This window comes from Malania oleifera, chromosome 2, assembly GCF_029873635.1.
Source record: "Malania oleifera isolate guangnan ecotype guangnan chromosome 2, ASM2987363v1, whole genome shotgun sequence".
Taxonomy (NCBI): domain Eukaryota; kingdom Viridiplantae; phylum Streptophyta; class Magnoliopsida; order Santalales; family Ximeniaceae; genus Malania; species Malania oleifera.
In genome coordinates this window covers 51,989,585-52,061,673 of record NC_080418.1, presented here as the reverse complement: position 1 = coordinate 52,061,673, position 72,089 = coordinate 51,989,585, and the positions used below count along the sequence as shown (strand labels likewise).

At 36.5% G+C, this 72,089-nt stretch overlaps 1 protein-coding gene and 1 non-coding gene across 2 annotated transcripts; one reads left to right on the top strand and one right to left on the bottom strand.

The window, feature by feature from the left end:
• Positions 1-53,393: 53,393 nt before the first annotated feature.
• LOC131148187 (uncharacterized) lies at positions 53,394-54,137 on the top strand. The gene is made up of 2 exons (XM_058097915.1): positions 53,394-53,808; positions 54,046-54,137. Exons 1-2 carry the CDS (start codon positions 53,394-53,396, stop codon positions 54,135-54,137), a joined length of 507 nt encoding a protein of 168 aa, XP_057953898.1.
• Positions 53,877-53,983, bottom strand: LOC131149946 (small nucleolar RNA R71). Its single transcript, XR_009135337.1, has one exon. It is a non-coding gene; the product is annotated as a small nucleolar RNA R71 (small nucleolar RNA).
• Positions 54,138-72,089: the final 17,952 nt, after the last annotated feature.

Below are 72,089 nucleotides of genomic sequence, written 5' to 3'. Positions count from 1 at the left end.
GATATTTCTTTAATTGAGCTAAGCCAATATTACCTTTATTGATATGAATTTCACTACGTGTGAGAAGCACAAGGTAGAATGGATTTCAATTTAAAAATGCATATGCATAGGTCTACTTGAATTTTATGTATTCATCTAGATTTAGACCTAGGCGATCATATTAGCCATTCAACTCATCTCTAAGTACATAAAGCTCTAAAGGATATGACTTACTGATTTGAGAGCTTGTGAAGGGATGATAAATAAATACTCTTTGAAAATTTAAATCACTAATGGGTACAGAAGAGTATTTAGGATAAACAGGACATTTTTCAAAATATTTCTCTGATGGTAATCATGTCCATGCTTGGGCAAAGAGCATATAGGATATGTGACTGTTGTGAACAATGCTCTTTGGTGATGGGAAAGTATCCTTTAGATATTATCGCAATTTGGAACAAGGATACAAACCAAGGAAAGGATGAATCTATACCTGATATGATTGTGGTTTGGTAAAGATTTCCTATGGAGGGATTAAACCAAAATTAAATGATTTACAATTTAAACTCAAAGGGATTAATCTCTTAGTGGATGCCTCTAATTTGGTTATAGCTATGAGAAGCACTCAATAAATATTAGTCATTTATGATCAGTAGTGCTTGAAGCCTAGAGCGATGACTTGATACTTGTTCAAGGCTTTAAAGTTCAAGGATGGGTTTAGGATTAAATGATATATAGTGTGAGGTGAATCCCCTAAACCACAAGCTTGTGCTATGGACAACAGTAACTTAACTTAAGATGATTTATCTTTAAGCATGAGTTAAGCATTTTGAATTAAATGCCAAGCATAGATACCATGACCATTTGGAAGTGGATAAAGATTCTTAGTATAACAAGATGAGTATACTAAGATTTTTATTTTAAGCAACAACCACTTCCCAAGCCTACAGTCATCACAACCCACTAAACCTAAGCCTAGGATCTAATGAAACATTTAACAATTTTAATTTAAATCCATTTTTCCTTAGGTCCTATGGGGTTTGCTTTCATGATCATCCATATCATTTCTTTGTCTAGGCCTCGAGCACTTCTAAATAGACAATTAAAACTGACATGCCCTTTCATTCTATGGTGCAAGCAAGTTTTGAATAAATGTGAAAGATTGTGCTTACATACCCAATTTTACCAGATGTGGCATGGAAAAATTTATGACGATGGGATTTACAAAGTGAACCCTTTTTGAAAACATTTATCTTCTTAACTCTAAAGGATTTATTATGATTATTCTTTTCATTTTTAATTTTGAGAGCAACTTTATAATAATCATCTATTTCTTCATCTAAGCAGACAATTTTCAATATTTTCTCAATCTTTTTCTCTTATAATACGGCATGATAATCTTTTAGATCGTCTAATTTTGTTGCCACCCTTTTATTTTCTTTCTTCATGACCGTTTTCTACTTAGACATCCGAACTAGAAGCTTATGCATTTTAAGTAAATCCTTTTCTAGTTCTTTGTAGAATGGCATGCTTTTATTTATCAAATTAGCACATGATTCATCACAAAATTCAACACAAGAGTTATCATATGAATCAGTGCATGAATTTTCAGCCAAAACATCACATGAGCTATCAGATGATTCATCACAAGATTTTTCACAATAAACATCGCATGAATCATTAATAGTATTATCAACAGATGATTCAGTATATGATACATCAGAACATTCCTCACAATAATCATCAAACGAGCTAGAGTGAGAATCATATACCTCCTCGATGATTTCTAGCTCATATTTTACCTCCTTTTGATCATTTGAGCTTGGAGTATTCGGAGGAGTTACGATCTCCTTCTCCTGGGATTCTCCATATTTCTTTTCTAGTTCAGCCCAGATTTCCTGTGCACTATGACATGCCATAATTTCATGAAGAATATCGGTATCTAAAGCACAGAACAATAAGTCCATGGCATGTGAATTTGCATGCAATAAATTTATATCATTTTTATTACCTGGCATATAAATTCCATTCATAATCACCTTCTCAGCCCTCCAGTTCATAGATTTTATAAACATGTTTATTCGAAATTTCCAGTGGATGTAGTTAACACCACAAAACAATGGAGGACTGGTGGGTGACTATCCCTCACCGAATGGGGATACACCAAATTGAGCCATTGCGATCTTTTTGCAAAAACATCTAAGTCTAGTGCAACAAGGCTCTGATACCAATTGTTAGCTTTAGTGTATTCCCAAGAGGAGGGTGAATTGGAATTTTAAATTTATTCCTAGGTTTAGCTAGTTCAACAGCAGTACATTCACAACCTAGGGTCTGTCTATGCAGTTCCAAATGCACTGATAAATATAACGTGGGGAAATTAAAATCATGCGCAGCATTCACCCACTATAGCATACATGTGCAAGAATGTAAATTGCAGAAAGATAAACAGTGCACACAAGATATGTTATCGAGGTTTAGCCAACTGTGCCTATGTCCCCGCCTCTAGCTCGCAAGCCCGAGGATTCCACTAATGGCTCACTTAATGAGTGGAGCGGCACCTAATACAACCAAGTCAATTAGCACAGGGCTAATCTCAACTTTTACAAACTTTCCTTACGGGGCAGAGAAGACCTTAGGTCAAATTCATAGGGGTGACCCCAACTTGATCCTTCTGAGCTAGATCAAACCCCCCCAAGCCACACCTGGAAATACAACAATATTTGTCACAATAAACTGGTACAGTGATTATGTTTTCATGTAAAGCAGATATGTACCCCAATACGCGCAGTATACTTAATTAATCACATACACATCAACAATGTAGGTAGATGTAAGCTCAATGATGTGTATTTTTGTGCAAGCTACACTCAACAAGATATAATCGTTAATATGCTCAAGAGTGTTCTAATCAAGCTATTTTATTGAAACAGTAAATATCAAATCTCAATAATAAACCGGGGTTTCAAAGATGCTGCAAATATTCAAAACAACTCAAAATATTTTTGTCAATGTAATATGCTCAAGAGTTGCTTGAAAGAATAATATAGCTTGTTAAAATATTTTGCACAACAAAATCAAGCTATAGGAATCTTTGCAATGACAATGCAAAGATCCTTTAGCTACTAGGTTTTTCCCAACACAAGATTTATTAAATGAAATCTCTGGGAAAGCCTTGCTTAACTCCCCAAAATCAATATCAATCAACCCAGTAAAGCAATGGGAGTATAAGCAATACTAAGCAATAAATAAACACTCAATATGAGAAGTACTAAGCAATAAATAAACACTCACAAAGTAAGCTTTTTCAAGGGAATGAAGGTGTTTGAGTGTTATGGGGTTGGAATGAACAAATAGGGTTTTGGAAATTTGAGAGAGTCTTTGGCTAATCCTATTTGCTATTCACCACAAATTTTTGCAAATGAACCCCTATATATAGAAAATGAGTAAATTATGACCATTGGGGGACACATAGGGTATTCTTAAATTTGTTAAAAAAGTTCAGCAAAAATTAACCCTGTTTAACCCTTTAAACTCGGTAAAAATATTAATCAACCCGAAGGAGTTCGGGTGACTGAACTAAAGTTCGGTCGCCTGAATAGACTCATCTTGAAAATTCATATAAAATAGTTCGGGTCCCCAAATTGTCATTCGGTTGGCTGAACAAAAGTAAGAGAGTTGAGTCTAAGGTTCAGGTTCCCAATCATATGTTCGGTAGCCCGAACTCGTTTGTTCGGTCGCTCAGGGCTTAATTTGAACTAAATCATTCGGTAGCCCAAGTTGGTGAAAAGTCAGTTTCAGGTGGTTCGGGCGCCCTAGGGCAATGCGTTCATTCTGGTTCGATAGCCCTAACCAAGGTCAAACTATTGACTTCTCAACAGTTCGGGCGCTCGAGGTGATTTGTTCACCTGGGGTTCTGTCGCCCGACCTCACTCATTTTATGCCTATTAAGTTCATTTTCATTTCAATTAATTCCCCTCATATGTTTAGTGATTATGGGGACTTTGTGCACAGTGTGTAGGAACCTAGGGTCTTTTCAAATATGCCCAAAAACCTGGCGTCAATCGACCGAAGGGTGCCCTAAAGTCATTCGGTCCCTATGGTCAAACTACGGTCTTTTTGAGAGCTTACAAATACCTACATGCATGATATGCAGGGATTATTACAGACCGTATACATAGTTACTATTACAGACCCAAATAATATAAATTAAAACAATAATTAGTCTTCAGGGTCTTTAGTCTTCGAGTCTTCTCATATGCCAACGTATGATCTGATAATATAAACCTGCACACAAACTAGAAAGCTATCAAATACTAGAGTATTTGTCATTATCAAAACTGGGTGTGACCTATAAGGTCAACACCAATTGTCTGCAGCTCGTATGCCGCAACATATTGGTGTAGCAGAAAGAAGGAATAGAACTCTTATGGACATGGTCAGATCTATGATAAGTTATTCAGATTTTCCTAATTCGTTTTGGGGGCATGCACTAGAAATAGTAGCCTATATTCTGAACTTGGTTCCATCTATGTCAGTACCTACTACACCCATAAAATTATGGACTAGGCGCAAACCTAGTCTTCGGCATATTCATATATGGGGTCGTCCAGCACACGTGCTAAAAGAAAAAATAGATAAGTTAGAATCAAGGACGGATGTCTGTTTATTTGTTGGCTACCCTGGAGGAACAAAAGGGGGTTTATTTTATTGTCCTAAGGATTAGAAGGTCATTGTTAGCACCAATGCTCAATTCTTAGAAGAGGACTATGTAATGAACCACAAACCCAGAAGTAGGATTGTTCTAGAAGAGTTAAGAGGAGATATACCAGCTATACCAATAGTGCAAGAAGAACCACCACAAAACATAGTTGTTGTCATCCCATTGCCTCGTCATAGTTAGAGGAATGTTATAACTTGAGTTGTGTCTGACCCATCATGTGCAGCTACCATCAATACGCCGATTATACAACTAGGGCAGAATGATGGTGTTGATTTTGGTGCAATCCCAAGAGGGGGGTGAATTGGAGATTAAAAAATTTTCGCCTAGGTTCAACTAATCCAGTAACAATATTACGCAACCTAGGGGTAGTCTAAATGTATATGCAATTGTAGATATGATATATTAAACAATTTTCAGTACATACATTGTAATTCTAGTATTTTCCAATCAAATACAATACCATGCCAATTAGATATGCAGTATATTAAATCAGGCACAACATAGAATATAATGCTAGAAATGTAAACTTGACACTGAATATGATATCGGGGTTTAGCCAATCCCACCTACGTCCCCACCTTGGCTCACAAGCATAAGGATTCCACTAAATACTCGCTTCACAGGTGGAGCAGCACCGTTTACAACACCTTATCAGGATGGTGCACCTAGCTTTCCCAACCGAGTCGAAGTCAGTTCGAGACTTTTACCAAGGCAAGTCTCCCTCTTCAGGCCCATATTTGGAATACAATAATCAATATAATTTTTTTTTGCGTACAAATAAAGTGCTTCTAATCAAGCATCTTTCTTGAAAACAAACACAACATCATGAAGCAATCTAGGCATAAAACATGATCCCTAGACCCAGACTTCGGTAAGATATTGTAAGAGATCAGGTGGTGCACGACTTTAGCTTCTAGATTCAGTGACCTATAGCTCGGGGTGTGACTGAGATCAACCACTGAATTAGAAATAACTAGATTCACGAAGGTACTCACAATGAAATCCTGCTCATTGATCCATGTCAAAACTAAGTTAGGATAGTCAAAATCTCCTCTCTTGATATTGAGTCTCAACCAGATACCCATCGTCGAATCGAATATCAGTCTGAACAACCTAGGAGTAGCATCCCTGGTCATCCTGTCCAAGGTTGGCATAAAACAGCCTGACAAGGATGGGGTATATCCCCCTCAGCTAATAGCTGATGAACTCGTACCACCCTTGATACCAAAACATGTCTACCACATTATTGAAATTAGTCTGCATGAATTCAATATCGAGGAATTTACCTAGAATGGGCTCTTTGAGCTGGAATACCCTCCCGTATTTGATTCTCCTCTCTGGCATAAGAAACCATTGCTCGAGAGCAATGTCAAATTCTATGCGCCTTTCATTTCTAAACATGGCTAGGAGTATTTTTTTTCTTAGGAAAAGTAGGTTTAGGATGGGTGTATGGAACAATAGGAAGAGAGAAAAACTCAAGGAGCACTCAAGAAGGATAAAAAAATGAACTTCTTTTAGTGGGCGGAAACATATATAGACCGCAGTTTGGTCGCCTGGTCCAACGTTCGGTTGCCCAAACCATCATAACTCTAGATGCTGAGTCTGTTTAGTTGGTCAAACACTAGGTCAATTGGCTAAATCTCAAGAGTTTTTTCATTTTCCAACGTTTGGTAGCCCGAATGAACTTAGTTCATTTCAATTCGATTGGCTAAACTGGGATTCGGTTGCTCAAAAATCAGTTTGGTTACCCGAACTTACTTCAGTGGCTCGATTATGTTTTGAATAGAAAAAGTTACGCTCCCAAATGTGGTTAATGAATCTGGTCAACCTTCATGTTCGGTCGATCGAATGGTCTAAGCTGAAAATGTTTAGCCGACCGAACCAAGTCAAATTCTCCTTTTTTGACTTTTTCTTAAATTGTATGACCTCTTATGATTTAAATACATGACCTAAGGATTATGAAGTCTACCTATTCTAACCTATTGACACTTGGATCATTTTTAGGGTCAAGGAGAGATGAAATCGGGTTTTTTTTTTACTCTCCACATTTGCTTCATTTCGACCCCTTTCCGTTTAAATGGGCAATCGAACTTTGTGTACCCTTTCTTTTTACACAATGCATAATAGGTATGGGTATAAGGGCTCGAGAAGGTACTAGCATAATGATTAGACTCTCTCATGAAGTACCCCCATGTACAGATTCTTTCTCTTTCTATTTCCAACTTCAATATATCCTATACCTTCATTGTCTAAAGTCATCTTTTGTGAACCTAACAACTTACTAAAGTTCTCTTTTGCCTCTAGTGAACGCATAGATGATCTTAGCTTGGTCTTCTACTTTCTTTTCCAGATCTTGCATTTTTAAGTTCTTTAGACCCTTGCAAACATCTTGTAATTTAACGAATTCTTTCGTCACGTTGTTTGCTTTATATTCAAGTTCTACAATAAAAAGATCTTTATTATTATCATTTGAAACTTGAGATCTTACTGCATTCAATTCTTTTTCTAATTTTTCATTCTTATTACTAATTGTTTGATTTTGACATCATTTTCCCTTTGAACAAGAACTTTTGACTCACATTCTTTCAAAGAAGTCTCATACTTGTTTTTCAATGCAGTATATCTTTTGTTAGCTTTAACAAGTGACTCATGAATTCTAACATATTCAATTTGAAATTCTTCAAAAGTAGACATGCTTTCACTATTAGAACTATCACATGATTTAGTGTCAGATGCATCATTAGAATTATCACATGAATTATCACCATGATTATCAAATAAAACTGATGGTGACAAATTTACCTCATCGTCAGTTAAAGCTATAAAGCACTATTTTTCTCCTTCCAGATCCGTAGAGCTTGAGTCATAAGGAGTGATCACCTGTTCTTGCATAGTTGTTCCATATGTCTTTTCAAGTTCCTCTCATATCTCTTTAGCACTATTATATGTCATAACTTGACAGAGAATGTTAGAATCTAAAGCATGCAGCAAGGTGTTCATGGCATCAAAATTTATTTGTATTAAATCCATGTCATTGTCATTTAACTCATTTTCCAATTTAGGAACTTTAACAGAATCAATAGTTTTCATAGGCATGATATTTCAATGAGCAATAATTTTCCAAAACCTCCAATTTAAGGCTTTAATAAATGCAGTCATTCTAAATTCCCATTCGATGAAATTTTCAACGTAAAACATTGGAGGGTTTGTAGATAACCTTCCTTCACAAGATGGGGATGCACCAAAACAAGCCATCATGACCTTCTTACAGACTAACGCTTAAGTCTATGTAACAAGACTCTGATACCAATTGTTGGCTTTGGTGCAATCCCAAGAGAGGGGTAAATTGGAGATTAAAAAATTTTCGCCTAGGTTCAACTAATCCAGCAGCAATATTATGCAACCTAGGGGTAGTCTAAATGTATATGAAGTTGTAGATGTGATATATTAAACAGTTTTTAGTACATACAACATAATTCCAGTACTTTCCAATCAAATACAATACTGTGTCAATCAGATATGCAGTATATTCAACAAGGAAATTTAAATTAAGCACAACACAGAATATAATGCAAGAAATGAAAGCTTGACACCGAATATGATATCGGGGTTTAGCCAATCCCACCTACATCCCCATCTTGTCTCACAAGCACAAGGATTCCACTAAAGGCTCACTTCATAGGTGGAGCGGCACCGTTAACAACACCTTATCAGGATTGTACACCTAACTTCCTAATCGGATCGAAACCAGTCTGGGACTTTTACCAGGGCAAGTCTAACTCTTTAGGGCCACGCCTGGAATACAATAATCAATATAATTTTTTATTTTTATTTTTTTGCGTACAAATGAAGTTCTTCTAATCAAGCAAATATGTACCACAATACAGTTCAAATAAATATGCACGCACAGATGATAGTAAATATGCTCAGTGCCAATAACGTGTGCTAAACACTCAATCTGATGCAAATGTATAATCAAGACCTAGAGTGCATTTCCAAGCAATCTTTGAAACTAAGTATTAATGTAAATCAATCACAGCAAGTTTCAAAGAGTTCCAACAAGTGTATTCAAAATATCTCAAAAATGATTTTCTCAAAATAATAGCTCAAGATATATTTGAAAAATAAATAAGATTGTGAAAAATATTTTGCAAATCAAAAACCACAAGCTTGATGAGTCTTGCAACAATGATGCAAAGACTCACTACCTACGAGGGTTTTCCCACATAAAGATTTATTAGTTAAATCGGGGGAAAAACTTTAGTAAAAACTCTCAATCAAAAATAATATTGCAATCAATAACAAGGAGAGTTTAAGCTACTAGAATCACTCAAGATCACTCTTAGGAACTTGGATTTATCAAGGGAATAGCAAAGAGTGAGTATATGGGCTTGGTATAGAAAAAATATGCTCTTGGAAATTCAAAGGATTTTTTGCTAATTGAAATTTGTAAATTTAGGTGTAATTCCAAGAGGGGTGTGAATTGGGTATTTAAAAATATTTTGATACTTCAATCCTTAATTGAAAACCCAAACTTACAAGTACAAATTTGGATACACACTGATTTCAGTATTATACAACTCAATTGATTTAATCCATGGATATCTCAATTAATTCAGTATTATTGAATTATTCTTATGTAATTTAGATATTCATATACATCAATATTTAACACATGCACAATAGATATAATATGAATATAAGTGCCGAAATATAAAGAGAGATAGAGTGTAGACACTGAATTTTTAACGAGGTTCGGCCAAACCCGGCTTACTTCCTCGCCTTGGGAAAAACCCCCAAGGATTGAACTAATCCGCTCCTTTAACTGGGACGAAGCTTCCCGTTACAAGTCCGCTGCTTACAAAAGGCACAACTTCCTCCTATTCTGCTGCTTACACGAATCACAGCTTCCTCCTTCCTAGTTCACAACTCGAACCGTCAATACAATAGATAGATGAAATTCCTGAACACTCAAATGCTTCTAAACAAGCTAATGAGTGCAATAAAATTCCTAACACATATTCATATGATAAAACTTGAAACTCAGTATGTATGTAACGATAAGATTGTTATATGAATTATATGCTTCACAAATTTACCTTTTAAATCAATATCTCACAAAAATGATTATATAAATAAATGCTTTTAAGAAATGTACGATTCGATTTCAGAATACTTTATGCAAGATTAGAAAATAAGATCATTTCAAAAATAATCTTTAATAATACACAGATCTATGTTCTTGCTATCAATAATTTTTCAAATTGAATCTTTGAATAAATATACGTCCTTGAATATTGCAAATATTTAAACACTATGTTTCAAAAATAATATTCTTCAAGGATATGCATTTAGAGGCTCTTAGTATTTGCAATCAAAATAATTCCAATCTCTCAGAATGAATATTAAAGATTAAGTTTAAGTGATGAAAAATTCTTTGAGTATTATGCAGATCTAAGTTCTTGCTATCAAATAACTCGTACGATTAAATCTTTGAATAAAAATGTGACTTTGAATATTTCAAACATTTACATAATATTTTTCAAATAATTTTTGCACCAATAAGATAGATCTCTTTGAATAAAAATACAACTTTGAATATCACAAGGATTCAAACTCTAGAAAGCTATTCCCAAAAGATTTTTCAAATCAATAACTATGGGAAAATAAGTCTTACTCCCAAAAAGATTTTTCAATAAATGAATAATGGAGAAGATGATCGATTAATAAAAAGTTGCAAGGTCAATAAACTATTTTTCCAAACCTCAAAATCAAATCTAGATTTAGCAGAGGTTGTGCATGTATTACTCAGATCTTGAATATGCGAATGCCCAAGTAAAAGCGTGTTCTTTGAAGTGCAGACAATGATTCTTAGCAAGAGTATTCAAAACTTCTCAAGAGATGTGTAAGAATGTTCAAGTCTCTCAATATTATGCAAAAAGTGAGGCATTAGGGTTTTTAGGTTAATTTTATAAGAGTTCTCTGCCTAATATGGATTTTTGGCCGTTGGATCAATTTATTTAAAAGAAATTATGCGCGTATCCACGCTAAACCGACGTTCTGCACGAGCGACCTTCAGTGTTTTCAGCATAACTTTTACTATATAACTCCAAATTGAATGGTCTTGGTGTCAATAGAAAGTTAAGATAAAATTCCACAACTTTTATGTTGAATATATGTTAAGATAAGTAGTTATGGATTAATTAAAATGCCCATCAATGTGACGTATGAAACATGAAGGGAATTTTTCTACTACGTACACCTTTCCGTGTTTTGGCCATAACTTTTTCTATATGATTCCAAATTGGACATTCCTAGTATCAACAGAAATCTAAGAGAGCATACCACAACTTTCATGTTGAGCACCTTTTAAGATAAGAACTAAATGATTAATAAAATTGCTCATATTTACTATTCGGTCGACTGGCCGGTTGACTAACCCCTTTGTAAAAATTAGTGTTTGTCTTCTTTTAACTTCAAAACCATTTAAAAACATTTTTATAAGTTAGACATTTTATAAAAAAAGTTTTTCATGTTACTTGGAGGTCCTATGGTCAATCTAAGGTCATATTTGAGCCTCAAATTTCATCATACGACATATGTAAATACATTCAATATATAAATAACCATTCCCATAAAGATCTTGGACTTGACGCTTGCATTTTCATTCTTCTACACTTCTAGTTCCATGATATGACCCAGATGGTATGTTCTTTAGGTTTCCCATGGCTTCCATATCATGCTTACCGTTTGTATCATCCATGCGTGCTAAGTAATGATCCCGCTAAAAAGGCTCAATGCACAAATGAGATAATTGTGTTTGTCATTATCAAAATGGGATCGGACTCAAAAAGTCAACAAAATTGCTAACCCCCCTTAAATTTTGCAAATGAATCCATATGTATAGAGAAGGACAAAAATATAACTGTTTGGGACATATAGGGAATTATTAAAAAGGTTTTAAATGAGTTTAAGAAATTAACCCTATTTTACCCTAATTAATGTGGTAAAAATTTGGCCAACCCGAGTATTTCAGTCGCTCAGTCACCTAAATAAACACAACCGAAAAAGTGAATTTTGAACTTCGGATGCCTGAATGTGGGTTCGGTTTGCTGACCAAGGCGATTTTCCATTCTATCCAAGGTTCAATCACCTGAACCAAAGCTCAATCTATCGAACTGGCAAGTTTGGTCGCCCGAGGAGAAAATGAACTATAAGTTCGGCTGCCCAGGGACGATGGAAAAGTAAGGGTACGAGTTCGGTTGACTGAGGACGGTGAAGTCCTTTTTGGTTTGGTCGCCCGAAGTCAAGTCAACTATTTGACCAGTCCATAATTTGGTCGACCGAGGCAATTTGAATTGCAAGGTTCGATCGCCCGAAGTCCTTATGAATTTAGCCTAAGGTCCATTACTTGATTTTAATTTTACCCTGATGACATGTGAACTGTAGTGGGGTCTTGTGTACTAAGTGTGAAAACCTAAGGTCCATCTAAGGCCAATCATAGCATACAATCCTACCATGCATGATGCATTTATTATAGACCATATTGCATTACATTTTAGAAAGAAGAATATACAAAATACAATTACAAATAAAGTACAGTATTCTTCAATCTTTCCTTGAGGTCCCCATACGCCATCATGATAGTATTCTTGTCAATTCCATGCGTAGAGTGAACCTACATATAAGCTCAGGGCAAACATTAGTACCAGGTGTATTTTTCATTATCAAAATAGGATATGACCAACTAGGTCAACAGATGGTGCACAAGGATCAGGATCAAGACAACAAAAAGTGCCTCGTTGTAGTGGGGGGGTTGTACACCAGCCTGATAGGTATATGTTCTTGGGAGAGTCTTATAACAGAACCCCTGATGAACTGGATATCAAACTCGGCAACTACTGTGAAGCACTTCAAGATAAAGATGCAGAACTCTGGTAAAAGTCTATAAAATTAGACTATTCAAGTGTAGGATCTTGTAGAGCCACCTGAAGGGATAAACCCCATCGGATGCAAGTGGATCTACTAGAAGAAGAGAGGAGTAGATGGGAGGGTGGAAACCTTCAAGGCTAGGTTTGTTGCAAAAGGGTTTACTCAGAAAGAGGGAATCGACTATAAGGAAACTTTCTCACTGGTAACCATGCTGAATTCTATCTAGATTCTCTTATCCATTGCAGCTCATTTCGATTATGAAATTTGGAAAATGGATGTAAAGACAGCTTTCCTTAATAGAAGTCTTGATGAGTCCATCTATATGGTGAAACCAGATGGTTTTGTAGTAGGAGGCCAACAACATATGTTGTGCAAGATTAAGAAGTCCATTTATGGACTTAAGCGGACATCTAGATCTTGGAACATCTGTTTTGATCAAGCCATTAAATATTATGGTTTTGATCAATACCCTAATGAGTCATGTGTATACAAAAAGCATGATGGAAACGTGGTGGTATTCTTGGTGCTATATGTGAATGATATCTCACTCATCGAAAACAATCTGGGGGTATTATCTTCAGTTAAGGTATGGTAATTCAGACAGTTTGACATGAAGGACTTGGGAGAAGTTGGTCACATCCTTGGGATCAAGCTTTTGTGGGATTGCAAGCAAAGGATGTTGGGCTTATCACACGCTACTTATGTCAATATGATTCTTGCCCATTTTAGCATGTAGTATTCCAAGAAAGGGTTACTCCCTTTCAAACATGGAATCTCTCTATCCAAGGATCGGTGTCTTAAAACATCGATTGAGATAGAGAACATGAAGGAAGTTCCTTATGCATCAGCAGTAGGAAGCCTCATGTATTTTATGCTTTACACTAGACCTAACATCTGTTTTGCTCTACACATGGTCAACAAATATCAGTCCAACCCAAGGCGAGAACACTGGACTGCGGTAAAACATATAATCAAGTACCTGAAAAGGACTAGGGATTATATATTGGTTTATTAGGAAGATAGTCTAGTACCCATTGGGTACACAAACTTAGATTTTTAGTCAAATAAGGATTCCAAAAAATCAACCTTAGGAAATGTGTTTACCTTAGTAGGTGGAGCCATTAGTTAGAGGAGTATCAAGCAATCATGTGTTGCTGATTCCACTATGGAGACCGAATATGTGGCAGCCTCTAAGGCAGCCAAGGAGGCCTTTTGGTTCAGGAACTTTCTAAAGTATCTAGGAGTGGTCCCTTCAGTACAATTGCCTATTACACTTTACTGTGATAATAGTAGGGCGGTTGCTAACTCAAAGGAACCTAGGACCCACAAAAGGGCAAAACACATCGAGCACAAGTATCACCTGATATGAGATATCGTGCAGAGAGATGATGTAATGGTGATCAAGATTGCATGTAACAACCTGAATATTTAACCTGCTATAAATATAGAAATACACATCGATACCACCTGTAGCACCCCAACCCGCCACGTGGGCCCAAGGTGCTAGTAAAATATATAAGTCTCTCTAATACCATACATATATATATTGCAACCCGCCTTAACCAGGGAATCTCGGGTGCACCTATCATTATTGGAATTAAAACCATAAAGTGGAAGATACTAAAACATCAAAACACTTTACCAGAGTTCTAACTATTCCCAAATACATACATACAATTACCTGTCTATATTATACAACCCATCCAAACAAAAAAATGAAACCATCGGTCACTCACCAGCTCTGTCTATCACCCCTAAGAGGCTAATCCCTACCCCGTAGTAAGCTAGGTATTGTTCCCTGAAAAACCTAAAAATGATTTGTATAATGAAGTGAGACACTTCTCAGTAAGAAAAATTATATTATTATCAGTGTGTGGCTAGCATGAGTTCTCGTGTGAATATAAAACTTCCATTGTTCCACTGTATATAAAAATGTGGCAATTAAAGTGTATTGCACTATATATATGAAAAAAACATAATTTCAGAATAATAAAATGTTGGCTCAATATAGCCCATTTTATAGTAAATTTGCCCATATATGCATAAAAGATAAAACCTGGACAGCTAAATTAGCATTGTCACACTATCACATACTCATACAATGTGCTTCCCCCCACGAACGGGTTGTGCGGCCTGAAGGCTGGACTCAGCTTATAACTGGTCGACCATAGCTGAGTCACAAAACGGTTGTAAGTACGATTGTGCCTACCTATGGTCACTCGAAACTACATCGGATGGGCTCCCCCAACACTGACCTCGAGGGAGTACTGTGCCCAGGTCTCCAATTGACTATCCCCTATCACATTTCCATCCCCGTGTGACTGCACCTCCTCCAAATTTAACTACGGTACCATGCTCATAATATCACATTTCATATCTATAGGGCTCTAGAATCATATATGACAATTTACACAATAAAAATTTTATTATATCTCAGTTCGTATAAAAAATGTCATTCAATGAAACTCGGCTCCTGGCCATTATGTAAATCCCAGCCACCAGCCATTATGTCAATCTCAACTTTATAACCATCATATCATACTTTATAGTATCAGTGAAAACATTTTGTTTATATATGCCATTTAAACCATTCTCATGCCACACAAATTTCATATAATAAATCATAATTATATTATCGATTGAAAACATGTCATATCATATTAAATATTTGCTTTGTTGAAAATACGAGTTTAATTATCTCTACAGATTTTATTTTATTAAAATATATATATATATATATATATATATATATATATATATATATATATAAAGGAAAACAGAGATAATCAACCCTACTCACTTTGAACCTTAATAAAACACACATATCAATTTGAAATCAACAATTTCAATCGGTGAAGACGGTCAGAATATCCAATACTTCAATCTAGTAATCTCATATTCAAATTTAGTTGGTTGGTTTTGAAAATAATATTTATTAACCTAACCCTGGGCTCGAAAACCTCAGTTTGAACGGTTGGATTGGAAGGTAAAAGCCATAATCATATGTACATAAACATATACTGCATATTAATTGGTCTATAATTCAAAAACAACTGACGTAATATAATTCCCTTACCTGTTTTCCTGAAAACGACCTGAAACGAACGAAAACCTAAAACTCTAGCTTTTCGAACTGGCCAAAAAATGAGATGCTATGAGCTGGAAAAAGGGAGAGAGGATCGAAGAGCACTCGAAGATGATTCAGGAGGCCTAGGAGAGAGAGAGAGAGAGAGAGGATTGTGAGAGTTATGAAAAAAATACATAACTTAGCCCTTAAGTAAACAGGCCCACAGGAAAGTCGTTGCCGATTTTTCTAGGCCGCACAAAACTGATGACGATTTGGCCTTAAACCAACTCTTGGTTGTTTACCTACAGAAAAAACGTCGACGATTTTTCCGATCCTCACAAAATTGTTATCGGTTTTCTCCTGGACAAACCAATTTTCCTCTTTTTCCTTTCCTTTCTCTTTTCTTTTATTTATTTCTTTATTTTCTTGGTTCGGGTTACTATATTGCATCAGCAAGCAACCTGGAAAACCTGTTTACAATGAGCTTACCGGCTAGGACTTTTGATAGTCACGTAGAGGGAATGGGAGTGAGATGTATGGCAACATGGCTTTGATTTTAAGTGAGAGATTGTTAAGGATTTATACTAAAAGACATGCTACATGCTTTATGTAATTGGTTTTAGTATTTATTAATAATGTTAGCTTTGGCATATTCCCAAGAGGGGGTGAATTGGAATTTTTTAAACTTTTTCCTAGGTTAAATCCTTAACCAGTATTATGCAACCTAGAGTCTTTATAAGCAAATGTCAATTACCCACTAATATAAACTGAGCAAATGATCAAGACAAGTATAGCAAGCTCAGTATTCCTTAAATAAGCATGTATGCAGATATTTAAAGCAATTAAAACATTCACGGCTGTTCAAGTACAAGAATACATGTGCAGAATTGAAAGTGCATAAATTAAATAGAGAGCCGACACAAAATATGTTATCAAGGTTCGGCCAATACTACCTACGTCCCCGCCTTCGCTCACCAGCACAAGGATTTCACTATAAGCTCACTTCACAGGTGAAGCGGCACTGATTACAACCAGGTCAATTAACAGGACTGATCTCAACCTACACCTTACCAATAGTGCACCTAGCTTTCCTAACCCGGTCAAAGCCAATCCGGAACTATTCAACAGGGCTAGTCTCCCTCTTCAGGCCCACGCTTGGAATACAATCAATGAATATGAAATTTTGTGTACAATTTAAGTGCTTCTACACAAGCATATATGTACTACAATACAATCCAGATAAATATGCACTCACAGATGATATGGATTTAACGCTCGAGTGAGATCTAGAAACTTAATTCAAGATAGATATTCAACAAGTGAATAGACAAGGATACTTCAAAAACCCTAATCAAGTATCAAGAAAATATTTTATCAAATATAGTCATAGTAGATACTTAGGGTTTAAGCTTGCAAAAGATTTATAAAATGAAGTATGCAAGCTTTCAAGTCTTGCAATATAAATGCCAAGACTAGCAAGCTAAAATCAAGATCTTCTCAATCAAATATTTATGAATAAAATACTATGGGAAAGATCAAATAAGCAAGAACTCACAAAATAAATTTTCAAAACGTATATCTTTGTGAGAGTATTTGCCAAAGGAATGATTTATAAAAGTGTATTCAATAACCACAATAACTTCCCTTCAACCTTGCAATTGATTTGCAAGAGATGGGAACAAGTAAAACCAACACTCAATCAAAAAGAATGTTTGCAAGAAATTATGAGTGAGAGTTTTCAAAGATATGAGCTTGGAATAAAAAGGATGTAGAAAAAGAGTATGAAAAATTTGAAAGGAAAATTCCCTAATCACTTTTGCTAATTTGTTACTAATTAAGTTAAATGAAATGATATATATAGGGACCCTTTTAATTTTGACCGTTGGGGACCTATTTGTCATTTTTGGAAAAGTTTAAATAAGGTTAATAAAAAATAACAGCATTTTAACCTCAGTAAAATTTGAATAACCCGAGAGGGTTGGTTGACCATCTTGATGGTTCGGTTGATCGTGGTGCTCAGTTCGGTCGACCAGGGAGAATTTGAACTACGAGTTTAGTCGACCATTCATAAAGTGATTTCTGAACCTCCAAGGTTCGGTCGACTGCTTTGGGTTCGGTTGACTGAACTTTGGAGTTTGGTTGACCAGACAATTTTTGTACAGAGAGTTCAGTTGACCGAGAGGTTGGGATCTCCCACGTGTTAGTTTAGGTGACTAGAGTATTGCATCTCGTTTTAGGTTCGGTCAACCGAAGGGTTAAACAGTTAACCCTGTAGAGGTTCGATCGACCAAGGCGTCGCTTTACATTTTTGGTCGGTCAATCGAAGGGTCAAACTATTGACCCCAGGAAGGTTTGGTTGACCAAAGGGCCCTGAGTATTAGGGTTCGGTAGACCGAACATGCCAATTTGGGCATTTCGGTCCTTTTCTCTTTATAAAGTTCTCCCTAGTCATATGATGATTAAATTTAAGACAATAGGGAACATTTTTATGTAGCATTATGAGCCCTAAGGTTAGACTAAGTCTTTTGAGGTCTACCAAAAAAAAAAATCCTGCATCGGTTGACCGAATCCCTAAGGCCAATCTATGGTCATATTGAGCATTAAACCCTATCATGCATGCTGATGCATTATTAGAGACCATATAAATTATTACAGACCAAAAAATGAATGCAAATACAATAGCAAATAGGTTTTCATTCTTTCGCTTCTTCATATGCCATATATATGAAGCATAATCTTTGCAGTCCATATAGCTTCCTTGAGTTCCTACCATCAGTGCATGCTAAGGATGAACCTATTCAAGAAGCTCAGTGCACAGGTGAGAAACATTGGTTTTGTCATAATCAAAATGGGATTAGACTCATAGAGTCAACAAATAACTTCAGTTATTCCATTTTAATAAGAATCTTTGTGAGCAATGTTTGCCTGACATTATTTATTTAATGATTATGCATGTGTGTCTTTTATTCTATATAGTAGGTGATCTAGTGTGTAGAGTACGACTTATACATAGAAGATTAGATCATCAGTTTTTATAGAATATAAGTTTATTGTTAACAGTCTTAAATGAAATTGGACACACCATTGGTAGGACTAAAGCACAAGGTTTTAATAGGTCTGTCTTAACTATTGGGAATGGTACAGTTCCAACTCCTTGTGCTAGTACACTTTGTGTGTATTGAATAAGACCGTCTTGGGGTAATTGTTTTTATACTAACTATATAAAACAATTAATACCTCATGATTATTATGAGTGCTTATGCTCTTTATCCTGATATGATTATTGGACACGTGCATATAATGTTTATTACTTTGATTCATAGAATAGTGAGATTCTTTATGGGTCAAAAAACTCAGTGAGTTGGGTGATGACATTATGTGTATGGTGAACATTAATTATTGATGGAATCCATGTCCTGGTCTCGGGATTGATGATACACCTTGAGGAAGCTTATAAATTTTGATTGTGTCAAACCTTACTAGTGGATTCTGAATTCGGCAAGTCAAATAAGTTAAGGTGGAAGGTCACAGGGAATTAATATGTCAATTAATTAAATTTTCAGTAATTTAATTTAATAGATGGGTATCTAGAATCTTTACGTAAGGAGATAAATAAGCATTTAATAATAGGAGCTCGAAATTTAATTTTGAATATGACAGGGAGTGCAATTATAATTCTTTAGTGGTATAAATTATAATTAATGTAATTAAGGATGAATCCAGGTCGGATTAGGAATTCTTAATTACGTGGGAAGCCCTAGTCATATTTGCCCAAAGGGCCCTACTGTAGCCTATATATATGTGCTCCAGTCAGCAGCTAGGGTAAGACAAATGAACTCTCACAGAGGTAGATGTTTTCTTGAGAGAAGAAAACCCTAGTAGCCGCCTATAAGCCCACTCTCTCAGGAGCAAGGTGTGTTCAAGGAATACAGTAGAAGATTCCTTGTCATCTTCAAAAGCTCGTTTTTGTACTTGCAGATTCGGGATCAAACCAAACAAATCTCAAAAGTATAATCCTAATCACGTAATTAGGGTTTGCATGATCAGAATAATATTTTTTTTTTATTATCCGTATGCATTGCAGCCAGATTTTAGGGCTATTCTGCAAGTCTCTTCAAAGACAACATTTCTCTATGGTGACTTGGAGGAGCATATCTATATAGTACAACTAGAAGGATTCAATCAACCTAAGCAAGAGTATTTAGTTTGCAAACTGAAGAAGTCTCTTTATGGGGTGAAACAGTCTCCAAGTCAATGGTACAAATGTTTTAATTCCTATATGATCCGGATAGGCTATAGGAGGTGTAAGTATGATTGCTGCATGTATGTGAAGAATCTTGATGTTGGTTCTCTCATTTTCTTATTACTGTATGTTGATGACATGCTAATTGCTGTGAAAGACATAACTATGATAAATCAGTTGAAGACTCTATTGAATAAAGAGTTTGATATAGAAGATCTTGGTGCAGCCAAAAAGATACTTGAGATGGAGATTCATTGCAACATAATTGTAGGGAGATTGTGGTTATCTCAAGGTGGTTATGTGGAGAAAGTGTTGAAGAGGTTTAGTATGGCTGATGCAAAACTCGTAAGTACACCTTTAGTGAATCACTTTAAATTGTCTACCGCTCAATGCCCAAGGATGGATGATGATATTTGGGACATGTCAAAGGTCCCCTATGCTAGTGTTGTGGGGTGTTTAACGTATGCCATGGTATGTACAAGATCGGATCTGGAACATGCAATTAGTATGGTGAGTAAGTTTCTCTCAAATCTGGGTAGACAACATTGAGATGCTGTCAAGTGGATTTTCAGATACTTGCGGGGTATTTCTCATTATGGAATCATGTTTGGAAAGCAATAGAGTAATCTGTTAGTTGTGGGATTTGTTAATGCAGATTTTACAGGGGATTTTGATTATAGGAGGTCTACAACAGGGTATGTGTTTGCCCTTGTGGGAGGACCCATTTGTTGGAGACCCATGGTACAATCTCTAGTGGCATTATCAACAACTAAGTCAGAGTATATGATAGTCGCCGAAGCTGCTAAGGAAGCATTGAAGCTTACTGGTTTAGTCAAGGAGTTGGGGCATACAATAAGGTGGAGTTGAGATGTGTTGTGACAATCAGAGTGCCATCTATTTGGCAAAGAATCAAGTGTATCATGCTAGAACTAAACATATAGATGTAAGGTTCCACAGGATCCGTGAGTTGATTTCTTGTGCTTGAGAAAGTTCACACTTCTGAGAATGCATCGGATATCTTGATGAAGCTGGTTACCACGGATAAGTTTAAGCATTGCTTGAACTTGCTTCATGTCTCCAGTTGCTAGAAGGGAGACAATACCAACCTAATGTACCAAGGTCAAGGTGGAGCAATGAGTTTATGTTTTCAGTTTCTCCTAAGGGGCGTATGTTCGCCAAGGTGGAGATTGTTGTGATATATGGCCCACATACTAAGTGGAAGGCATGCACAAAGAGAAAACATGATGGAAATCAAGGTGTTGGTGTTAGCCAAGGGAAACGATGATAGCCGTGTAACTGTCAATGATTTAGCCTAGTTTCATAAAGTATTTGCTCTCTGTCTGAAATTGTCAACAGTATATCATCAAACCATTAACGATTTGGCTCGAGAACCCAATGCAGATTTTCAAATTTTGAATAAGGGACGTTAAGTTGGTTAGGGTTTGGAGGGAAAGCCTCCGGGAACTCTATTTATATGTTGTTTATGATGTATTTGTATGGTTGTTTGTGTCTTTGACACAAGATAATAAGAAAATTTCTAAATCCTCCTGCGGATGTAGGCATTGTCGAACCACATAATTTGTTATGTCTTTACTATTGCTTTCATTACATTCATTGTGATTGTCATTTCTGTATATTTTTCCATTTAATGTCGTGTTTGTTTGATCTTATATTCCGCTGTGCAATTCAATTTGCACAACAATAATATTATCCCAACTCCCTTTATAATTTATTCCTTTTATGTGTATTTCAGACACCATGCCTCTTAACCTATTCTTGGAGCTACTTACATTGCTATGTGGATATGATGTCAAGAGGTTTAAGCAATTGATCAAAGAGACTTTTGGCAAATTATTTTTCAGGAGGATCTACACGAAGAAGGTGTTGCTAGGTTTTGATAACCCATAAAATATTTGCAAGGTTGGTGGCATAAATGGTTTATTACCATGAATTTATGTCATGGCATACGTGTAGTAACCCAGAAAAAATAATAATAAAATAATAAATAAATAATATTAATTATTAATTAATTAAATATCATTAAGGAAATTAATTAAATTTCGAAATCAGAGGGTTTTGTGCGCGTGTGTGTGTGTGTGTGTGTGTGTGTGTGTGTGTGTGTATATATATATATAAGTATATAATAATTGATAAAGTAAAAGAAAAGAAAAAGGAAAAAAAAAAAAAGAAAGGAGAAATCTGAAATTTTAATTGAACAAAGAGGAGCACATCTCTTAGGCTCTCACACACACACACACACACTCTCTGTCTCTCCTCCGTTTCTCCTTCTCTCTCCCCTTAATTTATCAGCAAATATTTAGCTGATCGAAAATCGAAGAATACCACTGGACTCCATTCTCCACCACCGACATTTCTACCGAAGTGAATTTGTCATAGGAGCGACGTAGGCATATCTCCTGGGGTAAGGCAAATTCTCACTCTTACCTTAATTTTTCTTAAATTTTAAACCAAATTGATGATCGGACACCACCGCAAGAATCTAGGGATGATTCTCTATAAGTATAGCAGAGCGGATTTCTCGTGGGGTTGTTATAGGCATAACCCCAAAACTAGGATAAAGGGGTTATTTAGAAATTAATTATTATTTAATTATTGTAGATTAGGAAATATTAAAATAGTGTTTTATTGGGGTTGATTTGATTGAATCAGGGTTCGGGTGAGCACTGTGGGTATAATTTTGGGAACCCTGTAGGCGTGGTTCAGGAAATCAGGTAAGGGGGAAAAAATTATATCAGTATTTTATTAAGGTGAACCAGTTATTTACGAGCATATGAAACCTAGTATTTATTTATATGATTTTCAAAATAGCCTGATTACTGAAAAATGATGATTTTGTTTAAGGTTATATTTGGGATAATTGCTTATGATATTAAATTTGTGTGGCATGAGAACAATTTTTCCTAATCAATTGAATATGAATTTATGTGGTATTTGAGCTTACATGTGGGGATGTTTGGAATGATTACGACATGATGAATGAATTGTTATGTTTGACTCCTGTGTGAAAATGTATTGATCTGCTGGATTACTGTGTATGAATGTATTGATCTGTTGGATTACTGTGTGGCAATGTATTGATCTGTTAGATTCTTGTGTGAAAATGCATTGATGCATCTACGTGAATTAACTGATGTGGTTATTCGTATGCATCTTAATATAACGTTGGCATGAGGAGGTTGTTATATTGCCTAGATATAAATCATGATATGAAGTTGGGAGGTTGAGGAGCTCGCCATATTATCGTTTATATGGGGTGGGGTAGGACATTGGCAGGTCGAGGAGCGTGTTCCATTAATGTACTACGGGTAGGTCATGAGGATTGGATACTGGTGAAAAGTGGTATCTGTGTGGGCCACATGTTGCGAAAGCCAAAATGGTACCTGTGTGGGCCACGATATATCCTGTGTGGATAATGGCACCTGTGTGGGCCATGTTATGTATCCTGTATGGATGGTGGCATTTGTGTGGGCCATGTTATGTACCCTGTGTTTATAGTAGTACATGTGTGGGCTATGTATAGATAAGAAGTACATAGGTGCTGATGTGGGCCACGTACTAATATGTACGTAGTTGCTCTGTGTGGCCATGTAGTAAGGACATTGGAAGACGAAGTATAAGTTGCATGATTCCTGTGTGAATGTGTTGTGCATGTGAATTTAATTAAAACATAATGATAATGGTATAGCATATTGTGAAAGCATGTGTGTGCATGCGATGAGGTAAACATACCATCAGGGGCTTGCTGAAAAAGGCGAGTGCTCTGATAGGTAGTTTCTTGGTATCAATGCAAAGGGATGCTACTTGCATGGGCGGGTAGACATCCCAATCCTCGGAAACCTTCGCCTTTAAAAAAATATATAAAGACGTGTATACTGGTGGCAAGATAATTCTTCACCTAAGGGCTTACTAACTAAGGTGACTGCTCTGGTAGGTATCTTTTAGGTACTAGAGCAGAGGAAGCTACTTATATTGGCGGATAATCTTCCCTATCCTCGGGGACTTTTATTAATGATGCATTTTCTCAACTGTTATTGATATTATACAAGAAACAGTTTATATATATATATATATATATATATATATATATATATATATATATATATCAAAACTCATTTGCCCCACACTGTTATAATTTACTTCCACCCTTACTGAGAAGTGTCTCACCCTAGTGGATTATCAACCTTTCAGGTTCTTCTGGAGATTGGGCTTGAAGGCCTGGGTTGGGTCTATTTTTGGTAGTCTTCTTTTTGGGGTATTGTGAGATACTGGTAAACATGCAGATATATTTATACGGGGTTATATTTTAAATGCTGGTTGTAAATACAGATGTATGGATGTTGTAGTGTTAAATTTTGGGATGTGATATAGAACTCTAGTATTTATTTGAGTTTATTTATTTATATTCTACTGTGTGTATGTTAATTATGATATCAAAGATGGGGATTGAGCAGCGTGGCACTCGGGTCCCGTCTACCGGGCTCGAGGCATCACATTGTGGTATACATTCTGCAAACTTTAGGATTGATTAATACCAGAGTATAGGTTCGAATAAGGATAAGGATAGGAATGGGTAGATTAGGATGTTGATAGGAGATTTTGAGTTTTGTTTCGTAGTTTAGAAGCAGAAATCTCTTGATGGACTTCTGTGAGTTTCTGAATCAACCAGTTTCAAAAAACCATGGTAAATCCGTTGACGGTAATGTTTCTGAGCAGAGAAACCGAAATCAGAATTAGAACTTGAGGGTTAGGTTGATTTGGGGATAAGCTGGTTGTTTGATATTTTAATTGAGAATTTAAATGTTAAACTAATTCGTTGTTCTATAATTGATTAGCGACTTTCGAGGACAAAATTCTTTTAAGGTGGGGAGAATGTAGTAACCCAAAAAATAATAATAATAATATCATAAATAAATAAATAATAATTATTAATTAATTAAACATTATTAAGGAAATTAATTAAATTTAGAAATTTGAGGGTTTTGTGTGTATATATATATGCTTAAAGCTTACCTGAGAAGCTTTAGCTTACCTGAGAAGCTTTTGAAATGTGAAATTTCAATTGAACAGAGAAGGGCGCATCTCTCAGGCTCTCTCTCCTCCATTTCTCCTTCTCCCTCTCCTTAATTTCTCAACAAATATTCAATCGATCGAAAATTGCAGAATACCACTAGGCTCCATTCTCCCTCACCGAAATTTCTATTAGAGTAGATTTGTTGTAAAAGCAACGTAGACATATATCCTAGGGTAAGGCAAATTCTCACTATTACCTCAATTTTTCTTAAATTTTAAGCCAGATTGATGATCGGACACCACCACAAGAATCTAGGGATGATTCTCTACAAGTCTAGCGGAGCGAATTTCTCGTGGGGTCATTGTAGGCATAACCCCAAAACTAGGATAAAAGGGTTATTTAGAAATTAATTGTTATTTAATTATTGTAGATTAGGAAATATTAAAATAATATTTTATTGGGGTTGATTTGATTGAATCAGGGTTCGAGTGAGCACCGCGAGTATAAATTTGAGAACCCTGCAAGGGTGGTTCAGGATATCAAGAAAGGGGGGAAAATTATATCAGTATTTTATTAAGGTGAACCAATTATTTATGAGCATATGGAACCTAATATTTATTTATATGATTTTTAGAACAACCTGATTACTAGAAAAATGATAATTTTGTTTAAGGTTATATTTGAGATAATTGCTTATGACATTAAATCCATGTGGCATGAGAACAATTTTTTCCTAATAAATTGAATATGAATTTCTATGGTATTTAGGCTGGCATGTGGAGATGTTTGGAATGATTATGACATGATGAATGAATTGTTATGTTTGACTTTTATGTGAAAATATATTGATCTATTGGATTACTGCGTATGAATGTATTGATTTTTTGGATTATTGTATGGGAATTTATTGATCTCTTGGATTCTTGTGTGAAAATGCATTGATGCGTCTATGTGAATTAACTGGTATGGTTATTTGTATACATCTCAATATAACGTTGGCATGAGGAGGTTGTTATATTTCCTAAATATAAATCATGATATGATGTTGACAGGTTGAGGAGCTCATCATATTATCGTTTATATGGGGTAGGACATTGGCAGGTTGAGGAGCTTGTTCTATTAATGTACTACGGGTAGGTCATGGAGATTGGATATTGGTGAAAAGTGGTGCCTGTGTGGGCCACGTTATATCCTGTATGGATAATGGCGCTTGTGTGGGTCATGTTATGTATCTTGTGTGGATGGTGGCACTTATGTGGGGCATGTTATGTACCCTGTGTGGATAGTAGTGCCTGTGTGGGCCATATGTAGATAAGAAGTACGTAGGTGCCTATGTTGGCCACATATTGATATGTACACAGTTTCTCTATGCGGGCCATTTACTGAGGACATTGAAAAACGAAGTATAAGTTGCATGATTCCTGTATGAATGTGTTGTGCAAGTGAATTTAATTAAAACATAATAATAATGATATAACATATTGTGAATGCATGTGTGTGCATGTGGCGAGGTAAACATACCCTCAGGGGCTTGCTGAGAAAGGCGAGTGCTCTGATAGGTAGCTTCTTGGTATTAGTATAAAGGGATGCTACTTGCATGGGCGGGTAGACATCCCGATCCTCAGAAACCTTCGCTTTTAAAAAAATATATAAAGATGTGTATACTGGCGGCGAGGTAATTCTTCACATAAGGGCTTACTAAGTAAGGTGAGTGCTTTAGTAGGTATCTTTTAGGTACAAGAGCAGAGGGAAGTTACTTGTACAGGTGGGTAATCTTTCCTATTCTCGAGAAATTTTGTCTAAATAAAAATTATGTACTTATGTATATTAGATGTGTGTATGATATCAGATGTTCGTGATGTTATTAATGATGCGTTTTCTCCGCTGTTATTGATATTATATGACAAACAATTTATTTTGATATATATATATATATATATATATATATATATATATATTAAAACTCATTTTCCACTCACTATTATAATTTACTTCCACCCTTACTGAGAAGTGTCTCACCTTAGTGGATTATTAACTTTTCAAGTTCTTCTGGAGATCGGGCTTGAAGGCTTGGGCTGGGATTGTTTTTGGTAGTTTTCTTTTTGGAGTATTGTAGGATACTGGTAAATATATAGATATATTTGTACGAGATTATGTTTTAAATGCGGGTCGTAGATACAAATATCTGGATGTTGTAGTGTTAAATTTTGGGATGTGATATAGAACTCTAGTACTTATTTAAGGTTATTTATTTATATTCCATTGCGTGTATGTTAATTATGATATCAAAGATGAGGATTGAGCAGCGTGGCACTCGGGTCCCACTTGGCAGGCTTGGGGCGTCACAATAGAGGGATGCATGTAGTGGTGGAAAAAAAAAAAAAAAAAAAGGGGAAAGGGAGAGACATGAATAATAGCCAACAAAGTAATTTTATGACCATTATTACCCAATAAAGGAAATTTCAATATTTTTTGTAGTCCTATTTGATGGATAGAGTGCCTTGTTTAAAAGTTTATATATATTTTGATTAACTATATTTTGGATTATTTAAAGTATGAAGATTATTAATAAGGTAAATGTGAAGAAACCTATATGCAAGGGTATTTTTTTTTTTTTTTAAAAAGAAGATTTTATCAACTCTCATTTCTTAATTTAGTTATCTTTATGCATACTCTATTATCATTTGTTGCGCAAATAGTTACTCGAAGACTTTTTTTTTTAGGCAATTGGATAAATTAATTAGAAGATGACACTTTTTCTTGTAGTTAATTTTTTATAAAAACTAATTTAATTTTTTGATGATTGAGATTATGTATAATTTTTTTAGATCACATAGTTGGTTTTCGTGTGATTATTAAAATTGATACTTGTTTGGAAGATCTATTATAAAAAATATGAATGATTGTACATCATATATTTAAACAAATGTGTATAAAAATTTTACCAAATTCATCAAATTTGTACCCGAATCATGATCAACTCAACCAAAATCAAATTAGTTAGTTGATTCGCTGGACCATTTGATTATTTATGTTTATGAGACTTTACTTTTATCTAAAAGAAAACAATATTTGGGTCATCATTAATCATTTTTAAAAAATATATGAAATCTAACAAAGTACCTATGGGTTCGTATTGAATTTGTCTTTTTTTTTTTTTGTGAGTGGATTTGATAATAACTTTGAATATGGAATTCAAAGCAATCAATCACATCGCATCATAAATGTCTCTTTTAATATTAAATTGTAAAACTTATTCATAATAATAAATTAATTACAATTGAAAAATATCTTATGGCTAAAATTTTCATTGATTTAGGGAGGATATGAAAAGGAAAATGAACTCTCTACTTGAGTAGTTAAGCTCAATCTGTTGTCAGTGGACTAAAAAGCTATACACAATTTGTAGCAACCAAATTATATCTACTCATACTAAAAATTAGAAAAAAAAAAAATATTAAGTTAAAATTTTTTTTCATCATCCTTCATTTATTTTTGCTCCATCTTTTGGTATTTATTTTCAAGTTAAGACTTTATATTTAATCATTAAGGTGAAAATTATATATATATACGAGTATATGTGTAACAAAATTAAAAATATTATTATGTCGAACCTGAAAGATATTATTTTAATTTAACTTAAGCTTCTCAAATTTAGTCAATCATCTAAATTACTTGTCCATTTGAAATCTGTTTGATGTATGAAAATAGCAATTGTAAATCTCAATAATAATTAGAAATTATTGGAAAAATACAATAATAATTTTAATTGCTATTTTTTTTAACTCTAATCAAAAGATTACATGATCATTTTTTTAGATCTTTGCAGACACAGACACTCCAATTATGCAAGAAAAAATATTTCTTAGATGGTTGAGATTACATGAAAAAAAATTAAATCTTATAATTGATTATTTTTGCATGGTAAAAATTTATATATTCACTAGAAAGTTCATTATCTAAAGTATATGTGAATGTTCAAAACCCAATATATTTATACAAACAAACATATACTTGAACTATTAAAGGTAAATATAGAATTCATTAGAAAGATATTTTTATATATTTAGGGTTTTTGGAATATGCTTAATCTTATGGAAAGGAAAATCTTAAATTTAATTAATAATTTTCATTTAAAATTTATCTACATAAATAATACAAATTTTCAATGAAATTTATATTTAAACTTCACTATGATTTTGTGTTGAACCATGCAGAGTTTTATGTGCAAATTACCTAAATAATAGAAGTCAATACTATATAATTTACTGAAATTATTATTTTATAATAATTTTTATTCAAAATAAGTTAGTCACGTGCACGGCACGTGTTCTGTGCCAAAATTTAAGTAAGAACTCGGCCCAAAATATCTTCTTCCTCTTGTCTTCTTGTTCTCCATTTTTCCTTGTTGGGCCTTGAAGGTGAATGCGGCCCATCCCGCAACGACTAATTCAGCCCGCCCCATTTATGGGCTGAATGGGCGTGACAAGGTACAAGCCCAATGCCCACTTCTTCTTTCATTACTTCTTCTTGTTGTGGTTTATTAAGAGTTTATGTTGGCCTAACTTACTCAATCTCTCATTTTATATTCTTTCCTACCCATCTCAAGATTCAAATTTGAAACTTCCAATGGGGCTTCTTTGAAATTATTGCTGATTTCTATCTTTTTTTTTTTGCTTCTATGCGGTGAAGAATTACATTATAAAAACGTATTTATTTGTGTTATCAATTTTCAATTTATGTTGCTAATTTTTCTACTGTTTGCGGAAAAATTGAAAACTAGATTTTATAATTTTCAGTTAATTTAGTAACCTATTGTTAGAAATTTTAATGTTCAGAGATAATTCTTTTGGATTAAATCTTTCGTGTTACACATTTATAAACCAAAATAAAAATAACATAATTATGTGAATTTAAATGTAATTAAAATAAAAATATACATAAATTTTTAAAAATAATAATAAAACCAATCACAAAATATTTTTTACTATTTTTCAATTGTTCTGTCCAATAAAATTTTTGTTGTAATATAAATTTTTGGAAGTATAACAATTGTGTAAAATAATTATAATAACTTTTATTTTTATTCTAGTATATTTTCAATGTATTTTGTTCTGCAATTTTATTATTTTAATCATATTTTTATAATATTATTTGATTTAAAGACCAGAATAACCATTTTTAATCAAGCTTTTAATTTATTTTAATTTTTATAAAATATTAATCAAAAAAGTTGTTGGTTATTTTATTTTTAAATTTTTGTTTATGATTTTCAGTTTTCATTTCTGGTTTTCGTTTGTATAATTTTTTATAGTGATATTAAACAGCCTTTAAGTTCCGATCATTAATATGTCTTGTATGAGACTCATTGTCTACATTTTAATAAAAGAAGAAAATTCTCTGGGTTAAGTCACACAACATGTGACCATAATAAAGAATGTCGAACGTGAGTAAGCACCATCCAATCACAAAAGGTCCAAAATTGAGATTATGCACATCCAATTATGTAAAAGGTTATATTAAATAGGGATAGTAACATCATGCAAATCAAAATTTATGTAACCTCATAACCATACACACGAGTTCGGAATGAGATCATCTATAACCAACAATGTAAGTATTTATATTCGAAGAAGTACTTCCATCACATTCTCATGACACACAATCTTGTGATCATTACTAGTCAAAACTAACCTAGCAAAATGTGAACAATATGCCTATTTTGTAAACTACCGTCCAAACATTTACCTAAGATGCTCAAATTTCAAATAAGTTCATCGAGACCAAACAAAATTTCTTGGTACATAACCAAAACGAGATTGGATGAAAATGTTTCTTATAATCTAAGCATGCTTAAGCTTCAAGGAAGACAATCAAGACTAAAAGCAAAATTTAGAATGAGACTAGTTCAAAATATCTCCAATAATTTTAGCATACTTAAACTTTTAAAGAAGCCAATCGAAACAAAAAAAAAAAAAAAAAATGTAAGGCCTTGGCATATTACAAAATGAGACTAGGTCAAAATGTCTCCAATAATTTTTGCATACCTAAGATTTAAGGAATCCAATCAAGAAAAATAATAATAATAATAATAATAATAATAATGTCTCACCATAGAACAAAATGAGACTAGGTCAAAATGTCTGCAATAATTTTAGCATCCATCAAGATGCATCAAAGAATCAAAATATCTCTAAAATATGCCATAATGAGATTAAATTACAAATGTCTCAGTGCTTTTAAGAAGTGGCTAAATTAGAATGTCTCAATACTCCACGAAACAAGGATAAACCAAAATGCCTCAACATTTTAAATTCACAATATAGCCATAATATTCATGATTTACATAAGTGTGTACACAATATAATAAACAACAATCAAACTAATTACTCCACATAATTCTCAATAATAACATAATTATCAAAAACATAGTTTGCATCTATCGTAATAATGTATTCCTACCAACTCAAAACATCAAAGAGATTTAATTACATCCATACCAACTACATGTTCTTGAAAAACTTTAAGAGTTAATTCCTTGGTTAGTCGGTCCACGAACATCTAATTTGTAGGTATTTTTTAGATGTGAGTCTATCTATGTTAAATTTTCTCTCTAACAATCAAGTACTTGATGTCTATATGCTTTGAACACAAAGAGCTCTTGTTTTTCTTTTCTTTTTTTACTTTTTTTGGAAAAAAAATAAAAAAGCAAATAGCATAAATTAGGGGTGTAAGTGAGTAAAGTCTACTCTTGAGCTACTTGGACTCAACTCATCTCCTAACTTTACCAAACTCAAATCTATTTGAGTTCAAGCTATTCAAATATTTTAATGTGATGAGTTTAAGCTCCGTAATACTACTCAAGTCAAGCTCATCAAGCCAAATTGAGCATTTTAATTTTATTATTTTTATATTACATATGTCATATATTTTATATTTTTTTTACATATATTTAGTATTACATATTTTATATACATATTTATTCTTGTATTTAATATTAATCTATAATCAATTGAGTTAATATTGAGTTTTAAGAACCTGTAGTTGAGTCAATATTGAGTTTAACAATTTTGAAATCAATCAAATTTAAGTCAAGTTTGAAGTTTAATATTTCCAACTTGAGTCAAGTTTGAGTATTTCACTTTGTCATTTGATTCAACATGAATGCGCCTATAGCAGCAATACACTATCAAAGTAAAATTCATTTGGGCTACATAACAAAATCTCTTCTCCCATGACTCACCTGTAATATGATTCAAACTTTAAACCTCAAACATGAAAATGTCAAATTTTAAATATTGTAAAATTCCTTATGAAACTTTTAACAGTACATCTCTCATACCTTATCCTTCTTGTAAAGATTCACAATGCTTTAAACATTAAAAATTTTAAATTATAATCATTGAAATATCATTGGAAGAACATGGACTAAGACTTTTCTTCTTTAACACATACACTTAAGTGCTTGGACTTTAAGGGTCTATTTGGATTAAAGATTTTTCTTAGGAAAAGAAAAAAAAAAAAGAAAAATAAAGAAGAAATTCATTTCCTTTTGTAATTTCCTTCTCTACTAAACACTATCAAAAATAAAAATTTGTTTTAGTATGACTAAAAATTAAAAATAAAATTAAATATTAATGATGTGTAAAACTAAAATTGTGTCCATATATTTGACATATTTTTTTTTTCTCATTTTCCTTGATAACTAAAAATAAAAATAAAAATTCCTTAATATTTTTCTCTCCTTAATATTTTTTGGATTTCAAATAAAGACTAAGTTGCTATTTACATATACAAAAGATTCACAATGCTTTAAACATTAAAATTCAAATCATAATCATTGAATTATCCACCGAAGGATGTGGACTAAGACTTTTCTTGTCAAAAGACAATATGCTAAGCGGACTTTTAATTAGCCATTCATATTTGTTGGCATAAGTTGTAAATTAGAGAGATAAATGCAAATCCCTTTAATTTTGTAAATCAACAAAAATGGAGAGAAAAATATCCCTATTTGTACATGTAATATTTATGACGTAAAATATAGAAAAAAAAAAAAATGGCTGTTTAACATGGTATTAGAGCCAAAAACCCTGTTTGTACCAGCCTTATGCCTATCATAGCCTCTCTTCGACAGTGACAGCCTACTCCTCTCAGCACATCGTCGTTCCCAACCGTCGTCGCCTCCCTTCGACGGTGACAACCTATGCCTCTCGGTACATAGCCGTTCCTGACCATCCTTTGTAACCATCGCTGGCGCCGATCCTAGCCCTATAAAACAACCACGACAAGAGCTCTGCAGGCTCGAACAACGTCACCAACCATGACGAGAGCTCCGCCATCTTGAACAAGCGTCACCGACCTTCAATTCAGCCTTGCAGAACGAAAATGATGAGAGCCCCACCGACTTGAGCAGCAGCGCCGTTGCCAGAGATTCATGATGATCCCTACTCTTTTGCCTTAACGCCCAGGCACTCGAGGTTATCTTTGGCGTCATCTCCGTTGTTTTCCTCCTCTATCACGATTCCAACTTCACCACTTACAGCCACGACCTGAATACTCAGATGGGAGACCTGACTACCCCTTCTAAATCCAGTGATGTCCCCCTTGACCCAAATACTATTTTTTTCTGATCTGTTTACAACTAACATGGCCAAAACCTTGACCACGGCTCACACACCTACCAGTTTTCCAGAACCTGCCGTTGTCCCAATTGGAATTAAGTTGGATGGTTCTAACTTTGCTCTCTAGTCCCAAGTGGTGGAAATGTATATCTCCGGGAAGGTTAAACTGGGCTACATTAATGGAGAATTACCCCCTCCATCTTTGATTGTTATATCTTACCAAAAGTGGTGAATGAACAATGCGATCATCAAAGGATGGTTGATTTACTCCATGGACCCGGCTCTAATTGGCAATTTCATTCAATTTCCTACTGCTAAACAGGTATGGGATTCGATTGCTACAATTTATTTTTATGGGGGAGATACATCGCAGGTGTATGAACTAAGGCGGCATGTCTCTTGTCTTGATCTCTCAAAAAATACTATGCCAACTTATGGTGTGAAATTGACTTCCGTAGACTGAATCCAATGGAGTGCCTAACTGACATAAAAAGGTACAATAATATGCTTCAAGAGGAATGAGTGTATGCTTTTCTGGATGGTCTGGACTATCAACTTGACAACATCCGGAGTGATGTACTGCAGCTGCATCCATTTCGTTTGGTGGAGCAAGCCTATGCCCATGTTCTGCGAGAAGCTCTCCGCCAGGTGGTGATGAATACAGTGGAACATGAAGTCCCTAGTGGAGCCGTGCTTGCCTCCTGGAGCCTCAAGCTTGGTCAAAGACCTCCTACATATGGCCGAACGGGTTTGGGTTCCTCTAAAACTTCTCGGTCTTCTTCCAATATTGTGAAATTCTCTCACTATGGGAACTCAAAACATACCCGTGAAAATTGTTTTCAATTGCACAGGTATCCTAATTGGTGGCCCGAATTTAAAAAAAAAAAGAAAAGGAAAGCAGTGTAGGCTAATGGTGGCACAGGAAAAGCTGTTCTGGCTACAATTGACCCATGCCTTTCTCTAATTCCTTCCGATGACATGACTCACGTGACTGCTCCTTCTCCAGACTTAGGTACCTCATGTCATGTCCTACTTAGTCATGGTAATGAACTGGATAATGCTGCATGGCTTCTAGATTCTAGGGCCACAGACCATATGACCTTTGATCCTGCAAATTTTACCTCTCGCTCACGTCCCCGATGCACCTATATTGCTAATTCCAATGGAATTATTTCCCCTGTCATAGGGGTAGGCTAAGTATCTCTATCACCTTCATTATAGTTGACAAATACTCTCCTCATTCCTTCCTTATCTCACAAACTCTTATCTATGAGCCAAGTTACTAGACATTTAAATTGTATGGTCCTAATGTATCCTAATTCTTGTTTCTTCAGGATATTCTCACCAATGAGATAATTGGGCATGCTACTAGGAGGGGGGGATTATATTACATGGAAGACTTCAGTCTAGGTCGGCACATCAGCTGTCCTCATTGGAGTCCAAGATTCAACAGATATGGTTGTGGCATCGTCGTTTAAGTCATCCCTTATTTGGGTATTTACAACATTTATTCCCTGATTTATTCTCTAATATGGATCTGTTTCATTGTGATGCTTGTATTTTGGCAAAAAAAGTCATCGTGTCAATTATCCATTACACTTGGATAAAAGTGATACCCCATTTACTTTAATTCACTCTGATATATGGGATCCCTCTCCTTTACCTACTGTCTCTGGAGTGCGTTGGTTTGTGCTGTTTATTGATGATTGCACTAGGATGACCTGGCTTTATTTGATGAAAAGTAAGGATGAAGTGTTTAATATTTTTGAATCCTTTCATGTTATGGTTCGAACACAATTTTCCTCCTCAATTCGACTCCTTTGCTCGGACAATGGTAGGGAATATGTAAATAATTAGTTCAAGTCTTACTTTCAAAAACATAGTCTCATCCACGAGACGTCATGCCCTCACACTCCACAACAAAATGAGATTGCCGAACGGAAAAATCGACACATCCTTGAAACTGCCCGGGCCCTTCTTCTGAGTGCCCATGTTCCTGCTCACTATTGGTCTAATGTTGTGAACCATTGCAGTGCATCTCATCAACCGCCTTCCCTCTAAACTCTTGAAGTTTAAGACTCCTCTTCAAGTTCTGTCAGGTTTCGTTTCACTACCATCTATCCTAATGCTACCCCCTCAGATCTTTGGTTGCGTGGCTTATGCTCACCTTCCAAAGAATCAACATACCAAATTGGATCTGTGTGCCCTTCGATGTTTGTTTCTAGGGTATAGTACACACCAAAAGGGATACTGATGACTGGCATATATTAGAATAAATTATCACTTCTTAACTTTAAACTTTGGTATAATTTTATTTATTTTTCCCGATTTTAGGCTTTACTGCAGTCATTTAATTTTATTTCAAATTTAAAGAAAAGAAAGACCCAAAGTCGTGCATTGTGGCTGTGTTGAGAGCATCCAGCTTGACGTGAAGCGTAATCATGTTTGAAGCTGGGCCTGAGATCGCGAGAAATACGTATGAAGTTGTGTTGATGTTAGGTTGTGCATGGATCATATGAGAAGACATGTGATTTTGGAAAAAGATCAATTTTGGGCGTTTAAAGAAAAATTAAAAAAAAAAGAAAAAAAAGAAAAATATATATGTTTGTGTATATATATCTGTGTGTGTGTGTGTGTGTGTGTGTGTGTGTTTGGTGCTATACACTAAGGAGTGGCTTTAGATGAAAAGATGAATTTTAAAAAGTAAAAATCAGTGGTTGTTGGGTATGCAAGTTAAAAAGCAGAGGAGGCTATAGATGAGAAGATAAAATTGGAAAAGTCAAAATAAGTGGGCTGGCTATGTGGGCTTTGAAAAGCAGGCACGTGAATAGTGCCATGCAACAAAGGAGAGGCAGCATGTTTTAGAAGGAGAATAAATGTGAAAATGGGTCGTGCGGGTTGTGGGCTGCCATCAAACGTGAGCTAGGCGTGCATGACTAATTGAATTCTTTGGGGGGAACACGAACAAGAGGCCGCAGATGGGAGGCTTTATTTTGTTTTTTTGTTTTTTTTGGGTGGGCAGCGCTAGATTGGAAAGAAGGGAGGAGGCAGCCATGAAGGTTTTCTTTTCGGAGGCTTTGGGGAGGCTTCAGCTAAAGGTGAGGATAGGAAAAAAAAAAAAAATACATGCATAGCAGCCGTAGCAAGAGAGCTGGGGGCTGGCAACAGAGTGAAAAAAAAATCTTTGGAGAAACAGGAAGGCAGCACAACGGTGCTCGTGTTGTTGATTTCTCTTCCATTCCCATGAGAAAAGAAAATATGGTGAATTCGTTTATGTAGGATTTTATTTTCAGCATGAACTAATTTTATTATTTCTAGGGAAATGATGTAATCTGGTTTCAAATTATGTTTTCCTTTCAAAGCTAATATGAAGTAATTTTTCACTATGTTTGTCTGATTTATTCTGAGTTTATTGCTTTTAATTAGTTGACCATTAATTAAATGATCTTAATCTTTTGATTTACTACCCAAAGGGTAAATTATAGGATAGATATATGATATTTTAGCATAGGTAAATATAGAGATCAAAAGACTTGTATTAACCTATGTAGTATTAAAATTGTGGGTCTTAATGCATTCTTACTTTATTGATTTACATACTCTTATGTTAAATAATGAACAAGAATAGTTTCCAATTGACTATCGAAAGAGGCTTTTTGATGAATTTGAGATTTGTTAACAAACAAAGAAAATTAATTCCTATTAGTTAGATTAGTAAAGCATGTAGAATAACAACACCAAGATATGTTTTGAAGAAACGATTGAAGAGATAACACAAAGTGTTATTACAACAATATTATTACAATAATCTATCCAACCATGCACTCACTAAATGAGTTTTAATGGCGAAAGGACAACAAATAGAAAAACAAAAGTAGACACAATCTTGCAGTCGAGATGTGTGTGTTGCTCCAGTGGGGGGGGTCTTATTTATAGTCTCTGGTCCGGTGAAGAAGCACATGGGTGGCTCACCTACCATGGTAGGTGGCGGTAGATCACCTACCATGGCCAGCTTTGACATTAGTGGCCGACTTTGACATTAGTGGCCATCTTTGACATTAGTGGCTGACTTTGACATTAGTGGTCGTCTTTGACATTAGTGGTCATCTTTGACATTAGTTGTCATCTTTGACATACCATGCCTACCGTTCCCATTGGATAAGTCATACCGTCTTAGGGGGCATTGCCCCCATACTCCCTACAGGGGGCGCTGCTCTCGAACCCCTATGTCTCGGAGGGGAATGTCTTTTGTCTTTGTAGTACCATTGCGGTCTATCACTTCGACCTCATCTGATTCATACGTCAAGTAAGTGTGCCGATTAACTCATGGGAGGTGGGCATTGCACACATATACACCAACCCCTTAATGTCCACCTACGCTCTTGGACCAATACCAAGAGCATCCCAATGCTTCTGGAAGTCGAAACTACCCAATGCTTTGGTGAAGATATCTACATGATTATCTTCTATTGGGCAATACTTCATCTCAACAACCTTATCCTCAATGAGTTTTCGTATGTAGTGATACTGAATCTCAATGTGCTTGGTTCTTGCATGTAATTTCAGGTTCTTACTGATAGCTATGCAACTTTGATTGTCATAGTGAATCAGAGCTACAGCTTTTATCGTTATCCCAATATCAGTAAGAAGTCTTCTTATCCAAACAGCTTCACATGAGGTGAGACAAGTTGACTTGTACTCGGCTTCTATGGATGATAGAGACAATGTAAGAACCCAAAATATGAAAAATGGGTTTAAATATTAAGAGAGGGGGAAAATTGGAAAATTTCGGGTCAAGGGCTATAAAAGGAAATTTCTATTACTTCTTCATTAAGTAAACTCAATCCTATCTCTCTCTCTCTCTCTCTCTCTCTCTCTAAACTCTCTCTACTCTCTCCTTCTCTCTAGAGTTCTTCACCGATCGTTGACGGAATCAAAAAATGGAAGCTACCACGAGGATAGTGGTAGGATTCTCTACAACTTCTATGGATCGGAATCTCGTTTCGGAGATTTTTGGGTTTCGGCGTAAAATCGAGGTAAGGCTCGATTTTTAATTCTGATCCGGTAGTTTTGTAGGTATCAGTCTTGTGAGTATATTCTATACTGTAATTTGTAGGTTTTGAAATTCGGTTCGTTGTTTAGGGACCTTAGAGTTTGGGATTTGTTTACGGGGTTAAGGTAAGGGGAAACTGTGTTATATTGGTTATTTTTGAAATCGGACTCGGTGGAACTATGGTCCACAGTCCTGTGTGTATTTTGGTTACTCATTTCGGGGGATCTAACCGGAAAAACTATGGGTTTTTCATTATTACAGTTTTTGGGAAAAAGGGGGCAACGGGCTGAATCCCGAGTTTTGTTGAAAATCAAGTATATGTGTGATTTATACTGTGATATTGGGATGGTCATGCCTTGATTTTGTTTAAACTGTATTTGTTTGGAAAACCATGATTTAGATTACCAAATGAGTGTGGTTTGTTTGGTTATATGAGCATGCATGTGTGTGTGATATGCGGAATTGCTGATAGGAACGCGATTCTGAAATTGCTGAGAGGATCGCGATTCCAAAATGATTCCAGGTACTGAGAGTGTCCGGCTCTATATTCGAGGGCATGCGTTTATCGCCTGCCACGTAAGCAAGAGTGACCGGTTCTATATTTGAGGGTGTGAGGTTATTTCAGCAGATCAGACCGAAGGGTGTGGATCCACCAATTAGCGCCCATACAATGCCATGGGAGTCGAGGAATAGCCATGTGCTGGTGGCGCCGTGCTTCACAGGATGGCTACGGACCAACGCTGGAATGCCGAACCGGCTTCAAGCCGATGGGTATGACGACACCGGGTTACTGATCATGTGTGTGTATTGTTACGGGGCTGCATATAAATGGCCGCCGTATGTGTGCGTGTAAGCACTGTGTAAATTAGTATTGGAATGTATTTAACTGCGTCTATGTTGTGTCATGATAACACTTAAATGCCACACACTGATATAACCTGTATTCTTCCTTACTGAGAGGTGTCTCACCCCTACTATACGTACATTTTTACAGGTCTTTCAGGTAACCGGAACTAGCGTCCTGGTGTAGGGAGCATAGTGGCTGGTGTACCGCGTTGAGCGCTAGGTAAGTGCTAGGACTGTAATTTTGGTGGGTTGCCATTTTGGGATGTGTTGGGCACTCGTTTGTACGTTTTTGATAGAGCATTGTGTCTGCTTTTGTATAGACTCTGGTATGGTACTACATATGTATATAGATGACCTTTTTATGCTGTGTATATGATTGTGTTTGGATGTGTTTAGGGTGCCTAGGAACCTCACGGGGTCGGACCCTCATCCTTTGTACTGTATCTGTGGTGATTTGTATGATATAGGGACAGGTTAGATTACATTTTCACCCCTGGGTCCCATTTCAGGATTCGGGGTGTGACAGCTTGGTATCAGAGCTAACCAGGTTACTAGATCTTGTAGACTTGGTTAGGTTTAGTTATGAGTACATACCAGAGTATAGGATATGGATATGGGTAGAGTTGGTTAAGGGTGTTCGGTTGCTAGACTGGGAATTATCGACGGTATTCCGTATTTTTCCTGGGATGACGATTCCAGTAAAAGTAGAGCAGATCATTGATGACTTTCGTGTCGGTGTGATAGGACAGACCTAGACCTGGCAGGGAGTGGTTAACACGATTAGTATAGATCATTGTGTTAACTGTAGATTCCTATTTTGTTGCAGAACGGAGCCGAAGGATAATAACCTGGGAAGTGGCTCCGAGGAGACTACGAGTGATGAGTCTCCTTCTGTGCCTCGAGGTTTGATGAGGCAGGTGTTACGGGAGATCGGGCAGAGTGTGAGGAGACGCAAACGCTCTCCTACCGCTGTGGGGTACACCATTGAGAGGTTCACACGCATGCATCCTCCGACGTTCTCTGGAGGACCTGACCTGACGATAGCAGAGGATTTGGTGGAGAAAACTGAGAGGATCTTAGAGGTCCTGCACTGCACGGATAGGTAGTGAGTTCTTTATGCCACCTTCCAGTTGTATGGGGAGGCGGGTCGATGGTGGACTGCAGTGAATCTGCTGGAGAGGCAGAGAGCTGGTCCTGAGGAGATGATGTGGAGCCGTTTCAAGGAGGTGTTCTTTGACAGATACTTCCCAGCTTCAGTACGCGATGCGAAGGCAGATGAGTTTTCTGCGTTGACTCAGAGGGGTATGACGGTGCAGGGATACGCGGCACGGTACGTAGAGCTGTCCCATTTTGCACCATGTGTGATCTCGAGCGAGTATGAGAAGGCTCGAAGGTTCGAGAAGCGTTTGAGGAAGGATATCCGCAGACTGGTGGGTATGCTTCAGATCCGCAAATTCTCAATATTGGTGAATAAGGCCACCGTGATTGAGACTGGTATTCGAGAGGACGAGGTGGATCAAGAATCGAGGAAGAGGACAGCACCTTTTGATTCTCAGACTGGATCTCATCAGGGATCATGGAAGAAGAGGTGCAAGGGCTCGGGTTACCGACAGAATACCGAGCGCCAGCATTCTCAGGTGAGATAGACTGATGGTTGTTGTACTAGATGCCATAGGTGGCACGAGGGTGAGTGCTGGCCATTTGAGGGTAGTTGCTACAACTGTGGCCAACCAAGCCACAAGTCTCGTGATTGTCGAGCACCGAGGCGAAACGAGCCTGCAGTTAGTGGGGATCGAGGGAGCAACCAGATGCCTTGAGGAACCATTCAGACAAGTACAACTTCGGCCAGAGTATACTCTCTTACTCCAGTGGATGCTGAGCATGAAAGTAACGTGGTGACAGGTACCTTATTATTGCTTTTAAATAAAGCTTCTGTTTTGTTTGATTGGGGTGCGACCCATTCTTTTGTGTCTGTGAATTTTGTGGGATGGTGTGGGGTTGAGACTCGAGATATGAATGAGGTGTTATCTGTTGCTATGCCATCTGGGAGTGTATCTTTCTATAGGAAGATGTTGGTAGACTGCCTAGTGGAAAATTAGGGAAAGCTACTACCGATGAATCTTGTGGTATACGTCATGTTAGGGTTTGATATCATTCTGGGGATGGATTGGTTGTTCTCTAGTTATGTTGTGATCGATTGTCATAGGAAGGTGGTAGTTTTCAGACCTCCTAGAGAGCAGGAGTACGAATTCGTGGGATCGTGTGTGCGTAAGCGCCATAGATTCTGTCGGCATTATAGGCGAGGAGGCTACTCTTGGACAGATGTCAAGGGTACTTAGCTTGTGTGGAGGAACCGCCGCGAGATGAGTTGAGACTTGAGGACATTCAGGTAGTCAGCAAATTCTTGGATGTGTTCCCAGATGATTTACTCGGTTTACCTCTAGATCGTGAGGTGGAGTTTGTGATAGAGTTGCTGCCTGGTAAGACACCGATCTCTAAAACTCTATACTGGATGGCTCCAATAGAACTTCGGGAGTTAAAGGAGCAGCTTCAGGAATTACTGGACAGGAGATTCATTCGACCTAGTGTTTCACCCTGGGGAGCTCCAGTACTGTTTATAAAGAAGAAGGACGGGTTGATGCGGATATGCATTGATTACCATGATATTAATAAGGTAACTCTGAAGAATCGTTATCCTTTACCTCGTATAGATGATCTCTTTGACCAGTTGCAGGGGACGCGAGTCTTTTCAAAGATTGATTTGCGATCAGGATATCATCAGGTGAGGGTTAGAGCGAAGGATGTAACGAAGACAGCTTTCCGAACCAGATATGGCCACTACAAGTTCTTAGTCATGCCTTTTGGGTTGACGAATGCTCCGGCGGTGTTCATGGATTTGATGAACAGGGTTTTTCATGAGTACCTAGATTGATTCGTAGTGGTATTCATTGATGATATTCTGGTGTACTCAAGGAGCACGGAAGAGCACGCGGAACATTTGAGGTTAGTGCTACAGATTCTATGGGAGAAAAAGTTGTATGCTAAGCTGAAGAAGTGTGAATTCTGGTTGAGTCAGATTGCATTTTTAGGTCATGTGGTTACTAGGGATGGTATATTAGTTGACCCTAGCAAGATTGAAGTTGTGGTCAACTGGGTAAAGTCGAAGAATTTGCAAGAGGTTTGAAGTTTTCTGGGACTGGCGGGTTACTATCGTCGGTTCGTAGAGGGTTTCTCTAAACTGTCTGGACCTCTAACATGATTAACCAAGAAGGAAGTATAGTTTGAGTGGACTAGTGATTGCGAGCAGTGCTTTCAGGAGTTGAAGCACCGACTGGTTACTGCTCTAGTGTTGACCATTCCTTCGGGGAATGATGGATTTGTGATTTATAGCGACGAGTCTCTAAAGGGCTTAGGATGTGTGCTTATGCAGCAGGGTAAGGTTGTGGCGTATGCTTCTCAGTAATTGAAAGAGTATGAGAAGATTTACCCTACGCATGATCTAGAGTTGGCTGCTGTTGTGTATGCACTGAAGATCTGGCGACACTATTTGTACGGGGTGCAATGTGAAATCTTCACTGATCATAAGAGCCTTAGGTATTTCTTCACGCAGAAGGAGTTGAATATGAGGCAAAAGCGGTGGCTAGAGTTGATCAAGGACTACAACTGCACGATCAGTCATCACTCGGGGAAGGCAAATGTGGTGGCTGATGCATTGAGTCGGAAGTCGGGACTTACAGCTGTATCTACGGTTGTAACTCAGTGTCACATCAGACGAGATTTGGAGAGCTCAGGTATAGAGTTGGTGGTTGGTGATCATCAAGCTTATTTTGCTGGTTTGGTGGCCCAACCGACCCTATTTGAGCGTATAACAGCCGCACAGGCTAGTGATGCAGAGTTGGCAAAGGCTATGGAAAAGGTACAGTAGGGATTGGCTACAGAGTTTAACATCTCTGAAGGAGGTGTGTTGAGGTTTGGGACCAGATTGTGTGTTCCTGATGATGATGAGATCAGAAGGATGAATCTAGAGGAGGCACATCGTTTTATATATACGGTACATCTTGGTAGTACAAAGATGTATCGGTGACTTGCGCGAGACCTTCTAGTGGTCTGGTATGAAGAGGTAGATTGCTCAGTTCATAGAGCAGTGTCTGACGTGTCAGTAGGTGAAAGTTGAACATCAGAGGCCAGCAAGGCCATTGCAACCTTTGCCTATTCCGATTTGAAAATTGGAGCATATTTCCATGGATTTTGTGACCGGTTTTCCACCAGCGCTTCACGGGCAGAATGCTATTTGGGTGATCGTGGATAGATTGACGAAATCTTCTCATTTCATACCAATGAAAGTTAGCTCTCCTTTGAGTAGGCTAGCAGATATGTACGTGCAGGAGATTGTGAGAATGCATGGGGTACCAGTGTCCATTGTGTCAGATCGGGATCCGAGGTTTACTTCTCGATTCTGGATGAGCTTGCAGGAGGCATTGGGGACGAAGCTTACTTTCAGTATATCGTTCCACTCCCAGACTGATGGACAGTCGAAGAGGACGATACATATTTTGGAAGATATGTTGCGAGCTTGTGTGTTAGATTTCGGTGGTAGTTGGATACAGTTTATGCCACTTGTGGAGTTTGCTTATAACAACAGCTTCCAATCTAGTATCGGGATGGCACCGTTCGAGGCTTTGTATGGTTGGAGGTGTCGATCTCCTTTGTGTTGGGATGAGGTTGGTAAACGTCAGGTGTTAGGATCTGAACTTGTGCAGCAGGTGTCTGAGAAGGTGGGTTTGATCCGGGAGAGGATTAAATCGGCTCAGAGTTGGCAAAAGAGTTATGCAGATGTTCGCCGCCGTGAGTTAGAGTTTGAAGTGGGAGGTAAGGTATTTCTGCATATTGCTCCGATGAAAGGAGTGATGAGATTCGGCAGGAAAGGCAAGTTTAGCCCAAGGTATATCAAACAATTCGAGGTACTTGAGCGAGTGGGTCTGGTAGCCTATAGAGTTACATTACCTCCAACACTTTCGAGGGTTCATGATGTGTTTCACGTCTCCATGTTGAGGAGGTACGTGTTGGATCCTTCACATGTGATTAGTTATGGTGAGTTGGAAATTAGGGATACTTTAGCGTATGAGGAGATACCTATTCAGGTTCTGGACCGAAAAGTTAAAAAGCTTCGTACTAGAGAGATACCATTAGTGAAGGTATTGTGGCGAAACCATGAGGTTGAGGAAGCTTCTTGGGAATTGTAAAAGGAAATACGCCGGAAGTATCCACAGTTATTTTGAGCACTTGTACACGATCCTACTGTGGGTTGGGATAGGTGGTTAGTCATCGGGAGTGTGAGTATTGTGAACTCCTGAGACTGTTGTATATGTAACCACGATATTCCTCCACCATAAGTGAGGGTATGTATGTGTATGTGTATGATGGGACTATGCTATGATGATCGTCAGTTCGCTCTTGAGTTGTGTCAAGTTGTATGTGTATGATGGGACTGTGCTGTGATGATCGCCAGTTCGCTCTTGAGTTGTGTCTATGTGTATGTGTATGATGGGATTGCGCTGTGATGATCACCAGTTTGCTCTTGAGTTGTGTCTATGTATTTGATTGGATGTATGAATCTGGGAATAAGAGATGACAAATTTTGAGGACGAAATTTTTGTAAAGAGGGGAGATTGTAAGAACCCAAAATATGAAAAATGGGTTTAAATATTAAGAGAGGGGAAAAATTGGAAATTTTCGGGTCAAGGGCCATAAAAGGAAATTTCTATTACTTCTTCATTAAGTAAACTCAATCCTATCTCTCTCTCTCTCTCTCTAAACTCTCTCTACTCTCTCCTTCTCTCTAGAATTCTTCGCCGATCGTTGATGGAATCGGAAAATGGAAGCTACTATGAGGATTGTGGTAGGATTCTTTACAACTTCTACGAATCGGAATCTCGTTTCGAAGATTTTCGGGTTTCGGCATAAAATCGAGGTAAGGCTCGATTTTTAATTCTGATCTGGTAGTTTTGTAGGTATTAGTCTTGTGAGTATATTATGTATTGTGATTTGTAGGTTTTGAAACTCGGTTTGTTGTTTAGGGACCTTGGAGTTCGGGATTTGCTTACGGGGTTAAGGTAAGGGGAAACTGTGTTATATTGGTTATTTTTTAAATCGGACTCGGTGAAACTATGGTCCACGGTCCTATGTTTGTTTTGGCTACTCATTTGGGGGGATCTAACAGGGAAAACTATGGGTTTTTTATTATTACAGTTTTTGAGAAAAAGGGGGCAATGAGCTGAATTCCGGGTTTTGTTGAAAACCGAGTATATGTGTGATTTATACTGTGATATTGGGATGGTCGTGCCTTGACTTTATTTAAACTGTATTTGTTTGGAAAACCATGATTTAGATTATCAAATGAGTGTGGTTTGTTTGGTTATATGAGCATGCATGTATGTGTGATATGCAAATTTGCTGATAGGAACGCGGTTCCGAAATTGCTGATAGGATCACGATTCCAAAATGATTCCAAGTACTGAGAGTGTCCGGTTCTATATCCGAGGGCGTGTGTTTATCACCTGCCATGTAGGCAAAAGTGATCAGTTCTATATCCGAGGGTGTGAGCCTATTCCGGCAGATCAGACCGAAGGGTGTGGATCCACCAGTTAGCGCTGGTACGATGCCATGGGAGTCGAGGACTAGTAATGTGCCGGTGGCGCCGTGCTTCGTAGGTTGGCTACGGGCCAACGCTGGAATGTCGAACTGGCTTCGAGCCGATGGGTATGACGACACCGGGTTACTGATCATATATGTGTATTGTTACGGGGCTGCGTATAAATGGCCGCCGTATATGTGCGTGTATGCACTGTGTAAATTAGTACTGGAATGCATTTAACTACATGTATGTTGTATCATGATAACACTTAAATGCCACACACCGATATAACTTGTGTTCTTCCTTATTGAGAGGTGTCTCACCCCTACTGTATGTACATTTTTACAGGTCCTTCGGGTAACTGAAACTAGCGTCCTAGTGTAGGGAGCGTAGTGGCCGATATACCGTGTTTAGCACTAGGTAAGTGCTAGGACTGTAATTTTGGTGGGTTGCCATTTTGGGATGTGTTGGGCACCCGTTGTGTGTTTTTGATAGAGCATTGTGTCTGCTCTTGTATAGACTCTGGTATGGTACTGCATATGTATATAGATAACCTTTTTTCGCTGCGTATATGATTGTATTTGGATGTGTTTAGGATGCCTAGGAACCCCACGGGGTCGGACCCTCATCCTTTGTACTATATCTGTGGTGATTTGTATGATATAGGGACAAGTTAGATTACATTTTCACCCCTGGGTCCCATTTCAGGGTTCGGGGCATGACAGACACTGTTGGCTGCTTCTTGCTTGTTCACGAGATAATTCCATTCCCAAAGAGAAAACAATATCCAGAAACTAACTTTCTGGAATCAATATCTCTTGCCCAATCGGAGTTACAATATCCAACTAGGGAGTTCCCTGATGTATAAAAGATGTCAAAATGAGGAGTCCCTTTTATATACTTGAGGACCCTCATTCCATCCTTCTAGTGAATTTCTCATGGCTTATTTGCAAATCTACTCGAAATACCAACTACAAAACTGATATCGAGCCTTGTGTTGCACAGGTACACCAAACTCCCAATTAGGCTTCTGTACCTCTTTGTATCAAAATGTGGAGAGGGATCTTCAATGGTGAGCTTAATGTTTACTTCCATTGGAGTAACCATTGAAGTGCATTTTGTCATTCCAAATGCCTTCGATAACTCTTGAGCATATCATTGCTGAGAAATAAAGATTTCTCCTAGATACTGCCCCACTTCAATGCCTAAGAAGAAGTGGAGTAGCCCCAAGTCTGTCATCTCGAATTTTAAGCATAGGCCTTCACAGATGTTGTTGATCTTCTCCTCGTGGTCACCTGTAAGCACAAGATAATCCACATATGTTACAATTATTACATGCTTCCCATTCTCCTTCAGTATATATAAATTTGTATCAGAGGTACTTCTACAAAATCCATAATTGGTAAAGAAAGAATCAATCCTCTCGTATCAAGCTTTAGGGGCTTGTTTTAGCCCATACAAGGCTTTCTTCAACCTGCACACTTTGTTGTCTGAATTAGGCAATTCAAATCTTGGTGATTCCATCAAATAAACCTCCTCTTTAAGATGACCATTGAGGAATGCATACTTCACGTCCATTTGCAATAGCACTCAGCTTCTGTGTGCAGAGTAGCCAAAACCAGATAGATTGTTTCCACACGGGCTGTTGGTGCAAAGGTTTCAGTAACATCAAAACCTTCCACCTGAGAAAATCCTTATGCTACAAGGCAAGCTTTGTACTTCTCTAAAGTACCATCAGCTTTATATTTTACCTTCTATATCCACTTCGTACCGATTACCTTCCTATGAGGGGGACGATCCACAATCTCCCAAGCATCATTTTTCATGATACTTTCATATTCAGCTTCCATAGCCATTCTCCACTTCGGATCAGTTAGCGCTTCATCTAAGCCACTTAGTTCCTTAATTGTACTGATTATATCAACCATTAAGTCCACATTTACCAAGTGTTCTGCTGATTGATGTTGTTCCTTTATTCTCTTCGACCTTCAAGGTCCATCAGGTTGTGAACTTTGATTTACAAATTCTGTATTGCCTTCATCAAAGAGTTGTTGTACCCCCTTGGGGTGTGGCTTCTGAATAGGTGCTACTAGTACAACAAGCTGGTTTTGAATTTTTCATCATTCACCTCAATCTGCTGCTCTAAGTGAGGCACACGGTGGGTTACTTCATCGGTTGATGATAAAATGGGCTGATCTCCATCTCCCACTGAGTGTGGTCCTTCATCAAATACCAAATCTCATCTTGTGACGATATTCTTTGCCTCTACATCATATAGACAATACGCCTTCGATTCTGTATTGTAACTTAAGAAGATGCACTTGCAACTCTTGTCATCTAACTTCCTTCGACTATCATTTGGAACATGCACAAAACATCTGCAACCAAATGCTCTAAGAGGAGAAACAAAGGGTTTCTTACCAGAGTAAGTCTCATGAGGTGTTTTGTTCCCCAAAGGTTTAGTAAAGCATCAGTTAAGGATATATACAACTGTATTAACAACTTATGCCCAAAACGATTTTGGAAAGTCTTGTGCCTTGATCATTGCTCTAACTATCTCCATCATAATGTGATTTCACCATTCCACAACACCATTATGTTGTGGAGTTTTAGGTGCCGATAATTGGCGCTTGATGCCAAATGCACTGCAATAATTATTGAATTCCCCTAATGTGAACTTACCTCCTCAATTTTTTAGAAGTTTCTTTAACTGCAAACCTGTCTCATTTTCAAAATGTTTATGCCACACTTTAAATTTTACAAAAACCTCAACCTTATTATGAAGAAAGTACACCCACATCTTTTTACTATAATTGTTGACTAACAACACAAAATAGAAAGATCCTCCTAGTGCAGGAGTGGTCATTTTACCATAGAGATTCTCATGTACTAGCTTTAAAGGAAGCTTTGATTTGTTGCTGCTCTCTTGTGGAAATGACATACAATGTTGCTTGCCCAATATGCAAGCTTCACAAGGCTCTACAGTATCAACTACTACAGGCAGATCAACCACCATTTCCTTTCTCTGCATCTCCTTCAAAACTGCATAAGAGATGTGTCCAAACCTTTTATGCCAAAGTTTGCTTGTTGGATCTCTAGTTGTTGCGGCAAGTTCCACAAACCCATATAGGTTATTCTTTCGAATACCTTCACCTGCAATGCTGCCATTGCTATCAATGATCGCGACTTTTTTTTTTTATATAAATTGTACTTCATAGTCACGATCAATGATAGCAGCTATAGATAAAAGATCCCTCTTAATTTGAGGAACACAAAGGACATCTGAAAGAGTTTTACCTTGGCCACTCGTTGTTTTTAAGGAAATGGATCTAGTTCCCTCTACTGGACACTTTGTATTATTTTTGAAAATCACATTCATAGGTTCATGTAAAGGCTTAAGGGAACCATACCAGTTCTTTTTTCTGGTCATGTGTTAGGAAGCTCCACTGTCAAGTACCCATGAGTAATCTCCTGGTACTATTTGAGTAGTTAAGCACAATTCTTCTATAACCATGAAAAGATCTAATTCTGGTTAAGCGAAATTTGCTACCTACCTAACATTCCACATAGGCTTCAACGTGCCATTCTTTTCATCGTAGATACATTTTCTGCAATCCTGGCTGCATGTCCCTTTTTGTTGCAATAGTAGCATGTACCAGAAAATATCTTCTTATTCTTTCCCTTCTTCTTTTCAACATTATTGTCCTTGCCTTTGATCTGCGTGGTGAAAGCACTACTGCTTTCTTTTTCTCTGGTTCTCAGCCTTATCTCCTCCTCTAGCAGTAAAGCAAAGAATTGATCAAAGGTTAGTGCAGGAGTTCTAATTTGCGTGTTAAGAGCAGTTATAAGACTGTCATATTTTAATGGCAACACTTGAATACATCTTCGAGCTAACTCATCACTGGTCTTTGCTATGACCATCGGATCATACGTATTTTTGATTCTGGTGATGAATACTTCTATCAATTCTCCGTCATATAGCTTTTCTACAGCAAGTTGATTCTCCAAGTTCTAAATGTGTGGTTGGTTCCTTGTTTCATATTGATTCTTTAGACCATTACAAGCATCTGTAGCCTTGGATGTATATTGGATCAACGTAAGTACAGAATTAGATAAACTTGTGACAATAGCACAAAGTGCATCTGCATTCCACCTATTCTATGCTTTGATGAGGGCAACATCTGGAGGGATGATAACCTAAGGATTGGTGGGATCGGGCATGACAATCGGTTTTGGATCAATACCTTGAGTTGTATCAAGTAGTTCATATGAATCTAGAATAGCACTCATCTTGAACTTCCACAAAGTGTAGTTCGTGTCATCTAGCTTTCCTTCTGTGAATGTTGGTGGACGTATCCGAAGTGCGGGTGGAGATGAAGTAGCTAAAGATGAAGTTCCTACCATTGCAACATCTCAACAATTATAGTTGTTTCTTCTTAGTAGCCTTCAACTCTGATACCATATAGAATAACAACACCAAGATCTGTTTTGAAGAAACAATTGAAGAGATAACACAAAGTTATGTTACAAAAATCGTGTTTGCCTTAGAGGTTACATAAGCTTAATTGCATTGTTTTGATGATAACAACCCATTAGTGGTTTTAGGTAAGCTTATCTTCGCATATCAAGCCATGATTAGTATCAATATAAATGCAAAGATTAATTAAATTAATAATAGGTTAGACATCATCAAAAAGGGGAAGAATGTTAGCCTTAGTGGCTACACCATCATTGTTTAATGTGTTTTGATGATATTAACCTATATGTTGTTCCTAGTGTTTTCCTATCTTTGCAGATAATGTTTAGTAGAGGTACTCATACATGAATTATTGGATCGAAGGCAAAGATCAGGCCAAGTAGACATCAAGAAGGAAAGATCAAATAAACACGTACTCGGAATGACCCAAGCACAACCAAAGAAAGCTTAAGTGTATAAATTAATTGTAATAAGGGTTGTGTGAGTGAGTGCGTATTATAACTCTTACGATGTGTATCTTGCATGATTTTTGAGTAAGAGTTGAGTCATTGCATAAGCATACTAGGACACATGAGTTTATAGGATTGCACTAAAGACATAAACACAAACTCACCTTTCATGGCTTTCTAAGTTAAAACAAGAGTTTGTCAAATGAATCCTAAAACTCAAATATGTTTTCAAAGGGACAAGTTTTTAACATCCTAGTTTTAAGAACATTTTTATACTTAGTCCCAATTATGTTAAAACAAGTTTAATGTCCTAAAGGTTCGAAGAAAGTCAAGTATATTTACAAAAGGACATACTAAGCATATAAGATATCAAAATGGGTTTTCAAAAGTGTTTTATTAGTTAAAATATCTTATATTCAAAAGGAAACTCATTTGGACAAGTTTTAATCTTCATTAGACTTAATATGTTTCATATACTTTTGTTCAAGAATGTTTTGAGTCATTAAAACACTTTTTGACAAGGAAAAACAAAGTAATCGTCACTGTCGTAGTGCAGTATTGAGTCCTGAATACCTTCCTGTATTTTGGGAATAACTTTTTCTAAAAAAGTAAAAATGGAACGATCTTGGTGTTCCTGGAAAGCTAAGACAAAATTCCACAACTTTCATTTTGGTGACTTTTTCTGATTCAGGGACCTCTGAATTTCGTCAACGAATTCAATGGGCAGAAGCGCTCCAACGGGCAGAAAACGGCTAGTTTGCCAAATAAAATATTTTTTCTTCCCCGCAATGGCTAGTTAATGGATCCTAAGGTTCTTGGACTATAAATACAAGCTATTAGACTTGTATTAACATGGTTTTGAGCATTGTTGATCATATTTGTGAAAAATATCATTTTATCCAAAACCTAAGCACTTTGCACTTTGCATTTTAGTTATTCTTCACAAGTGCTCAATCCTCTCTTGCTCACTTATCTTGTAAGATTCATTCCTTGAGAGAATAGAGTAAGGATTTGGTTCTTTTTCATATTGGCTCATTTAAGGAGCATTAAATTGTATTTCCAATCTCTTGTAAGGTTCTTTGTGAACTGAAGCGAAGGCTCTTGGTGAGCACGGTAGGGGTTTGTTCCCAAGTGTAGGGATTTGTTCTTGAGTTGTAAGGCTTCTCCGCCAATGAAGGAGTATCTTTAGTGGATTGTGGAATCCTTGGCTTGGTGCTAAGGCATGGACGTAGGCTTGGTGCCGAACCACGTAAAAATACCGGTGTTGTTCTTTCTCTCCCTTTCACTCTTATTTTATATCTTGTGCATGATTTATATTTATATTGCGATATAATTTCTTCTATCTTTCCAAGATTTTTATTTTGTAGAAAAATACGTATTCCGCGAAAAGAGTCTATTCACCCCCCCCTCCTCTAGACTATATACTCTGGGTTGGGACTTCCAACAAATCAAATTACAACAATCTGTCCAACCATGCACTCACTAAATGAGCTTCAATGGCGAAAGGACAACAAATAAAAAAACAAAAGAGGACACAATCTTGCAGTTGTTCTGTGTATGTTGCTTCGACAGGGGGTCTTATTTATAGCCTCTAGTCTGTGGAAGAAGCACATGACTGGCTTACCTACCATGGTAGGTGGTGGTAGCTCACCTGCCATGGCCAACTTTGGCATTAGTGGCCGACTTTGACATTAGTGGTCGTCTTTGACATTAGTGGCTGACTTTGACATTATTGTCCATCTTTGACATTAGTGGCTGTCTTTGACATACCGTGCCCACCGTTCACACTAGATAGGCCATACCGTCTTCATAGTACCATTGCGGTTTACCGTTTCGACCTCATCTAAACCATACATCAGGTAAGTGTGCCAATTAACTCATGGGAGGTGGGCATTGCACACATATACACCAATAAAGCATAGTGAGAAACTAAGTGAAATAGATTTCCTAGAATTTTTCTTTCTCACTAGTTTGATACTTGAACAAACAATTTCATTCTCCTTTGAATATTTTCTTTAAATTGAGTTTATTTCAATTTTTGCACTTACAAAAATCTAAATTTATTTTCTAAATAAAGTCAGAATTAGTATAATTTTGGTACTTGGAAAAAGTAAGTCACCAATCCCTAAGGACGATACTCTTCTTATCACTTTATTATAAAACTACGATACTGTGCACTTGCTATTTTGCACCGATCAAGTTTTTGGCGTCATTGCCGAAGACTGAGTTTTTCTTAGTTTTACCAATATCAATACAAAGTAATCTTGGTTTTAATTTAGAATTTTTTTTAATTTAATTTAATTTTTATTTTTATTTCATGTGTGTTTTTTATGTTGGATGCGCCATGTTAGAACTTGTGACATTACTCCTTTTGATCTAGAGATTGAAAGAACTCTCAGAGCACTAAGAAAGAAGAAGGTACTAGCCAAAGAGAATGGACAACAGAATGCGCAACCACGCGCCTTGAAGGATTATGTACGGCTAGTTGTGAATGTCAACTACTCAGGTATAAGATGGCAGACCATTGATGCCAAAAATTTTGAGCTCAAACCCGCCTTGATCAGCATGGTGCAACAAGCCCAATTTAGCGGATCTCCACTTGATGATCCCAATATTCATTTGGCAATGTTTCTAGTGATTTGTGACACTGTAAAGATCAATGGTGTTACTGAAGACACCATTAGACTGATATTGTTCCCTTTTTCTTTGAAGGACAAGGAAAGAGATTGGCTACAATCTCTACAACCGGAAAGTATCACAAGTTGATAGGACATGGCAAAAAAGTTTCTCGCTAAATTCTTTCCACCTGCAAAAACAACCCAACTCAGGAGTGAGATTGGTCAATTTAAGAAAAATGATTTTGAATCACTCTATGAAGCATAAGAAAGGTATAAACATTTGATTCAACACTGCCCTTAACATGGATTGCTGGATTGGTTGCAAATTCAGATGTTCTATAATGGGTTAAATGGGCAAACTTGGACTTTAGTTGATGCTGCATCTGTGAGAAATTTGATGTCAAAGACACTTGAGGGTGCTACTTCTCTTTTGGAAGAAATGGCCTCAAATAACTATCAATGACCAACCGAAAGAACTATGGCTAAGAAAGTTGCTGGGATTCATGAATTGGAGCCGTTTGCTACCCTTTCAACTCAAGTTGCTTCTTTATCCCATTAGATTTAAGCTTTGACAAACTAGAGGATACCACAAAATGCAGAATATGTGGCAACTACAAGTAAGACAGATCTGAGCGATGAAGCGAGTCAAAAATAGGTTCAATACATAAAAAATCGGAACTACAACTATCAGGGTAATCCTATGCCACAATATTACCATCCAAGGCTTCGAAAATCATACGAATTTGTCTTATGGAAATGCAAGGAATGTGTTGCAACCTCCTCCAAGACTTGATAGTCAACAAAGCGAGAAGAAGATGTCACTTGAGGAAGCCATGGTATCATTTGTTGAGGAGACAAAAGCAAGGTTTAAAAAGATTGATTCACTGTTGGATAACATTGAGATTCATTGCAGCAATATGGGAGCCACTATAAAGAATCTTGAAATGCAAATTAGGCAACTGGCCATGACCATAAATGCCCAACAAAGAGGAACTTTTCCTAGCAACATAGAAGTGAATCCAAAGGAACAATGTAAGGCCATCACACTTAGGAGTGGAAGAGAAATTGAGAAGTCACCAGCAAAGGAAACCATGTCTACCCCTATAGCTGAAAATAATGGACAAAGCAAGAATAAAGAGGGAGAAGAGGAGATTGTGGATGATATACCAAGAGAGACGGACAAGCCTCTAGGAATTTCATTTCCTAACATTCCTCCTATTCTCTCTACTACACTTCCTTATCCTCAATATTTTCAAAAACAAAAATTAGATAAGCAATTTTCTAATTTTTTGGATATTTTTAAGAAAATTCACATAAACATTCCTTTTGCAGATGCCTTGGAACAAATACCAAAATATGTCAAACTCCTGAAGGACATCATTTCCAAGAAAAGAAGGTTAGAGGAGTTCGAAACAGTGAAGCTTACTAAAGTGCTATTGTTCAAAAGAAAGTGCCTCAAAAATTAAAAGATCTAGGGAGTTTCACTTTGCCTTGTACTATTGGAAATTCATTTTTTGATAAAATTTTATGTGATCTTGGTGCTAGCATTAATCTTATGCCACTTTCTATTTGCAGAAAATTAGGAAGTGGAGAGATGAAACAAACAACAATTTCTTTGCAACTAGCAGACCGATCCATCAAGTATCCACGTGGAATCATAGAAGATGTATTAGTAAATTGGATAAATTCATTTTTCTTGCTAATTTTATGGTGTTAGATATGGAGGAAGAGCAAGAAGTCCCACTAATTTTTGGCCAACCACTCTTGGCCACTGGAAGGGCTTTAATTGATGTTCAAAATGGGGAGCTAACATTAAGAGTAAACCAGGAAGACGTTATGTTCAACATCTACCAAGCCATGAGATTCCCTAAAGATTCAAGCACTTGGTTTTGGGTAGACGTCACTCAGCAATGTATATAAGAAGTTTTTCAAGAAGTTATACCAGCCGATCATCTAGAACATTGTATCACACATTATCTTATTCTTATAATTTTAATAATTTTGCTATTTATGAATCTGATTTACCTTTTGTTAGTGAGGAATTTCTCAACTATGTATTTGCCTTAGGAGTCTTGCAGTAGAGTACAACACTTAGCAATGAAGTGGGGAGGATCGAACCTATGGTAGCGAAGACGGATTCTGAAATTTCTAAAGAAAAGATGCAGCAAACTACAACTCTAGAGTTGAAGAAATTACCTGAGCATCTTTGATATGCATTCTTAGGGGATAGTGACACCTTTCCAGTGATTGTCGCAGTATCACTCACATTTAAAGAAGAGGAAAAGCTGCTGCATATTTTAAGGGAGCATAAAATAGCCTTGGGATGGACTATTTCTGACATAAAAGGTATAAGTACTTCAATTTGCATGCACAAGATTTTAATGGAGGAAATTTACAAATCGTTGATCGAGCACCAAAGAAGATTAAATCCATCATTGAAGGAAGTTGTGAAAGCTGAAATTTTGAACTCCTCAATGCTGGAATTATTTATGCTATTTTAGACAGCTCATGGGTAAGTCCAGTGCAGGTTGTACCAAAGAAAGGTGGAATGACGGCGGTGAAAAATGACAAATGAGTTTATTCCTACAAAAGTAGTCACGGGGTGGTGTGTATTTATGGATTACCGCAAGTTGAATAAGGCAACAAGGAAGGATCATTTTCCCCTTCCCTTCATTGATCAAATGCTAGATCGATTGATCGGATATTCCTATTATTGCTTCTTAGATGGTTATTTAGGGTATAACCAGATTGCCATAGCCCTCGAAGATCAGGAGAAAACTACATTCACATGCCCCTGCGGAACATTTTCTTTTAGGATGATGCCCTTTGGATTATGCAATGCCCTAACGACATTTCAACGTTGCATGATGGCTATTTTTTCTGATATGGTGGAAGAGATAATGGAAATTTTCATGGATGACTTTTCAGTTTTTCGTAGATCTTTTGATCATTGTTTGCATAACTTGGCTCTTGTTTTGTAGAGATGTGAAGATAAAAATCTAGCCCTAAACTGGGAGAAGTGTCATTTCATGGTTCAAGAAGGGATCGTGTTGAGCCATGGAGTGTCATCTAGAGGAATTGAAGTTGATCAAGCTAAAATTGCAACCATAGAAAAACTACAACCCTCAAAGAATATGAAGGGAATTAGAAGCTTTTTGGGACATGCGGGATTTTACAATAGATTTATAAAGGATTTTTCTAAACTCTCTAAACCTTTATATAATCTTCTTGAAAAAAATTCTGCATTTGACTTTAATGATGTTTGTTTGCAAGCCTTTAATGTAATCAAGGAGAAATTGATTTCAGCACTAGTTATGACTGTATCTTATTAGAGTCAACCTTTTGAAGTCATATGTGATGCAAGTGACTTTGCAATTGGAGCAGTGCTAGGACAAAGGCAAGACAAGCTATTTAGGGCCATATATTATGCAAGTCGGACATTGAATAAAGGTCAATTAAATTATACAACAACTGAGAAGGAGTTGCTTGCTGTGGTGTTTGTTTGTGACAAATTTCGGTCTTACCTCATTGGTACAAAGGTGATAGTGTTTGCAGATCATGCAACACTTCGCTATTTGTTTCGCAAGAAGGATGTTAAGCCTAGGTTGATCTGTTGGATCCTGCTTCTGCAAGAATTTTATTTGGAGGTTCGCAATAAGAAAGTAAGTGAAAATTCAGTTGCTGATCATTTCTCTCATTAGAGCATGAGGAATTAAGACCAGATTCAATGATCCAAGAAGCATTCCCTGATAAGTAGTTGTTTGCATGTGAGATCAAGCTTCCTTTGTATGTTGATATTGTAAACTACCTAGCTTGCAAAGTATTGCCACTAGATTTCACTTACCATCAACGTAAGAAGTTTCTGCATGATCTGAAATATTATCTTTGGGATTAGCCTTTTTTATTCAAAAGATGCCCTGATCAAATTATGCGAAGATAAGTACCAGAAGAAGAGATGCAAGCCATTCTTCATCATTGTCATTCCTCATCATATAGAGGATACTTTAGAGCAACATGAAGAGTAGCTAAGGTACTTCAAAGTGGCTTCTTTTGGCCTTCCATTTTTCGTGATAGTTATACTTTGGTGAAAACTTGTGATCGGTGCCAACGTATGGGAAATATTTCAAGACGTTAGGAGCTACCATTGAAAAATATCTTAGAGATTGAGTTATTTGACGTCTGAGAAATAGATTTTCTGGGTCATTTTCCTTGTTCTTTTGGCTATGTGTATATCTTGTTAGCAGATGATTATGTGTCAAAATGGGTGAAAGCAATTGCTACAACAACAAACGATGCAAAGGTAGTGCTCAAATTTTTGCATAAAAATATATGCACTATATTTGGCACTCCACGAGCTATTATTAGTGATGAAGGGACCCATTTTTGCAACAAGTTATTTGACAACCTTCTTTCTAAATATGGTGTGAAATATAAAATAGCGCTTGGCTGCCATCCTCAAACTAATGGCCAAGATGAAATTTCAAATCAAGAAATCAAAAACATCCTTGAAAATACAATCAACTCCAATAGAAAGGATTGGGCAAAGAAGCTTGATGATGCTTTGTGGGCATACCACATTGCTTTTAAAACACCCATCAAGATGTCCCCTTACCGACTAGTGTTTGGAAAAGTATTGTCGCGACGTCCCGGAACCCAACCCAGTTCTCGGCTAGCGAATAGGGGGAAAATAGATGGAATGTGATTTTGAAAAATATATTTTCGTGAAAAAGTAATGTGTGATGGAGTCGCTACTAACCTTTTGAAGTGAGGTTAGAACACTTGATTGCTACCCCGTTAGGGGTTGAATCAGCCTACGTTACCAAAGTCGGGCTCGGGAGTACGGTTACGCGAGGGGAAGGTATTAGCACCCCCTACATGCCCGTTCTTACGAATGGTACCAGATTAATAAAAAATTATCCCAAAATAAATCAAATAAGCCTTGTAAAATTACTCCCTTTCAAAAATCAAAAGAATGAAAGTACTATATAGGTATTCCCTCAGAACCGAGGCAATCCAATATATCAAAGAGTCTATGCCCTTGGTTGCAATTATCGAGAAGGAAAATCAAAAATAGAGTACAAAATACTCTCCCGGGGGTTTTGAAATCTGTAGGTTTTTCTAAATAGGAAAATACTATTCCGGGAGGTTTTCAAAATTTGTTCGGGATGAAAATGATTTTTTTTGTGTGCCTAAAATAATATTTTTTTGATTTTTCCTAAGTGTGAAAGTATTTTTGTGATTTTTTTGTGATTTTTCCTGAACTTCAAAATAAATGAAATCAAAAGATATCAAAGTATGAAAATGTTTTTGGGATTTTTGAAAATTTTGTGATTTTTGTGGATTTTATGGATATAATAGTAGTGTACAAGCGAAATGGAGAAAATCGGGGTGAACCGGTCCCGGGAATGATGGACCGGTCAAACGTTGACTGATAGGGGGGAAAAACTAGTTTAAGGTCTTGGTCAAGACTGAAGTGGATTTTTGGAATTTTTTAACATTTTTTCAAAGTAATTAAATAAAGAAATTAAAGCCAAATCCGCAAAATTAAAAAGAAAAATGGGAAATAAAATGGAAGACTGAACCGGTTTCATACCGGTTCAGAAGACCCAATTAGTTCGAGAAGGAACCGATCTAATAAAGGTCGATCCATTTTAGGCCCGGTCAAGGCCAAGTCAACATGTGGTGCCTATGCGGCAAATGTGTGTGTGAAAAAAAATGTGTATGCATGAAATGTGAAACATGTGTGTAAATAGTGTGTGTATTTTAGTGTGTGAAGTTGTGTGTGTATTGTGCAAGCCGTGAATAAAAACCATGTGTAGTGTGTATGTGTGTACAAGGCCATGCCAGGGCAGGGGGGTTCACCGCAACTGAAAAGAGGTGGCTGGCCGTAGAGGTTACCAGCAATGGTGAGGATGGAGGGGTGTACTCTCTCTGTGGGTGGCTGAGCTCTCGGCTGGCAGCAGATTCCTGCTGTGGAGGATCCAAGAGATGGGAGAGAGAGAAGGAGATGAAGGATAAGAGAGTCTCGGTAAGGGGCAATGCTCGTGGGGGTAGGTTAGTGGTGCTGCCTTGACATAAACCGAGAGAGAGTGAGAGTTGGGGAGAATCTCTGGTTCGTGTGTTGTTGGTGCCGTGAGTGAGGCCGAGAGATAGAGGGATGGGAGCTAGTTGCAGGTGGGAAGCAGAGTTACTGGTGGGGAGCAGAGCTCGGGTATGGAGGTAACAGTGTTCACGGTCGTGGGGAATCAAAGGGGAGCCTGAGGGTGATGAGTAGAGCTCGAGGATGGCTGCTGGTTGCTGTGACAATGAAAAGTCATGGGTGGTTTGCCGGAGGAAAGCTGGGGGTTGGCCGAGAGGGCTGGTTGGGTTGTGACACTGGTATGTGCATGGATTGCGTGGAAGACTCGAGAGCGAGGGTGGTGAGGATGGAAAGGGTGAGAGTGGGTTGTTGGAGTCAGATGGTGTTCATCCGGCTGGGATGGTGGTTGTGTTGGCTGTGGGTGAATGAAGGGTGATGCCGTGAGTGATGGTTGGTGGCCGGAGCAACTGGAGGTTGACGCTGCAGTGGTGTGAGGCTACGGAAGAGATGAAGACGAGAGAGGGAGCGAGGCGATGATGGGGAAGGAGATTGAAGTTTGGGGTGCTCACTATGTCCCACAATATTCCACCAACAGATAACTTGCCAAAATCATATTGCAATTTCTAAAGTTAGTTTTAGAATAATCTCATCAATTGGAGACAAGAGAGGTTCAACCCCAATGTTCTTCTATCAAAATCAAACAACCAACACTACATGAATGACAGTCTTTAAACAGATCCAATCCGAACATGCAATTCCATGAAACAAAATACTCATCGGCATCTGTAGGACCATCAACCATCGCAAAATAATCTACTACAATGAAATCCAGATAAGAAACCAAACAACAACCATACCTTGAAGATGACGAGAGACCCACAGATTATTATGTTAGATAGAAAACAGATTATCTTTTGGATTCAACACAGAAACATCGGATCGTTCGTTGATCAATTTACCAAGAATTCAAAACGCCCGAAGGGACACAGATTACTCCACCGAAGAACCAAATAGAACACCAAAACAAACAGCAACGTCTCTAGCCGATTCACTGCTTAAGCTCCAAATCCCCCTGGACAAATGGTCCAGAGCGTGGGTGTTGCCGGAGGTGACGATGGCGATGACGAAGGTGGTTTGGGTGAGCCGCTCTGTGGATAGAGCTGCTATAGTTCGGAGGGTCTGACAAGGGAGATGGCTATAAGGGTGAGGAACGGAGCTTTTGCAGATCCGTGGGAAGCTTAAGGTGAAAGTTCGGCCAGTTGGTGATGTGAGGATTGCGGTGGATCTAGTGAAGATGGGAGGAGGCTGGTCGCTAGTTCGGTGGAGGTTTGGGTGAGGATATTAATGGTGGTTTTGAGGTAGAAGGAGTTTAGCAGCTGGACAGATGGAGAGAATGGGGATGGTGTGCGGGGTCTCTGCGAGGGAGATGTCCAGAGAGCAAGAGAGAGGGAGATGAATAGTGGAAATAAATGGCTCCACTCCCCCCCCCCCCCCCCCCCCCCCCCCCTCTCTCTTCGTGAGCCTCTCTTTATAGAATGCAGGTGATGTGAAATGGCGCGAAAACAAGCACGCGGGGGACCAAAAAAAATATCCCAACGGTTAATATTTTATTTCTTTGTATTTTCTTATTTGCTTGGTATTTTTCCTTTTTGCATTTTATTTTTTAGATTTCTTATTATTCTTTTTGTTGGCCATCTTTATTTTCCCAAAAAGAAAGACCCGGATTTGAAAATTAAAACCCGATTCCCGAAAATTGGGAGGACCCGGACTTGGTAATATGACTCGATAAAAATTTATTTTAAAAATTAAACGATTCGACTCCTAAGAATTTGAAAATTTTGGAAAGACTCAATTTTAAAAATTGAAAATGCTCAAATTGAAAAATTCAACTTTAAAACAAAATATGGACTTATTTTTGAAAATGTAGGGACTCAATTTGAATAGGACTCTGATTTAAAAAACCAGGACTCACATGGAAGCACCGATGTTTGACTAGAAATACTGGAACTCAAATTAACACATTGGGACTCAAATTAAAATATCGGGACTCAATAAAAAAATATTGGGACTCACTTGAAGTCACTAGGACTCGAATTAAAACAACGGGCTTTTCAAAAGGGTCCTCCAATCTTTAGAATTCAAAGTAAGCTTTTATTACATCGGGTCCCCTCAGGAAGAATCGATAAAAATTGGGGTGTCGACAAGTATGTCATCTCCCTGTTGAGTTGGAGCATAAAGCCTATAAAAAAACTTAATTTTGATTTGAAGGCAGCATGGGAAAAGCGACTTCTTCAATTGAATGAGATGGATGAGTTCTAGAATGATGCTTATGAAAATGCAAAAATCTACAAAGAACAGACGAAGAAGTGGCATGACAAATAGATTCTTAGGCGTGAGTTTGCTCCAGGACAACAGGTTCTACTCTTCAACTCTTAATTAAAACTCTTCCCAGGCAAGTTAAGGTCAAAATGGATAGGTCCTTATACAATTGACAAAGTTTTCCCTTTTGGAGCAATAGACTTAAAGGACGAAATAGGGAATATATTCAGAGTTAATGATCAGAGATTGAAGCACTGTTATGGAGAATAAGTGGAGAGGAACTGTGCATTGATTCCTCTTAGAGATCCTAATTGATGAAGATTGGAAAGTCTAGCTAGAGACATTAAAACAAGCGCTTATGGGAGGCAATCCAAAGAATTTTTTTTTTTTTGTTTGTTCTTTTATTTTTAGTAATTTATTTAGTTATTTGTTCATTTTTGAATAATTTGTATTTTTGATGCAGGTTATTTAGCATGAATAAAGAGCTGGAAATTTAATCCTTCAACCGATTCACCAAGAAACCAAGGAAGTTCCTTTCTTTTCTTCAAGCTCTCTCACCTTTAAATTACAATGAGGACATTGTATAGTTTAAGTTTAGGGGTACGATTTGGTCTTTTTGATTGTGGTTTATGTTTATTTTTCATATGATTTTTTTTCTTTTTCTTTACTTGTGATTTTATAAGTCTTGAGTTGTTAGCATGTATTTGAGTATGTTTGAATTCTCTATGACTCTGAAATTTGTGATTGAGGATGGGATTGAGAAAAATTTTCAAAAATTCCTTTTATGTTAAGCTGAGTTTTGTGGGTACCTTGATATAAATCTTTGTCTTTGAATATAATTGTGCACATAGTCATTTGTTTTTTTATCTATTCCATTTTGATTATAAAGAGAATGAGTAGAATTGATTGGGTCCGAGGAGTTCAATATTGCTTTGCTCTAGAACCCGTTGATGAATCCTTGAGGCGAAATCCTAGTTGGTACCAAATATTAGAGAAATGATCTAGGTAAATTTTTTTGTCATAACCAAAAAAAACTCTCCCGGTCATACTGATTATCATGTCATCATTACATGGTGTATTTCCATAGTCAACCTCCTTGAGTCTCATGTTACATAAGCCTTTATTTGTTCTTTTAACTACATAAACCATTCCTGTTTTAAGCTTGAAAAACCATGAATTTACCTTTTCATGTTAAGAAAATACTTTGGTGGAAATTTACATGTAAAGAGAATTTTTTTCAAAAAAAAAAAAAGGAACAAAAAAAGGAGAAGACTCAATAAGTGGAGTGTGGATCACTTCAGATTTTGTTAAAGGTGTACTTGGTACTACTTCATTGGTTTCAACAACAATATTATCATCAATATGAGCATATTGTTGAGAGAGAGTTATGGTGTGAATCCTGAGGATATCTCTTTGATTGTTCCTTCCACCAAGTATTTTCCCAGTTTGCTTTAATTTTCCTTATCTGTTTCTTTCGTAGCCCTCACCCAGTGCCATGTCATTACAACCATGATTAAAGACCTTTTGATCTCTAATTTTGACATTTGACTACATTAGTGGAGAGGATTTTTGAAAATTGGACTTATGGGGTTAAGTTTTGAGAGAATTCTTCTGGTTTTAGTTGTTCTATTGTTATCTAAATTTGTTGGTGGTTTGGAGTTAAATTGACTATATCACACACACACATACACACACTCAAGGTTTTAACCTTAGGTTGAAGTAAACACCTAACTCTTGATTGATAGATTGCTAAATTTTTGATTGATTTTCTTGTCATATTTGATGTTAAAAGAGTAAGATACTAGTGATGAAATCAAAATTCAGATCATGACTTGATGAGTGATGATACCTTTATTAGGTCTAATTGATTTTGTCTTTAGTGGTCTTTTATTTTGTTTTCTTTTGGTTGAGGACAAACAAAGTTTTATGTTTGGGGGTATTTGATGACTGACATATATTATAATAAATTATCACTTCTTAACTTTAAAATTTGGTCTAATTTTATTTATTTTTTTTTGATTTTAGGCTTTACTGCGGTCATTTAATTTTCTTTCAGATTTAGAGAAAAGAAATACCCAAAGCCATGCGTTGTGGTCGTGTTGAGAGCATCCGACTTGACATGAAGTGTGTGTGTGTGTGTGTGTGTGTGTGTGTGTGTGTGTGTGTTTGGTGCTATACTCTAAGGAGTGGCTTTAGATGGAAAGATGAATTTTGAAAAGTCAAAATTAGTGGTTGTTGGGTATGGAAGTTAAAAAGGAGAGGAGGCGTTAGATGGGAAGATAAAATTGGAAACAACAGGGCCATGCAACAAAGGAGAGGCAGTTGGTTTTAGAAGGAGAATAAATGTGAAAATGGGCCATGCAGGTCGTGTGAAAATGGGCTGCCATCAAACGTGAGCTGCGCGTGCATGACTAATTGGGGAGCCGGCCTTAGGGGATAAAAGGTGAGCTGGGCCATTACGTGAACAGGGGCCGTGTAGCACTTGATGTGACTATGTGCGCTGGACTTAAAGAAGGGCTTCATGCGCTAGGAGTAATTTATTTAGGTTGGGTTTTTAGAATTCTTTTGGGGGAACACAAGAGGCCGTAAAGGGTAGGCTTTCTTTCTTTCTTTCTTTCTTTTTTTCTTTTCTTTTGATGGGAAGCCGCGAAGGTTTTCTTTTCTGGAGGCTTTAGGGAGGCGCTTCTATTGAAGGAGAGGATAGAAAAAGAAAAAATACATACACTGTAGCCGTAACAGGAGAGCTGGGGGCTAGCGGCTGAGTCAAAAAAATCTTTGGAGAAACAGGAAGGCGGCGGCGGTGCTCGTGGTGTTGATTTCTCTTCCATTCTCATGAGAAAAGAAAATATATGGTGAATTCATTTATGCGGGATTTTATTTTCAGTATTAACTAATTTTATTATTTTTAGGAAAACAATGTAATCTAATTTCAAACTATGCTTTCTTTTCTGTGTTAATATGAAGTAATTTTTATCTATGTTTGTCAAATTTATTCTGAGTTTGTTACTTTTAATTAACTAGTCATTAATTAAATGATCTTAATCTTGTGATTTGCTACTAAAAGGGGAAATTATAGGATAGATATAGGATATTTCAGCATAGGTAAATATAGAGATCGAAAGACTTGTATGAACCTATGTAGTATTAAAATCGTGGGTCTTAATGCATTATTACTTTATTGATTTGTATATTCTTATGTTAAATAATGAAGAAGAATAGTTTCCAATTGACTATCGAAAGAGGCTTTTGGATGAATTTGAGATTTGCTAACAAATAAAGAAAATTAATTCTTATTAGTTAGATTAGTAAAGTATAGTGAGAAACTTGGTGAAATCGATTTTTTAGAAGTTTTTTTTCTCATTAATTTGATATTTAGAGCAAACAATTTCATTCTCCTTTAAACATTTCTTTAAATTGTGTTTATTTCAATTTTTGCACTTACAAAAATCTAAATGATTAGTATAATTTTGGTACTTGGCAAAAGTAAGTCACCAATCCCTGAAGATGATACTCTTCTCATCACTTTATTATAAAACTACGATACTGTGCACTTGCAGTTTTGCATGAATCAGATACCGAATGTTATGATCCCACTACTCGGAGATTTTATACTACCATGGATATTACCTTCATTGAATCTGAACTCTTTTATTCTTCATCCTCCACCACTCCCTCACTTCAGGGGGAGACACCAAGTGAAGAGATGAAGTGGCTAAGTTTTGATTGGCTTGAAGACCAGAATAATCAAAATGATGATTCTATGGCAACACTAGACATGATCATAAGGTCTACACCAAATGAAGAATCCCCCTTCCCTATAGTATCCCTAAACTTATCACTTGAAAATATTCCTGAGGTAAGCCGTACTATTACACCCTCCTTCACAGATAATAAAAGTCCTTTGCTGGATATATCTTACCTTTCAAGCACAATCATGGTAAACCACCAAATAGATACTCACCATACAGAGAGGAAAGGAAATCAAGGTACCCAGTTACCAACTCTGTGTCCACGGAAAAGCCACCTAAACCTTTTAATATTTTTTCCAAAGACCTATCCATATTCCAGATTCCCACTACTGTCCAGGAAGCACTAACCGATCCTAAATGGACACTGGCTATAGAAGAAGAAATGGGAGCATTATTAAAGAATCAAACATGGAGCTTGGCACCATTACCCAAGGGGAAGAGAACCACTAGATGCAGGGAGGTGTTCTCCGTAAAACACAAGGCAGATGGATCTGTAAAGAGATACATCGCGAGATTAGTCGCAAAGGGAGATACCTAGACGTACGGAGTAGATTATCAAGAAACATTTTCACCTGTAGCAAAATTGAATACATACAGGGTTTTGCTATCTCTTGCTGCTAACTTGGACTGGCCTTTACATCAATTGGATGTAAAGAATGCATTTCTTCATGGCGATCTTGAAGAGGAAGTCTCCATGGATATACCTCCAGGGTATACAACCTCCTCAAAAACTGAGGTTGTGTGCCAGTTGCAATGGGCATTATATGGATTAAAGCAGTCACCTCGGGCATGGTTTGGACGATTTAGTCTGACAATGAAGAAATATGGATTTCGTCAGAGTAGCTCAAATCATACACTATTCTTAAAATATCAACAAGGCAAGGTAACATCATTAATTGTTTATGTTGAGGATATGATTATTATAGGAGATGATAAGGAGGAAATTGCCAGAGTACAAGAGCAATTGACCACTAAATTTGAGATGAAAAATCTATGAGGGCTGAAATATTTTCTGGGAATAGAAGTTGCTAGATCAAAACGAGGTATATTTCTTTCCCAACGAAAATATATCCTAGATCTATTATGTGAAGTTAGAATGTTGGAATGTAAGCTAACGGACGCTTTGATTATTCAAAACCATGAACTTGAAGAACACTCAAACCAAGTTCCAACAAACAAAGGGCAATACCAGAGATTGGTTGACAAGCTTATCTATCTCTCACATACTCGTTCAAATATTTCCTATGCAGTAAGCATAGTAAGTCAATTCATGCATCAACCCAGTAAAGACCATATGGAAGCAATATTCCGGATCTTACGATACTTAAAATCATCTCTAAGAAAGGGACTATTGTTCTCAAAAAATAATCATCTCAGGATCAATGGCTATACAAATGCAGATTGGACAGGAAATGCTACAGATAGACGATATACCTCTACTTTACGTTCGTTGGAGAAAATTTGGTTGCTTGGAGAAGTAAGAAGCAGAAAGTGGTGGCACTATCAAGTGTCGAAGCCGAATTTCGTGGGATGTCAAAAGTGCTATGCAAACTTTTGTGGCTAAAAAGACTTATGTATGAAATAGGTTTCACACCTACCTCTGAGATGAATCTTTTTTGTGATAACAAATCCGTCATTGTTATTGCACATAATCTCATACAACATGACCGGATCAAACACGTGGAGATTGATAGACACTTTATTAAGGAAAATTTAGAAGTCAAAATAATTCAGTTTCTATTTGTAAAGTTTGAATACCAACTGGTAGACATTCTGGCAAAAACAGTATCAAGTAAAGAATTCTACGGCTCACTAGACAAGTTGCACGTTGAAAATGCGTTGGAATGTTGGCGTGAGTTGTAAATTAGAGAGATAAATACACATTCATTCAATTTCGTAAATTACCAAAAATAGAGAGAAGAATATCTCTATTTATACATGGCTGTTTGACAATATTGATGCTCCAGCGTTTAGTTGATGGATGTCAATCTACCAAAATAAATAAACAAAAAAGTTTGAGTTGATGGATGATAATTAATGGGATTAAAAATTATAAAGGAAGACAAGAAATATAGCTGTTGAGGGGGGAATTCATTAAAGGGGCGGCAGATAAACAGTTGGGAAATAGGATGTTAATATTAATGATCATGTTAGACTCATATGCATTTCTTCCCGTTTCAATTATTATTTTCTGATTATCCATCGCATGTACTGCCTCCTCAACAGTCAACCCACCGAAATGATGTAGCAGCCCTCAATAAATACCCAGTGTAGCTATTTAGAACACGTATGCTCCTAATATTTTTTTATTTTTTTATTTTCTAAAACGAATTATACTTTCATTTTGTTTATTTTTAAATTTTAAATAATTATTATGCATGCTTTAGCATTTATATTTTGCTTCGCTCTAAATTATTATAAGTTAGTGGGTAAAAATAGTTGTCAGCGGATGGTATTTTTTTTTATAAAGTTTATATGTGAATATCTTAAATACTATTAAAAATAAATATGAAATAAATTAATAAAATATTTGCAAAGAAAGACAAAGGATCCTTCAAAGTGTACTTTAAAGAAATTAAAGAGTAGATTAGGAATCACTTACAACCTTTACATTAAGAAGGAAATAAAAGGAGAGTAGGTATTGTAACTTTCTTAAAATTAATGAAGTCTGGTATTATCATCGAGAAGATCTTTGCTACGTATATTATGAAAAGGGGAAAGAACGTAAAAGGTCATATCAAAGGTATTTTCCTTTTAGTAATACTTGAATGTAAGAGGATATATTTCAAAGAATAACCCATAAAAGTTGCATAGCTAGTTAAACAAGCTAAATAAGCCCACTCATTAGAATGTCTAATAACATATAAGTTCTACTCATAAGATAGATGAGTTCTGTTCATATCCATAGATGAGCTATACTCTCGTAAGAGAAATGAGCACTGCTCATACATATTTGCCCTACTTATGTCGACTAACGAGCTCTTCTTATAACAAAAAAATAGCACAACTTATTTTGATAGATGAGCTTTTCTTATAAACAGATGAGTCTGACTTAGATCAACAAATGAGCCCTACTCAAAAGGTAAGCCGTGATTATATTAACAATCGCAACATTGACTTAACTGCAACAATCAACAAAAAAAGAGATGGAATGACAACTTTGATGTTCCATGCCGGCTAAAAAAAAAGAAAAAAGCTTAGTGGGCACAAACTCAGCTGCTTTTAATTCTTCTTCATACACTCTTGTCCTCGAAAAACAATTTCAAAATCCGATAGTGGGAGGTCAATTGATAAGTAATAAACTATCTACAAGGGGTAGATAGAGGGATTACTTAAGATGTAACTTAAAGGAACTAAAGAGTGATTAACAAATAGCTGGTAAACTTTTAGCAAAAGAGGGAATAAAAAAAGAGTAACTCTTTTAAAATTAAAAAGGCATGATATTAACATCAAGAGGATCTCTACAACATAAAAAAGAACACCGGAGGGGAAGTTGGTCATCTCACAAACAACACTTTATATATTGTTTCTCCTTCCTTCATATTTAATTATCAATTCTAACTTCATTGTTGGAAAGATCTTCAAAGACCACCGAGAGTCTCTTAAACTTATTTTTTCCCCTGATTGACTGTAAATGATCATGACATACTGTGAACATAGCAATTGAGTTCGAAAGAGATGGAAGGAAAGAGAAATGGATTGGATCAGGATCATTATCTCTGAACACGATAGTATAGATAAGTAGAGGAAGAGAAAAATTAGGTGGGGCAGCTAGCCGGACAAAGAAGACTTGGAAAATGCCTCACGCGTGAACGGTTCCTTCCCAATGGAGCAGCTTACGCTGGCGCAAGGCTCCAAAGTCAATGCACGCCCCTTTAATATCACCACATAAATGCTATTTATTTAAAGGTTGGGTGGATTGAAATTGGCTTAGCCTATTGTTTGAACAATTCTTATTTTTCGTTCGTAATAAAATTTTAACGGTGTAATTAGTCTTTTTTTAAATCTAATTACAGGGAATATTTCATGATATAATTTATGTCTAATAGAAAACTAAAGAGGAACGGTAACAAGTGATTGACTTCAGTAGTTATTCATATAAAATTAAAATTTTGATAAAATATAACTTTTTTATTTATATTTTTTTATTTTTAAACAATTACAAAAAATTCAATCGTTTTATTTTTAAAATTTTTGCAAGGCTTAAATTCAGAAAATTAAAAAGAAAAAGAATAAAATTTCAGGAGAATCCTTAATTTTTTTTTTCTTTCATCTCTTTTCATGCTAAATAAATATGGGAATCTCCATTACTCCACAATAAAAAGTTTTGATGTTTTCTCGTGAAAAATAACTTTAATTTTTATTTCCAATTTTTAAAATAAGTATAAAAGTATTATATATATACAAAAATAAAAAAAAATCATTTTATTTTTTTCTTTTGTAAAGTTATGTTTTCTTATACAATTGTTTGAAATTGAAAAGTAAGATGCCATTTTGTAACTATTTGAAGATCTAAAAAAAAAATTGAAAGCTATTTTTCGAAATAATTTTTAAAAAATTATTTTTAAAATTTTATTAGAAATTTTAAAAAATAAAAATTAAACGGGTATTTTTATTAGTTGAGTAAAACTTAAAAGTAAAAAAAATATTCTCAACAAATAAATAAGTCTTCATATTTTTCAAACTTTGACTCACTCTACAATTAGAGAGATGAAAGAAACTGTTGACATGTGTTGGCCTCGTACTCAGTCAATTAGTTGGGTCTTGATAAATGAGGAAGCACGCGGTCATCAACAGGTGGGAGTTAGAGGGCGTCTGTCGTAGTTAATGTTTCAGTCACATGCATCTTCCCTGAGCCATCACAACATGACAGTCAGCATCTGCATGGACTTTATTTGGCGGCGGTCCACCTTCAACGGCTCTCTCTCTCACGCCTGGTGAAATTTTGAATGAAATGAAAAATTAATGAAAATGAGAAGAAATTTTTTGAAAATAAATTAAAAATTAAAAACTATTAATCTAACAATGATATATTTTGAGATTAGAAGAAAAATTAACATAATTTACTCATAAGAGACAAAATAGATAGAAAAAAAAAGTAGATAAATTGAAAATTAGGATTTAAACTTTAAGAATAATAGTAGATAAAAACTTGAAAGAGAATGTGATAGAGGTTAAGGTTTTGGAACTTGGGAAGTCTGAGTGGAAGGAAAGGAAAATATGAAGGAACTTATTTTTTTCATGTTTGGTTAAGAAGGAAAGTATAAAAAAACAAAAAAAAAACAAAAAATATACTAAATTAATGAATTAAAATATGATTTTACGAATAATTTATTTATGATTTTTTCTTAATTTTCAATCATTTTAAATTTTTTTTTGTTTTTAGTAGTATTTTATATAGAGGGAAAACAAAGTGGAAATGAGTTTTCTTTTCTTATTTTTCTTTATTTTCTCCAACCAAAATTCTTAACCCAAAGCGGCCCTAAAAGAATAGGAGAAAGGATCTCAAAAATAAAAATAACTTTAGGGCAAAACATAATAAATGTCATTTGTGTGTATACATGCTCCTCAATTAGGCTTAACAGAAAATTTTAAAAAGATTATTCTAGGAATATATGGATAGTTTTATACAAGGGATACAAGAGTTTGAAAAAAAAAAATATTTATAGGATTTGATTTGAATGGACACATTGGAAAACATGATAAAAGTTATTATAGAACACATGGAGGCCATGGATATTAGGATAAAAATAAGGCCAAGGATTGGAGTTTAGATTTTTCAATATCTTAAAATATTTTTATAATGAATATCTACTTATAAAAAAAAAAATATGTTGTGCAAATCAATGAGCAGCGAAAAACCGTTCCGAATCATGCAATGCAGCAACCGAAGATAAACAATATGGAAACATAATCACTCATAGATAGTAGGGAAAAAAAATAATGATACAAGAAATTTATGTGGTTCAGCAATGTGCTTACGTCCATGAGAGTAAGTAGCTAAATTTCGCTATCAATCATCAAACTAGGATTACAACTTTGTTTATATGCTAACCCTACACGTACGAATAGATTAGGAAGTTCGCAAAATACCCCTGTATCAATCCCCAGAGATTATGCTTCTGAATCCCCAACCTATTGATCTTCTCAATTCAAAATTCAAAATCAGTGCCGACTAAAACTAAAACCGTTAACGGTTTCAGACAAAATGTCGAAGATTTCTTCCTGAGACTAAACCATCGATGTAATCGTCGATCGTTTCTTCGTG

Bases quoted from the DNA above. Each gene is read 5' to 3' on its own strand.
- LOC131148187 (XM_058097915.1), top strand. From the start codon at position 53,394: ATGCGCCATGTTAGAACTTGTGACATTACTCCTTTTGATCTAGAGATT. The intron at 53,809-54,045 runs GTATCACAAGTT...CTTGGACTTTAG, and splicing joins ACAATCTCTACAACCGGAAA to TTGATGCTGCATCTGTGAGA.